The following is a 66,620-nucleotide window of genomic DNA, read 5'->3' on the forward strand; positions in this document are numbered from 1 at the left end:
AGTAGGTACCTTTTCTCGGACGCTAATATGTCATATAATGCTTTAAAGTGCTTTGATCAACTCTTAGTCAAAATATACTGAGTATAACTTATTCAGAAATGTTTTAGCTAAATGAGATTCTCTCTTGGAATAATACATATCTTCTCTCGTTTCAATTGTGAAAAGTTTTGCCGTGCCTTCAGTGCTGCAAGACCTTTTAACAAAGTCGTTAGTAATCTAATAAATATCTATTAAGTGGGATATATGTATATATATTTTAATATGTATAATGTTTAAATCCTTGTTAAAAAAAATTCAACCTGTGATTCATTTAAATCGCTCCAAAATGCTCCAGGTGCTATTTAATAAGTTTCAGATTTTATCCTTGGAACGACCAATGGGCCTGTTCAGATCTTACTAAGAGGTATTCTGAAGAACAGCCTCATTACACTTTTCTACATCCTGTACCAGCCTTGAAAATACATCCCCCTTTTTTGTTTTAGTAATGGTATGTTTAAGGTAGGAAGAGATTGCGGTTAAAGTTTAAAAACCAATCGTTAAATGCAGGTCTGAAAGTATGTGAGCTCTCAGCTTCCACATGAAAGTCAGATGCACTGCGCACTTTGTCTTTTAGTGGTTGTTTTGTGTCCTCGTCTACAGAAATGTATGAGTTTGTTGATAAAGCTTTTAAAGATAGACGTTGTCAGCAGGAATCCAGAAAGAGAAGAATCAACACATTGTTTGTTTGAACATTTGCTTGTTTGTCTTTAAAAGTGTAATTTAGAGGTGTCTTTGAACCAGGAACCCTGTGATGACATGATGAACTTGTTAAACCACTGCACTAAATGGTCGGTGGTTGAAAGTCTCTACGGATTGGGTCTGGATTGACGTCAGCACCACAGAAAGTGGAAACACCTGATTTGAGTTCCAGGTTGAAGGAAACTCCCAGAGATGCCTCTAATGTTGAAGGTGAATGAAAACTCTTCCCATCTGGTCTGATCTTTGTCTCTCTGCTTGTTTGTGCTGCTCAGCACTGAAGACAATCCCGAGGAGGAGGATGCCGACCTTCAACGGAGAGATGTGGGTTCAAATCCCAGCAGGTCAGTCTGTGTGTGATGAATGAATGTGTGTGTTCAAAACTAAAAAACTCTAAATATAACCAAACAAACATTAAAAACCACTTAAACTTGCGTCTCTGCGTTCCGTGGAATTTCCAATTTGTTGTCACTAAACAGGGACCAGAGAGGCAACAGGTGGAGGTAAGAAAGCTGGCTGGCAGGTAAACAGTTAGCTTTTGTTGTTGGATTGTTAGCTTTTTATTGGTTTGTGGTTGTTTTGTGTCTCTTCATGGTTGTTTGTGTCTCACTGTGTTTGTTTTGTGTTTTTCTATGGTTGTTTTGAGTCTCTTTGTAGTTGTTTTTTGTCTTTTAGTGGTTGTTTTGTGTCTTTTAGTAGTTGTGTCTTTTAGTGGTAGCTTTGTGTATTTTAGTGATTGTTTTGTGTCTGTGTGGTTGTGTCTTTTAATGGTTGTTTTATGTCTTTTAATGGTTGTTTTGTGTCTTTTAGTGGTTGCTTTTTGTCTTTCAGTGGTTGCTTTATGTATTGTAGTGGTTGTCTTGTGTCTCTGCGTGGTTGTTTTATGTCTTTTAATGGTTGTTTTGTGTCTTTTAGTGGTTGCTTTTTGTCTTTTAGTGGTTGTTTTTTGTCTTTTAGTGGTTGTTTTGTGTCCCTGAGTGGTTGTTTTATGTCTTTTAATGGTTGTTTTGTGTCTTTTAGTGGTTGTTTTGTGTCTCTGTGTGGTTGTTTTATGTCTTTTAATGGTTGTTTTGTGTCTTTTAGTGGTTGCTTTTTGTCTTTTAGTGGTTGTTTTGTGTCTTTTAGTGGTTGTTTTGTGTCTCTGCGTGGTTGTTTTATGTCTTTTAATGGTTGTTTTGTGTCTTTTAGTGGTTGCTTTTTGTCTTTCAGTGGTTGTTTTTTGTCTTTTAGTGGTTGTTTTGTGTCTCTGTGTGGTTGTTTTGTGTCTTTTAATGGTTGTTTTGTGTCTGTGTGGTTGTTTGCGTCTTTTAGTGGTTGTTTTGTGTCTCTGTGGGGGTTTTTTTGGTTTGTATTTTTAAAGTATAACCTTGTTCAGTTACATTTCAATTATTTGAGAGCAGTCCTAAAGAATTCCCTGTAATCCCAGTCATAAAATGGGTTTGGAGGAAGAACATAGATGGTAATCTGGATTTTTATGAATTAGGCTTTCAACTACTGTTGGTAGTATTATTGGTACTAATAGTAATGTGACTACTACTATTAGAAGTATGAGATGCAGAATCATCCAATATGAGTATGATTCCAATTTCCACTCTCCTCAGTGCAATGTCAAAGACCAAGTTTTCTCCCAAAAAGCATTTTGCCTTACCTTACTGGCATAGATGATGCACCTCTCATCTTTTTCAATGATATTGCCTTTTTCGGTACGTTTTAAAAATATATAACAGCTTGGGTAAATCTTTGCGCTATCACAGAAATCAGGTTCTTATAGAGGATTTAATGGGAGCAGGCAAAGGCTGAACAATATAGGAGATAACTGACCCCTGTGGGACCCCACATATGGTTCAGTGCCAGCCTTTGTAGGGTGACATTCCCATGAGGTACTTAAAGATGTCATCACCTCGAGTAAGATGGGAAATGAGTCACATCTCAATTTTAACATTAGCAGTCAAATAGAAATGCTATCATCATTACTATAGGATTAAATTCCCTACAGAATATGTATTGGTTCATTATTCAGTGCCTATTAAACAGTAGTCAGCCCCCTTGGAGGTTTTATGGCTTTTCAACATTAAATTGGGGTCAATTTAATTTGGTTTTGGATTTACAAGCAACTCTGCCCTGCCAAAGTGAAAACAGATTTCTACAAAAAAGTTCATTTAAAATAAATATTGTAAAATAAGTGACTGGATAGAGAAGTATTCACTCCCTTTAAAGCGACCCACTTAATTCAACTCAGGTGCAGCCAGTTGGTGCTACAATTTACTCAATTAGTCAAATGGAGGGCATCTGAGTGCAGTAAATGTGTCTTGAGTAATTGTAATATAAAGACACCTGTATCTGGGTCATGTCACTGGTGAATCAGTGCCACGAAGACAAAAGAACACTTCAAGCAACTCTGTGAAAAGATAATTGAAAAGCATAAGTCAGGGGATGAATACCAGAAAATTTCCAAGTCGCTGAATACCCCTTGGAGTACAGTTAACCCCATCATTGAGAAATGGAAGAAATGTGGTACATGCTTAAATCTGCCTAGAGCAGGCCATCCTCATAAATTCAGTGACCCTGCAATAAAGAGACTAGTGTGGGAGGCCACCAGAACACGTGTGACTCCTCTGAGGGAATTACAAGCTTCAGCAGCGGACACTGAGGTGACTGAATATACTACAACTATTGTATGTACAGTCACTTATGTGAAATCTCAACTAGAGGTCACCAGAAGGCAGGTGGGAGACTCTGATGTCACCTGGAGGAAGATTCTTTGGTCTGATGAGACCAAAATATAGAGTTTTGCCCATCAGACCAGACACTATAACTGCATATCATTATAAAGCACTGTCTCAAACATGAAGCATGGTGGTGGCAGTATCATGATGCGGGGATGCTTTCAGGCAGCAGGTCCTGGAAGCCTTGTGAAGGTTGAGTATAAAATAAATGCAGTAAAATGTAGGGGGATCCTGGAGGATTGCTTGATGTGGTCTGCAAGAGAACTGCAACTTGGGAGCACATTTGTTTTTCAGCAAGAGAGTGACCCAAAGCATACCGCCACAGGCACACTGAAATGGACTAAAGACAACAAGGTGAATGTTCTGGAGTGGTTGAGCCCAGACCTCAATCCAATTGAGAATTTGTGGCCATGCTTGAAAAAAGGTGTTCGCCTATGATCCCTGTGAACCTGACAAAGGCTGAGCAACGATGAGTAAGACTGCAGTGCCAGGCTTCAAACCTATCCACACAGACTCAATGCAGCTAACAGTGAATCTACTAAATACTGAGTTGAAGAGAGTGAACACTTTCTGTTCACTATCTTACATTTTATATTCTTTAGTCACAGATATAACTTCTGTATTCTCTTTGACATGAAAGACTCTTTTTTTGTAAATTCTTTTCTAAAGAGCTGAATTATATCGACCATAATTCAATTCTGGAAAACAATAAAAGGGTGAAACTTCCAAGTGAAGGGTGAATTCTTCTATGGGAACTGGGGAAGCTTTAAAGGTGCTAAAATAAATTTGTAAAAAAAAAATTATGATTGTAAAATATCATTACATTCTCCGGGCGTTCAAAAACACTTCAATGCAGTTTAAAAACACAATTATGACTTATCACGCAGCCGAGAGCATAATCACTTTTCTCTTTCTTTCAAAAAAAAAATGTAAAAAGTCTTACATTCTTTCTTTCTTTAGAGAGACAGAGCTGATAGAAGTGCTAATGTAACATTTAGGGATTCCACATGAGTCCTGTAGTCATTCTCCTTTGATTTGCGCAGTAGCTGTGATGCATGAGAAATGGTACTGGCTGAGTTTAAAACAAAGTGGTTGCGGTTGATGAGGCTGAGGAATTGATAGGAGTTAGCCCAGTTAAGTGATGTGCCCAGGGAGCATAATGAACACATACAGTGCTGTGGGAAAGTTACACAACTGGGGAAAAAGAACACTGATTGCCCTTGTCAGTCATCGTTTCGGCGCTGACCTCTGTTCAAGTGTGAGGTCTGTCTGCTTTGTACTGATGTACTATTGCTGTGTGGTTTCTTGGTGACCATATGATTAACATTTATATCCGAACATTGTGCATGTGATGTAGGTGTGGGAAAGAGGTGATTTTGCAGTGTCCTTGTAGATTCTATAGAGCTAAAACTGCCCTTAATATAGGATCCATCTATAACATTTTAATGTGTGTTTTAGTGCATGGAGAGAGAGGAGCAGGGTTGGTATTTGCAAGCTGAGCCCCACACATCGTGGTGTCCCACTGTGCAGGTAAAAGGGCCGGTTGTATTCAGAGGCAAAAATGTTATGCATAATGTGATTACGGTCTCAGCAGAGATGGAATTGGAAACACATCTCATGCCATTATTAGGCTCTCTTCTTCTCAAAAGCCAGCCAAGCCTTGAATTGTGCGTTCACTGCATAGCAAAGTGTTTATTGTTTTCTTCTTCTCAACATTTCCATGCTGCTGAAGAGCTCTTGAGGGAGCAGCAGGTGCTTCTTGATCCCAGCACTGCTACTCCTGTTTCTCTCTGTGCTGCCTGTCAGAATGACACCTACCTCTGCACCTTGTTCTCAATACTGCGGTCTGTTTACCTGACATCGAATTAATAAAGCCTCTCGACTGTGTCTCCACACCTGCTCTGGAAGTCTGTGGTTGAGCCTGCTGTGTGTGGATAACCCCACATGTGTTTCTGTTGCAATGTGTTTTACAGTAGAGCAACTAAGATGGCCCAGAGAGTCAAATTTGTGCACTGACAACTCAGGAAAATGAATTAGCAGCACAAGCTGTACTATGAAGCACGACAGAAAAAAATCATGAAATCCCTCCCCTGAGGAGCAGCGGCCCAATCATAGCTCGACAATTGCACTCAGAGCAGTCCTGTCAAGCTTATTTTCACACTAAAATGAGACACATACTTGGAGGAATGGATCAAATATTGTGTTTGTCTCTAATCTGCCCAGCTAACTAGATTACCGCAGTGGTAATCTAAAATCAGTTCCAGTGAAATATACCAATAACTTAGTAAATTCTCTATTTGTGATGTTAAAGCCCACATATTGCCTTTTATTTTCTTGCTTTACCATCATTCCTTTTCAGCCAGCCAGCGGTATATTAGATGTGACAGGAGACATCATCCTGGCATCCTGGAAAGTGGGCGAGAAGCTGTAAACATGCAGTGAAATGGTTGTATTTTAACCTAAGCCATGATATTTTCAGAAACCTGACCAAGTAGTTGTTATGTCTAAATCAAAACAAATAGTGGATAAAAATAAAACTTAAGTCTAGAATAAGTCCACAAAGGACACAAATCCAAGTCTCCTGGATCAAAGTGCCGTTTGAGTAGTCTCACTTTTGGGGAGAAAGAAAGTTTCTTTCAAAATGTGCAACAGAATGTATTTTAGTTGTACAGGAACGTATACGGGTTGGGTTTAAAACATGAAAATGAGATCTCCTTTACAATATCCTCATTTTAAAATGAGTCACTTTCACACATTATGGAATGGGTCAGAAGTGACATTTTCAACTAACTCTAAGAGCTTAATTGGCTAGCTAGTTTCAGCCGGTAACGTCTTCCAGCTCCACTGGTCACTTTCAGCTGTCTCCCAGCTACAAGCTAGAAGAGACATGCTTGCTTTTGTCTGCCTTTGTCTGAAATCAAGAAACCATTGTTCAAAAAATGAAAAAGAAATTTCAAACAGTGAGTCTCCCACAATTATTCTTAAACACTACATATGTGCTGCCCTCCAATGGAAAGCTTCACAGAGCGTGACCTGGCTCACTAAACAGACAGTTGTTACACAATGAAAATAGTTTTTGTGTCCCCATCAAGCCTCCAACTTTTATGAATTATGACTGTGGCCATTTGGGTGCTTTGGGTGCAGAATAAAACATGACAGCACAAATTCAGTCTGCTCGGTTGTGTCGCTGGCCGGTTGCCAAAACATGCATTGGTCAACATCACTTACCATGAACTTTTAAGTGTAATTAATGACAGCAGAGAAGCACTTCCACTTCACAGAGTCTGGCAATGGAGCAGTTGTTAGGTTATTTAACTCCAATGACCTCCGCTGATGGCCAGCTTTATTTTAATTATTTTTGACTCGATTAAAGGAAACATGCAACATTTATCTGTGGGTTTTGTCCAGCTGACTGCCATCAACCACATCCATTTCCTCTCAAAGAGGTCCAATCAATATTTAATTGGCTTTCTCTTTTGTGTGAGATGCCTTAAGTTCACTTCAAGTACATGACAAGGACTTTTGTCTGGATTGAAGCTCTCCTCACTCTGAAATATTTAAGTAGAACGGCCAGTAATTACAGTGCAAACCCTCTTCAGCAGGACATTATATTACAAAGGGACACTACTGTGTACTAATGCCAGTGTTTGTTTTTTAAAAAGTGCAGCTTATAGCTTGCAATCCTCCCTGGACGTTGCATTTTGTAAATCCTTGAGTGCATGTACAGCTAGTGTGGTTTTTTTTTATCTCTTTCAAGGCTGCGATAGAAATCTCCTGTGTTATTTGTGAGGCCGCTCCTGTTGACCAAAGCAGTGACATCCAACTACAACAAGCAATCTAGGCAACAGCCGTGTGATCAATAAAGCACATATTGTAGCTGAAGGGGAATGGGGGTGAAGTCAGGGCGAGGGGAGACCACTTTCGCTTTAATGGGCCCACGTTTTGGAAGACATATTGGCTTGCAAGGAGATCAGAGACGAGTGGACGTACAGTTGAGTCTCTGCAGAATTTCAGCGAATCTGAAACAGAATCTTTTTCTCTCCTCGGAGCGCTCACTGACACAAACACTTCTCCTCTTCACTGTGTTTCCTAGCTTAGATACAGTGTCACAGAAAGCTATCGGTCACAGTTAGAAGATTGTTGCTCTTGCAGATAAACAGACGCCTGCTAATTGTATAAAAATCTCATGGGTTTCTGTTGACATCACCTTGTTGCCTCAGGAATTGAAGTCTCGTAAATGAAGACGCTTTTATTTCCATGAGCTGATAAGTGACAGCTGCATCATGCCAGTGCTAAAAAAATATATTATTTTCTCTCCTGGGAGACTGTAGTCTTGCCTGAGCTGTAGTAAAGCTGTGCTGGAAATCCCTGCTATGCTGATGAGGGTTTAAAAAGGAATAGCTCATATAATGGGGTGATCCTGGGTGACTTATCCAAATCCCTCACTCATCTTCTTTTATTGCTGTTCACTTTGTCCCCTGTGGCCGATCCGCACACGGTGGGTGAGCAATGCCGGAGAAATCCTCGGCGTATTGCTTGTTAATTTGATCTGTTCAGGTTATGTCTCACCAAAATAGACAGCCAGTTATCAGGGACACATTTTTGAGTGATGATTTGGAGTTCAACTTTTGGTGATAAGCAAAACCGTGTTGAATCGAAAAGTTTCTTACTGGATGTATCCAATAAAAGGCAGCCATTCAGTCATAGTTTAATGAGTAGCCCTGTAAGGACGAAATAAAGGTTGACAGGAAATTATATATATATATATATATATATATTTTACAGCACCATTCATTTTTTTAACAAGAAATTTGTTTTGAAGGACATCTAATGCTGCCTGCTTATTACCAGCATACTGAGGATAACACAAGCAGATAATGTTATTCCCTGCAATATCTGACCACTAACTTAAAGCACGATATAGAAAATGTTTACCTTTTCAGCATCTTGCCATAATCTTTAGTTTGCTAGTCACATAGGCAAAGCAGGTACCATGTTGCTGGGAGCCTTGTTTCATATCATATCCCTTTTGTTCTCTGCTCATTTCTTGTAGGTAACAGCCACATTACGTTAATGCAGAAAAAGAGCCATGCACGTTATAGGCACGTCATTTCTCTGACTTGTATATGGACCTACAGTGTTATGCTTTCCAACACAACATACCTAAATTAATTACGATATTTACCAATTATAATGGAATTTTACAAAATTCAGTGCAAGACGAGTGATTAAAAACCATTTTCTAGCCACAGTGTTGCTACTGTACACTATTTGTTCATTTAGTTAGTTAATTATTTTGTCATTATTAATTTGCAGCCTTCTTTAATGGTCAAACTGACCTATTTCTGGGATCCCAGTTCAATATTTTGCAAGTCTCCATAGATAAATTTCTAATTTCACTGACAGCAAATAGTTTGAGATGACAGACACACAGACACAGTTAATGTCCTGAGCCTCATTGTTATGTTTGTGTAATTACACTTTTTGCAGGCGTTTATCAGCATAAGGTGCTGTTTCGTTGCATCTCATTATATGCTGTAATTTCTTGAATTAATCTTTTTTTTTGCAAAATATCTGCCTGATCCAATTACATTGTTCTTTGCATGACCAATATTCAATTTGTCATCATGGCACATCTCTTACTTAACTTTTAAATTAGGTGCGTGATCTTTAGTGACGAGCCAGTAACTAGAAAGTGGATAATTGCAAAACTGCCGTAATATTAATCAGATTTGTCAGGTGTTAGTTGCTATTCATGTAAAATCTGCATTTTTTTTATATTAAAATGAAAGACAGAAAAGGGAAGATGAGGGGACAGAGTTAGTGTTTTCCCTTTATTGGAAGTAGAACATATTAAACTTAAACAGAAGATGCTTCAACAATGAATTTGAGTCCTTTAAAGTGTATGGAGACGAATAAATGATCTGTGTTATTATGAATAATGACATTTAGTTAAAGGATTGTGTCCCGACAGTGCTAATATCATGTTTTTTTCAGTTGTATTTTGCATGATTGTTACTAATTTGTTACATTTTTGCCTAGTACACCACAAAACCACTTTTTTTCACATCAGCAGCATTTGAAAGTTGCATGTTTTTATTTGTTTTGTGACAAAGTTACACTGTGTTCTATTGAGCTAGACTTTTTGGCAGCCAGTTTGCATTGATTGGCAGCCAATAATTCATCATGTATGTTTAAGGTTGAAAATGGAAAATGGTGAGCTGTAAGAATATCAAAAGAAGCAAACAAAACATAAAATGCATTGCAAGAGAGGATTAAATGGAGATGTTTGACTTTTATTGAATATCCATACCGTACTGTAGCAACATGCTGCTTGCAAAAGTGCTAAAATGTGCTTTTTTATTTGTTTGTTCTGTTGTTTCCTATTAAATCATTTTAATGAGTTACAGGTCTGCAGCATCATATTTGCACTCAGGTCTTATCAGTAAGGTATAAATGAGGTGAGATGATGAAAGGACTCAGTCGGTAATTTTAATCACTGTTACTGCCTTAATTTGAATTCAGCAAACAACAAAAATGTGTTAAAGTGAACTTGAACATGAAACAAAACAACAAGAAATAAAAGAGCTGAAGTTTCTTTTCGGAGGATTACATCAGACCCAGAGACACCGAGTGTTACTTTATGACCGCTCTGCAACCTTGAACGTATTCACTGGGGCCTGTACGTGGAACAATGTTATCTTTAGCTCTGAATGAAATGCAAACATTAGTAAAGTCCTGAGGAAGATGTCCCTTTGAGGAAAAATTTAAATATAAATGTAACCCCAAACTAGTTAGTTTAATTAATTCATCTTAGCTGTGCCCTGTACAAATATCAAATGACTTTGCTCTGTTTCTGCTCCAGTGTGTGTGTGTGTGTGTGTGTGTGTGTGTGTGTGTGTGTGTGTGTGTGTGTGTGTGCCCATGTTTTTGCTATATTGTGGGGACCAAATGTCACGCTCACATTTTACACCTATCATTGCAGCACACTAAGTGCAAAACATACTTGTGCACCTGTATTGTATGAAGTGAAGTTGAAGTGAGAATTTGAATATGTACAAATCTGAATGTGAACTTGTGCAATAAGTATGTGAAATGTTTTACCACGAAAATAGCTGTGTCCTCTAACACACGAACACAAATTCCGACTTACAAACGCTCGAATCCTCCCCACAAGTCACACATTCTCTGTTTTCTACAGGTGCAAATCAGAAATCATACTTCCGGTCCCGCTGAGATATTTGGTGCAAAACTACAAAACGATCCAATCTGTGTATAAATTGTATGCTCTGAGATTGTGTGTGTGTGTGTGTGTGTGTGTGTGTGTGTGTGTGTGCGTGTGCATTTCTGAGCTTCAGTTTTATGTGTGTAGCCCGGCCATGTAAATGCCAACTTGTGAGTCTCGCTGCTTCTATGTGTATGTGTTGCCTCACAAAAGAGGCCTTTCTTTACAAGAGCTGTTTGGATTCCAGTATTTCTCACAGGCAAGATGACCATCCACGTCTCAGATAAGAGGGTGTTTGTGGGTAAATACATCAGTAAAGGTCAAAATCTCCTCCAGTCTAGAACCATAATTAGAGCCCGTCTTAAACTCGCCGGTCCCTGGAGTGTCAGGGCGGCACACCTCTGACCCCCACCCCCTGTTTCCCACCAGTTTAGTGTCAGAAAACCGAGCAGGAGAGAATCTGAGTGGGAGGCAGATTCAATGGGATGCTCTCACACTGTTTACCATTTTTCATGCTGCACAGTGGCTGACTGGGAGTGATGCTGACATATGCAGCAGGATTCTCTCTTCTGCTGTTAGAGCTTCGCTGACACAACCTGTATACAGTGTGAGTCATGCATTGCCTGATAGTTACTTTAGGAATTGAGCGTGTGCTCCGGTGTTATTAGATGTGAAATCTTTTCAATATTTAAAACCCTCTACAGCAGATCGGGATCTGGCTGACAAATATGTTAGTGATGAATAATTTAAAGGGAACAATTTACAAAGACTAGCCACAGCAGAGGTTATGATGCGCTCTCTTTGTTTTCCTTAGTGGCATCGCTGGGATATGAAACAAGAAGGGGGACAGCGGCTGTGCATGAATGCTCCTGCGATGTTGTGTGTGCACATGCTTCAAAATCTTACATATGCGTGTGTAGCAAGCTGAATGTCTTATTGTGCCATGTGGCATCGAGGGCCTGGGGGGTATTTGTTAGTTTGCTGCAAAGGCAATTTCATAATGTGCCTTTACAGTATTACACAACAGTGATTCAGTGTTTTGCTTCTGAATACATATTGATGAAAGCTGAGAGCTGGATGCGGCTTTGTTATCAAGATGCCAACTGTTTTACTTTATTTTTTCGTATTTTTCATGAAGCAGAATGATAAGGCTGCTTCACTGCTGATTAATCTGTGTTTATGATACAGTGGTGATGCAGCAAAAAATATTTTTCAAGGTGAAATGCATATTAGAAAATGCTGTTTATCAGAGTTGGGGAAGAAGCTCGGTCAGATAGACACTGCAGACCTGTAAAAAATCTATATATGTCTCATTACGAGCCAAGATATCTGGCTTGTAAAAGTTTACTGTAAAATGAACATGAATGATGGAGGGAGTCGATTTATAAGAGGGAGATGGAAATGGTGTGTTTGTGTGAGAGAGTGAAAGATTTTCTTATCTCTTTTTATGTCATTGATTTATTCACACATGGAAACGGGGGCAAAACAGTATTTCATCAGAGTGATTAAAACTCAATAGAAAGATTGTGGCCCTGTGTCTTTGTCTTTGCATATTCATTTTGCTTCACATGCAAAGAATAATTGCACATTGATTATCCATGTCCAACGCTGAGGACCAATCGTTACTTTTCGAGAGAAGAGGAAGAATCTCTTGAAGCTCAGTAGTATCTCCAGACCCCAATTATGTCCTTACAAGGAGAAAGATGGCTTGTGATGTATTACATGGCGAAAATGGCAATAATGATTCTGTAATGAATATTCAATGATGCTTAATTCTTATGTTCACATTGAAAAGAGCCCATGTTGCAGTTACCTTAAGTTGTTTCTGATGTGAATAAACTACTCACAGGTCAAATACAATCAAATGAAACGTGGGAGGAGCAGAGTATAAATCAATCTGTTATTCAAATTATATATAAAAGCAGCCTGTAGTGTTTTGAACAGCCTGGACATGCAGTTCTCCATCTGCTAAGTGAGGTGAGCCGTGCTGCAGTGGCAACGGCACGCCGCTGTAAAAATGCAAACTTCTGACATTGGTCACACTTCAGGCATTTGCAATTAAAAAGTTGTTTATCACAGCTCCCAGTCATTGTATTGAAAAGCATAGCAATGAGCTGCGGCGCTTTAATCAGACTTAGACAGTGCGAAGAATGAAACTATGCGGGTGAAAGATGATAGCCGCTGCAGCTTTTTACTATAGGCTTTATGACACCCGCTGAGCTGCCCTGAATAATTAAAGGGTTTATTAATTATGATAAAACTGGTAATTCTAACTCAGCTAAGTGAGAAAGATTTCACTGTTTGATGTTATTTAGGGCGACTGCAAATAGTTAACATTGTAGGTGATGAATATCAACAGATGATGGTCAACAGATAGGTATAGTAAAAAAAACCAACAACTAAGAATTTCTCCTTTGTTATAGTGCAAAAAAGTACATTCTTAACATGTTCAAATTTAAGGAATTATCTTTTTACAATTTTTAATTTTTACATTTTGCAAAATCATCCTGCAGGCCAGATTGGACCCTCTGGAGGGCTGATTTTGTCCCGCAGGCCGCATGTTTGACACCCCTGATTTAAACAATGTGTCCACTGTTTCAGAATAGTTAAAAATAAAGGAACAATTTAACGTTTTAATAAATACTTGTATTTGCTTACTTACATGAGTAACTTTGTACCGCTCCAGCATCTTTACGTTCACTATGAAGCTTCTACTTTCAGTTTGAAGTTTAGTTTAGTATAAGAAAGGAGGAAAAAAAACAGTATCTCTGACTCTATCCAACATAAATGAAATTCAAAACTCTGGCATATACTTACATATGAAGCATGACTCACTTGGCAGTTTTTCATATCCACTTTTGTTCTCATTAAAAGTGACATCATGTGTTAATTAGTGAGATTTATGGGTGCTCAGATGCAGATAGATTTTGTCTTTGTTGCATCGATCCAATCAAAATGTGTCCCCCTGTTTCCATCGAATGTAATTTCTTATTTAACAAGCAGATATAAGAATCTGATTCCTTGCCAGAAGTCAAATAAGCTTACTTTCCCAAACTGTCAAACTATTCTTTTAAACTACTGCCGTCACATCGTTTAAGCCAAATATTCTATAATGACTAATTCTCCACCGTATAATACTATCTTCTGCTTTATGTCTTCCTCTAATGCCGTTTTGGGACTTTGTTTACGCCAGATCCCTGTGCTCTTACTTGCAGCGTACTCCGTTTCTGTCTCCTTATCAAGGACATGTATACAATCTAATGTGTGTGTGCATTTGTATGTGTGTTGGAGAAAGAGCTTCATAAAAGTCATTTGATTGCTTTCATTTTGTTTATGTCCTTCCATTTGAGAACCTCTATTTTTAGCCGTGTCGTTGCCGCCTCACTTTGTCATGACACTCAGCGGGGTTTTCTCACAGCCAATATTCTTCATTACTTCTCCTCTCCCCTGCTGTGTTTCCCCTCCAGATATCTCTTTTTCTTCTCACCTGGCTCGCCCTGTATTCCTCACCCCATCCTCTTCCCATACATGACCCTCACCTGCACTCCTTCAAGCTGCAACCGCATGACTTTGCGTGAAGTGTTTTGCAGTAAGACACTCTTTGGAGCCTAGAGGTCGAAGCATCATTTGTCACCGACTATCGTTTAAAATTGTGGTTGGCCAAAAAAAATAGTTTTTCATGCAAAGAAAAAAGCATCAAAAGGCAAAGCAGTGAACCAAACATCTTAGAAATTAAGTAAACTCCAGTGATAGTTGATGCAATGACTGTGAGTATGGTTTTCCGTTGCATTTCAGCAACAAATGTCTGCACATATGGTCGCATTTCACGCTGATAAATCTGTTAAAAACACAGTGGCTATTTTCCTGTTGCAGGAAGAAAAAAATCACAGTCCTCTTTAATCATGATATAAATGCTTTGTAAGGCTTTCCAACAGTCCTGTTCCATCAGCAGCCAACAGTGGCCTTTAGTTTAGCTCACATCTGTATCTGTTGAATACCAAATGAATACGTCTCAGACAAAGCAACAGGGTGCTAGTTTACATGACAAAAGATAAAAGAAATATTCTTCCTTGCTTCATCTGAAGTAAAATATGTTACGCATGCACAAATATCAAGATTGTTCTGCTTTTTCTCTAGCTGTCAGATGAGAATGTCAAAAGTACAATGAAACATGATACAAAGGTTAGAGCCACAGAGAGCACTTAGTCACACGCACAGAATCCTTCCTCTGATATATTTAATTCATGTTGACTGAACAAACTGTCCAAATGATGCGGCTCCTCCTCTCCTCTGAAAGATAAAGATGTAAACTGGATGTGCCACAGTTTCCTCTACAGACACATGACAGCAAATGCCGCAGGTTGTGATTGTCTGTTTTAATCTTTTCACCATTAATGTACAGTGGTGTTTATGGTGGATTAATTTTAAATCTATCCTACCACAATACTGCAGCTGCACTGGCACAGGAGCAACTAAAAACAGATTCAAGCTTGAATGCAAAACTCAAAGTTCTGACCCTGAGCAATGGTGAAGTATTTCTTCAGTAGTCGTCTGAATGTCTCCAGTATATTCAGTCGCAACAAAGTCTCCAAAGCCGAGGGATCTTCAGCGTGGACAAGGTTCTTCTCGCAGGCCACTCACCGTGTTGCTCATGTAATGGGTTTAGGCCATGTGGTGACAAGTTAGCTGATGGATGAGGCGATTATATCCCTCTTTCGCTGCACTCGAGGACAGTCCTCAGTTCCTAATTGGTAAGAGAGCAGACAACAAGGGACGAGACGTCTCCCTCTCTTTCTCTCTTTTCCCCCCTCTGTCCCTTACTACTTCCCCAGTCATTTAACTAATCTTGTTTTATCCCCTTGTCGACAGGCACAGGACTCAGGCGGTAAAATGGAGTGCAGAAGAGATAGCTTGCATGGCAGGGCCACAGTAATTTAATGGGAACAGATGTTTCCCCTGCTAGAGTGACAGCAGATCCTTCTCCAGCTCCCTGAAGGGAGGAGCGGACACATTACAGATGGTTGTTGTGCCTGTGGTCATCATTACTAAGGTTCAGGTTTAGACTGGGCTCTGGTTCAGTTGAAGATATGAAAGCGGTGATGGACAGAAGAGCCCCTGGATAAAATGACTTAAAAAGAACTTTTGGCCTTGAAGCAGAATCAGTGGTGCAAAAGCATGAGAACCAGAAGGAGCAACAAAGAAGTGTGTAGGTATAGTGTGTGTCTATGTGCGTATGTGGGCATGTCTTTATTTGTGTGTATGTGTGGGCATCTAAGACACAGTCTATACGATCTCATCACCAGCGATGGCCTCCATAGACAGCGAGTCGGCAGACGCTGATCAACCCGGGCACTGCACAACAAACAGTGGCAACAACACAAAGCATTAACACTTCCACTGGGAGAGAGAGAGAAGTGCCAGAGATACATTCCTCTCTGCCTTTTCTCTCTCTGTCTCCTCGCATTGGAAAGATGAATCCTTCTCTATAACCTACTCAAAATGAATTCGTCCCTCTTGTGTCCGGAAAAAAAAAAAGGAGGGAACATTTCATGAGATCTTTGTGTTTGCATTATGCTTGTAATTCGACTTGTCAGTTGTGCACTGCAGGTCAACTTCACAACATTTTCTTGGCTGCAGCACTGCCATTCACGATTATTTCCACAATGTTCACATGCATATTAAGTTCAATTTTGCAAAATTGCCAAACTTGTTCGAACCATTCACACTTTTCCAACGAATACCATTTTTTCAGACTTAAAAATCCAGATTAATGCATATAATGTCCAATTTAAGACCACAAGCTTGAACAAATGGAAATGTAAAAGTTTAATTTATGAGGATTTTTAGAAAACATATACTTGTTGATCAAAGGCAGCCAAACAGGTCTTTTTCAAAAACATGATAGAGGTGGATTTACACTCTATAGTGAAGCTTTAGGTACAGAAACAGAAACATTTACTGTTAATCCTGTGGTTCCTGTGGAGGAGGATAACGGTTCCAAATCAAACATCCACTCGATATTTGAGCTTTTTTGTCTTGATAGTCCTGCCAGTTCATTCTGCGCTGATATTTCTCGGTGATTGCACATCCTAACAGTTCCACTGAAAGGTAATCCATTCAAGTAAACAATGATTTTGGCAATCACTCACTGTGCTTCTATCCCCTACCTCTCAGCAGAAATTCATTTTATGATACAATCTAACCGCACTGTACAAATGGAGACCGGGCATTTTATTGTTATGGACTGTAGAAACTGCGTTTTGCTTTGCATCTCCCTTGTGTGCGTTCTGTCTTTATTTCTTGTATTTCTCACAATATGTGCTCTGTTCAAGGCTTCATTTTTAAAGCCCAGCTACAATATCTTCCAGGTCAGTGGTTTTCACTGGGTGTTAAAGTGTGAAGGCAGCTCTTAAGGGATACTTTTGTCTTCCTGCTTGTTGTTGCCGTGGCATATTGTGTCTTATTACCAATTTCAAGCTTATATCTCTGTCATTCATAATACTACAGCCCCGGATTCCTTTCATTTGTCGGCATGGCTACAGTTTTTCCAACCTTTCCTTCCAGATATGCTCTTGTACAGCTAAAGTGCATTTTCAAATGTACTATGAAAGAAACATAAAAACCGACAAAGGACAAGATTTCCTTTAGTGTCAACAAACATGTAGGAGTTTGTACAGTTTAAAGCAGCCTCATAGGGAGTTTGGAGGGCCGAAGGACTTTAAAGCAGGGGACCAAAGTTTGTGTGTTGTGTTAGATTGTTATTTTTTACCTTAATTTGTTGGATTTTTAACTTAACTTTCATTTTCAATCCCTACTTGGTTAAGTTTAGGTGCTAAAACTACTTGGCTAGATTTAGGCACCAAAACAACGTGGTCAGATTTAAGAAAACATTGTGGTTTAGGTTTAAGATCAACTTCCTGTTACCTGAAAATGGATTACCAGGGTGACACAGGCACCCCAGCTAATATATGATTGGTTTGTTGAAAAGAAATTGAAACGCAATACAATGACTTGAAAAGATATGTTGCTTTGAAGCCTATTTCTCAAACAAATGTAATTTGGGAAAATATTCCATTTTCTTCAGTTTAGTTGTATAAAAGATGTAATTTTTTTGAAAATTGGCTCGTTTTTTGATTGCTTGCATCTGTGTTGACACTGATGTGTTTATTGAAAAAACAAATACAATCTGTGTTTGTATTGTTTGCCTCATATTTCTATTTATTTGCTACACTGGACATTAAACGAAGCCACATTTTAGCACGTGCACGGGCATGCATTGAAATCATTTACTGGCACGAGCCCCATTCGTACAGAATTGTGAGAATGGAGCTAAAAGGGGAACACAATAGAAGTACCATAAACTGTCAGTAACAACTGACACATTTGATGTCAAAAATCACCACCATACTGATTGTACAGTATGTTCTTGCTCTGAGCGCCCCAATATGCGAAAATGCAATTTATGTGCATATTAAATGCAAGATGACTCCTAGTTTCGGGAAAGAAAAGCTGTCATATTCGTAAGAGGATGTGCCAATTGGAAAGGTCACAACTGTCTATAGAGAACAAATGAGGCCGGTAATCGTTTTTCCTGCCTGCCTTCTACAGGCACATAAAAGACCAGGTGCTTGTCTGAATCTTGATGATCCCCTCTAAGTGAAATCATTGACGCACATCCAGCTCAATTAAGCAGCTACTATGGTGAGCAAGGAATGATCACATTCTGTAGTAGACAGTGAAAAAAGTCACACTGTGCGATGAGCATCATGAGGATAAGTTGAATTAGTGGTTATGATTGGCTCTGATGAGACAGATGACTCTGTGAGGAATTGTGGGGTTTAGAGAACTCTTTAAATCCTGTGTCAAAACAGCGTGTTCACCCATGAAGCCCAGCTGCCAAAGTGCGTCGGACATCAACTGTATCTTGGGAGCTTTTTAAAACAGTGTGTACTGTTGCACCTCAAGGTCGTGTGTAGCACTGGGTGAGGAGGCTTACAGGGGCTAATGGATAGTGCTCAAATTTAATGAAGAGCCCTGATGAGGAGGCAGATTGGTCCCCATCGACAGATCAGCCGCTGCCATTTCCATTTTCATGGGTGCCCAGATGCTCCACAGGGGGAATGTCACAGCTGATTGCAGACGGCTGTGGACTAAACCTGCCGTCGTAGAGATAGTGTGTGTTTGTGTTTTACAGTATGCCAGCCAAAACTGATCAATTTCACATACAGTGGCGAGTTCAGCCTGAACTGTCCGACTGAGTTCTATGATCCAGAACCAGTATTCGCACTTCAGTGTGTGTACAATTTGCAACATGTGGCGCATTAAGGGGACATAATGTACTTGAAATGGATTTCAGGCTGTAAGTCGGGCAGCTTTCCGCACATATATGCCTTATAAGAAGAGTAATCAAAAAGCTGTTAGATCCGTATGTTTGGAAAAAGGCTTCTGGTGCATTTTTTCTTTATTTTTCTTCTTTTCTTCTGGGCTCTGTAGAGCAGCCGGGAACGTGAATTGGATTGTGGTCGAGTCCGTGATACTTAATCATTTCCTTATCAGTGGTTGCTGTCAGAGCCCAGCTAAGGAATGACCCCAAAAGAAAGAGGAGAAATGAAGGACGGAGGGCGGCTCATGCTAGCCTGTCGTCTCCTCTGAGCTCCGTGACACACCTGCCTATTGACACTGGTGCTTTATTCCACCTGAAATCCCCTCCTGATACCCACTCTGTGAAGGTTAATGGGGGATAAAGCATTTTGTCATAAAGCTCACAGCAGCACCTTTTCGCTTGCACTGGCATTAGAGCCAACAGGCAGGACAGAAAGAAAAATTTATATCACTGCCAGCGGTCACTAGTGAACAACTTGTCATCGTGGCCTACTTCAGAACAATACACCCGCTAGTACCAAGCGGTGGATGCTTCAAGCACAAGGGCACAGCTTAAGATGTGCAGTGTGGGTTTGTCACTGCTGGCAGACAGGATCTCTGCTCTGAATTACTCATCAATGAATCAAATTACTGTAATCCAATTAGACAATGCAAAAAAACCTTGTCATGCGAAGAAATTCCTCTCTCAGATGGGATGAAATAAAATGATAAAGGTCAGATTCTGGTGTTTTTCGGGACAGATGTCCGTTTGACATGCAGGCGGGAAACAATTTTCCTCCCTAAAGGTCTCCAGAGCCTTGAGGAACTAAATGTACCTACAACACGGTGCCTCACTGTCCATCCCGCACAATGACCTTCACTAAGAGCTTCCGTGCATTTTCTCTGTGAAAGAGCAAAGTTTTAATATTAACTGGGGGAAAAGAAGAAGAACAAAGCAAAGCGATCAGATACAGTATTGATACAACAATTAATCGTAACGCTTAGAAATTGATGTCGGTGCCGCACAGAGCACTGATGATTTAAACTTCAAACAGTGAGAATCCAATGATTGCTGGTGCGCTGATGAGGACAAAGAAGACTCCATGAAGCAGATGTACTTAAGAAATTGCATTTTCCTTTTTTAAGAAGGCTTAAGTATTTCCTCTATGGCAACTAATGTCATCTGGGCGAGCAATCCACATGATTCACACACAATTCAGTTTGCTTAATTGGAGCCGAGAGTGACGGTTGGATCTCGTTTGCCTTTAAAATGGAGCGAAACTGAAATAATTCAACTATATTATGAAGTAAATTAGATTGGGTTATTGTTACACAGAGACATAAATCTTTATGAATCACTAAGCAGTGCTCAGCAGCAGCAGAGGGTGAAGCAGAATTTATAGAGCAACACTGCCCCCAGCTGAAATACAGTGTGTGCTACCGGTATTACAGGTTCAGTGGAGTGCACAGTGCAAAGACGAGTGAACACAGAAGCAAACTGTGCATATGTGACAGAAAATATCCACTGAAGAGTATTTTAAAGGTACAGCAAATGGAACGAAACTGAAAACATACAAGTGCACGAAAAATGTGTTGGAGTTTCAGGTGATAACCCATGTAAAAATGATGCAGTAAATGGACTCAGGAGTGTACTATAAATACAGTAGACTGTTAAACATAAGTCTTGCATCATGTTTGTAGCTTTTTAGTCACCAGTTACTACATTTTTTTGACTCACAATACATGTTTTTCTAGTTCTAGCCCAAATGTTTGTTGCTTTAAGCATAAGTTGTCTCAGTTGTTTACTACTGACATAGGAGAAGTGAGGTTGTGTCTTTTAGAAACACACTGCTACAAACTGCCAGTGGAGATTAAGCTTTCACCAAATGTAGACACTTTTAAATCCAGGTTAAAAACTTTTTTTTCCTCATGTGCCTGTACATGAAATCTACAAGCTACATGCTTTTATTTTAAGTTACCTTAACTGTTGCTTTCTCTCATCATCTTAATTCAATTTAGTTACTGTACAGAATTTTATGAGGATTTTTGCACTGTCTTATGTACTTTTTAATGTTTTATCTGTAAAGCATTTTGAAATGTGTTGGACATGAAGGGTGCTATACAAATAAACTTGCCTTGCTTTACCTAGAAACACGTTTAGTAACCAAAGTCTTTCCTTTCACTCTAAACACCCTCTGAAACAAATACTTAATGAACCCTGTGCTCATGTGGGCTCATTTTCACACATGTAATATCTGTGATTTTCTTGCTGACTGTGCAGAAATGACAAATCTGTGTTCTTAGTTTTGGAGTGGTGCAGTAGTTTGTACTGTTTCCTCAAAACAAGAGGGTTTTGGTTTGTTTGAGCCTTTCTTTGTGGAGTTTGCATGTTGTCCCTGTGTGTTTTCCATGTGACTTCTTCCTACAGTCCAGAAACATGTGTCATAGGCTAACAGATGTTATAAATTGCCTGTAGGTGTGAGAATGCAGGGTTTCTTTGTGTTAGCACCGTGATGGACTGGCGACCTCTTCAGCTGTAGCCCACCTCTCACCCTAATGTCAGCCGTCATGGCCTCCAGCCACTGGTAACCTTCCACAAGATAAAGCGGGTACAGCTAATGGATAAATGTTCTCCAAGAAGATTTTATGGCTTCTGAGTTTAATAAATATTTAATTGGAAAGACTCTGCTATATTTTTCAAACTTTATCTAAGGTCTTTTTGACTGTGCCAAATGTCTTAGACAAAAACTGCAATGCATCTTTCTGAAGGCATCAATCCAAGAAGTCCTGGGCCCCATTAAATGAAAATTCACGAATTTTGCTGCTAATAGTCTCAATCCAAGTAAATGTGTCTGAGACTATTTCCACTTTGGAGAGGTGTTCAGATGTATGCTGTAAATGCAAATGCGTAGTCTGAGCACAATCTTTATCATTAAAATGTGCAAAACTCAAATATGCACTTAAACAGAACCTAAAAAAGCAAACAGAGACACCATAAAGCCTCATCAGACATCACTGATTTCATAAGCGCCCTGTCTTTTGACTTCCATTAAGACTGTAATTCAATCTGAAGTAGCTATTAACTGTGTTAACTGTTAACAAATTACAGTGTATACAACACATTAAATTCAACTTTTAAGACTCCGTGTGAAGGATTTAGTGGCATCTAGCGGTGAGGCTGCAGATTGCAACCAGCTTTATACCCTTATCATCATTCCCTTCCAAGCCTGTAGGTGATGGCCAAAAAACCCCCCAAAAAACCTGATTGTATATGAAGGTGGAGGAACCTCATCTGATGTCACACATAGGTTTCCTGAAGTATGAAGCTGAAGCTCAATGTGGTGGCTCTGAGTGTTGCCATCTTGGTACCTTTTGACTCCCACTTTATTCAAAAAGCAGCAAAGAAGTCAGCTGTAGTAGGGCTGAGGTGGCCACACAAACCTCTTCGGGCCATTCACCGTCCTATGATGGCACCAACATGTCACTCACAGTGGCTACGGCCTTAATTATGCATCATTTTAAACCTTAGTTCCACCTAAACAAGTAGGTTCAATCAAAATTTACCCTTTGCACAGCTGACATGGATGGATAAATTAGCTATGGAGACAGAAATAATTTTTTGTAACATGCTGTTAACGTGATTATGTTGGCTGTAAAGTAGAGTATTTTAACATTTAGGTCCAATGGCATTGACTCGCTTTTGGAACCGCCATCAAATGGCTATTTGAGGAACTGCAGTTTTTGGCACTTCAACATTGGCTTCATTTATCAGCCCCAGATATTGCTGCTTGCCAAAATCAGTGTTTGATTTGTCTTTTTTTGCAACTGTAGAAACACAATGCACAACGCTACAGACTCCATAAAGGACCTGCTCACAGCACATAAATGACTCATTCTAATTGAGCAAAAAACACAATGCGTCTTATTTTCAGGTGATTTTACACCGGTGAAAACATAATGAATATTATATTCAGTTAAAGCCAACAGATCCCACCACATCTTACACACTGGATTTTTAAACAAACTGATCTCTTTCAGCACAGATTACAGAGACACTACATAATCACTTGCAAGCTATTTGTCCAAAACTAATGTATGTTTATATTTGGTAGCAGTCTATTTCTCCCTAACTGAATAATTGCTCAATCTAGTTCCCACAAGAGGAAACAAAAGCTGATAATTCACACTAAATGATTGTGTATTCATATCATGAAGCCATGGAATATTATTCCATATGCTTTAAAAGAAGCACATTTGTTTATTACATTGTGTTTTTACTGCCATAGACAATCCTCGTGATCTTTAGCAGCCTCTGAAGACTTGAATTTTGGCTTCATGGCTCCTGGGAATACAGAAGCTTTAACAATGATGCCCTTTACACAAAAGTGCCCTCAAGTTTTCCTTGGCAGCTCATATTTCAGACTCGTGAGTCACATACAAATGTCACTTGCTGTGTAGCCTTGAATGTTAACAAAATGGGACTGTAAACATCTGAGCAGCAGCAGAATGAAGACGGTGCATGCACAGTTCCAGATGATTTATTTTATATTCACTCACATGACTCAAATGAAAACAAAACAGGCAAATATGTTTATATGTCATTATATGCCAAACACATAGGCCTCACACTTTCCTTAAAGTGTCCACGTGGCTTTTTAATTGTTTCATATGTATTTATTTATTTAAAACTAACCTTTATGCAATGTTTGCTCTTATTTACAACTATCTGCAAGGCCCTGAAGGCAGCATGGCAGGTTTATCATCATTACCAGCAGGTGGCTCTACTTACATTTATACTTCAGAAGTAATAAACCGTAGTTTATGTTACAGTTATTGCTGTGCATATGTTTTTGTGACACACTGACATGAAGCACTTGGCTTTTGAAATACATTAAAATAAAAAGAAGAAAGTAATAACAACAATAATAAATAGCTCTAACATGAAATATGCAAGTGTGTTTGTCAAAAAATGTCACTGAACTTGCAAGTGTGCAGCATCCTGACATGTAAAAGCAACATAAATTTACAGAAAGGTCAGTGTGAATGTTTTAATCCCTGAGGAACACATTGGGAATGTTGCACGTTGAAGCCTTTCATAATGTATTGAACAAACATTGTGCTTAAATGTCAACCGTAAAGAAAAGCACTCCCATAGGGTGGGAAAAATAACAGCAGACTGAGAGGATTTTTTCCCCTTTTTTAAATATTTTTTTTATGCACAGGCATGCCCTTTTTCGTCCAGTGATGCAGGAATGTGAAGGATGCTGAGTGTCCACCTGATACGGCTCTGCGCCCGGGGGAGGGTCTCCAGCCTCCACTCCGGCTGCCATAACGCGGCTCAGCGCAGGCAGGCAGGGAAGCAGGAAGGCGGGGAGGAGGGGGAAGCGCATCCTCAGAGAGATCTGCTGGAAACATGATCATCAGGGGAACCTAGACGCATTCTTCGGCTCCGGTCAGACGATTCGACAACTTCCTCGTGGCATCCACCGAAGGACATAAAGAGAACAGAGACGTGCGTCCGCGCAGAAACGACAGAAGCCGACATCATCCGCCGCTGCGCCGTGTGAGGCGAGGTCATCGCGGTACAAACGGTAAGATACGCGAAAAACAACCAAGAAATAAATAAAATAAAAACAAACTCTGGACTCAAGCCGGGATGCGTTTCCATCTGCCTATTTATGCGTATATACACCCGGCCTCATTTTTAATACCCTCTCAGTGCGGCTTTGGTGTCGCCTAACAGGCTCCATGCGTCTTTTCTTATAATTACACCACTATGCATTCCGCTGCAGTCACAATATTTGCTACACCAGCTCTCAATTGAGGGAACACGCACCGGATTTGGACATTACCCGCTGTCATTCCTTCACATAGGCAGCACTGAGTACAGTAAATATGGGTTAGTGGAGCAAATCCATGCGTCCTGCGACCACCAGGACGCTCAGTGTAATTACTCTTCATCTAAATAATGACTGCTTTTACATTCATTGTATAGAGATCTCTGCATTTTCGTTACATCTTGAAAAAACAATCGGGTTTATGGATACTGGATATGCAGCATCCCCACTGGTGTGTGTGTGTCGGGGCGGGGGGGGCGCATGCGGGTGAGTAGACGTAGTAAAGCCTACTACATGGCACAGACAGGCCTGCAGGCTGCACGTTCAGCAGTCAGCCTGGATGCTGTAGCTCACACAGGATGGCTTGTTTTCTGATATTACATCAGAGAATGATAACATGTCAGTTCATGTTATTCCAGAGCACTGGCATACCCACATAACTTTTAAAATACACATCCTGTCCACATGGACTAAAGGCAAAGGCAGACCCAGTAAACTGAACAGAAAGTGAGCACAAAATAAGTGCATTTATAAAGCTAGTGAAATCAGTCATCTTAATACTGCATTAATGTGATTATACTGATATAATTGTTGCTGCATGGGAACCTGATTGAAGTGCCATGTGTTCAAACATGAATTATAAATGTCCCCTCATTCACCATAACCTCATTCACAACAACTTCACCTTCAGTTCCATCCCTGATTAAATGGCCTAGTAAAAGCTCCTGTTAATTTAGGAATTACCTCAGATTCCTCATCTGCCATCTGAATATTGGGCTACGTAACCCACATCTTTCTCACCTCCTGGGAATACGTGAGCTATAGTTAGGCACACGTTAATACAAAGATTAATTTCCCGATGATGACTTTTCAGTATCCTAAGGTGAGAACAGTGATGCCGGTAGTGGTGAATACGTGCACAAGGGTCCTTTTTGAAGCGGATTGTTTAGCTGTGGGTTCATGAATGGATGATGGACAGCTAACATAGTTGAACTTGACACATAAATGCAGTGTCCAATGAAATGACAGCAGCCTGGATAGACAGACGTGAGTCATAGTTGAGTCATTTCTCTGATATTGCTTGTTTAAGATGACATCTAAGCATAAGTCAAAAGGTTGCTATAGATTCTCTGTCAGATCATGGAGGGGAAACTAATACAGTGCTTTGCTGGGTGGCCTGGATGGAAATAGAGAAAGAGCTATGGGGGATACGAGGATGTGGAGATAACTAGATATGTTATCTGTTCTGGTTTGGTGCCGCTTGGTAGCTTGGTGGTTAGCATTGTCGTCTTACAGCTAGAAGATCCCTGGTTTGCATCCTGGCCTTCCTGGGATCTTTCTGCATGGAGTTTGCATTTTCTCCTTGTGCATGTGTGGGTTTTCTCCAGGTACTCCAGCTTCCTCCCACAGTCCAAGAGCATGCTGAGGTTAATTGGTAACTATAAATTGTCCGTAGGTGTGAATTTGAGTGCGACTGTTTGTCTGTATATATAGCCCTGTGATAGACTGGCAGCTAGTCCAGTATGTATATGTTGTATCTGCCCAGGGACTGCAGATGGAAATTAGCAATAGCTATAATCTGGTGCAAAGCATCTTTTCTTTTTAAAATTAATGTGTTTGTACGTTGTCCCTGTTAACTAAATTAATAAACTAAACTATGTCCCCTGCCTTTGTCCTCAGTCAGCTGTGATAGACTCCAGTCCCCCTGTGACCCTATTGAGGATCCATCCATCCATCCATCCATCCTCTATACACTGCTTTATCCTCATTAGGGTCGCGGGGGGCGCTGGAGTTCATCCCAGCTGACTCAGGCGAAGGCAGGGGACACCCTGGACAGGTCGCCAGTCTGCCACAGGGCGACATATACAGACGAACAATCACACTTGCATTCACACCTACGGGCAATTTAGAGTACTCAGTTAACCTCAGCATATTTTTGGACTGTGGGAGGAAGCCGGAGTACCCGGAGAAAACCCACGCATGCTCAGGGAGAACATGCAAACTCCATGCAGAAAGATCCCAGGCCCACCCCGGGATTCAAACCAGGGATCTTCTTGCTGCAAGGCGAAAGTGCTAACCACTACTCCACTGAGCAGCCCAGTGAGGATTAACCAGTGTACAGATAATGGATGGATGGATGTTCTGATATGACTTCTTTAAAAGTTAAGACATCCTAGATGTAAATTAATTTAAATCTAGTAATGTCATCTAACCTTAACAAGGAGTCACTGAATGCATTTTCCATGCTAAGATTTTCTGTTTCTCTCACTTAGTTTTGTTTCTTTGCTTCCTTCTTTCAGAAATGAATTGGCTTCTTTGAGTTTAAGCATCATACAGGTATATTATAAACAGAGAGGATTTGCACATTGTGGAAAAGCACGTCTTTTACTCAAATGATTTTCATTCTGTCAATCTAATTTAGCCTTAAACAACCCCTTTTCATTAATTATTCTCTAATCTGCACTATCTGGCTTAGCTGTCTGTTACCGTTTGGACTGAAATAGGGATGATGAGGATTACGTTTCATTTTATGGGCTGCTTTTGTGTATTTAAGAGTATTTTTGGTGGAACAAATGGATGACAGAGGCCCCCTGACCTCATGAAACCCTGCAGTTGTGTTTTTAAATTACTGCTCTCTCTGCAGTGTAGATTGTGATGAAGTGTGTTAGATGACAACGATTGTGATTCTCATCTATGCAAGTAGAGCCAAGCTACATATCGGCTCTGTTAAATACACGTTTTATTGAGAACACTGCAGCAACACAACCTCATTGAAAACAACATTTCTTGCTTGCATTAAATTTCTGACTCACGGCTGGTTGTTGTTTATCATATTTCATTAACACACAGAGTCTATTTCAAGCTTCGTTGGCTGCCACACTAGGTCAGTGTTTCATAAGTAGACCAGAGGATTGTGTCGCAGCTTGCACTGAAAAGAGGAAGTACTTGTCTTGTCACTCTGTTAGTGGGGCAAGAAAGCGAGTGTTCATTTTAATGAGCGCCACTGCACTTAAACACAAAGGAGGGTTTCAGAAAACACTCCTGCTGAAGGAGTCAGGAGAAGGAAGCTGCAAAAACAAGGTCATATTAATTGGAACGGCAGTTTGTTAGGTTAGGATGAAGCTGTAGCACAGTTTATAATATAGGAAATGTGTTCATCACAGTGCATGTTCAAATATGGGAGAGTTTGACTGAGCTTCAGCGGCTCTGTTTGCTTGTTCCAGAGTTCTCACGCTTTTCACCACTTATCGTGGGCTGCAGTTAAAGGAGCTAACTCGCTACCCTTGGCTGAGCCGCAGTAGAACGAGCGGTGAAGCTGTAATTGCAATGATTATCATCTCTTGTCCCTGGTTCACCTATACAGTGCCCCAGAAGTGTCATTTTCAGAGTCCTCAAACTGGAGGCTGGAGATTACTCTGCTCATCCTCTGATACGGGTGTATAAAAATAATATTTCTCAGCTATTTCCCTCGGCGGTAGCTGCTCATTTCAAAGCAATGGGGTTTGAGGCTCAGGCCCCACTGCCACGCTCAGCGGACCAGTCAGTCAAGGCTCAGGATTCAGTGCGATTAGAAAGTTATACAACATCTCAAACCATTTAATCCTTAAATGAACACTGAGGTAGATGTGTTATTTAATATACTTTGTAAAATGCACAGTTGTAGCATTTTTTTCAGCTTGATTTGCCTTTATCTCAGCCTGCGATAAGCTGCATTTTGTCTTGTTCTTTGTTTCTCAGTAAGCAACCTCACAGATGGAATCCCATTTGCAAACATACACACTCTCATCATTGTCTAAACTGTGTGAAATCAAATTTTCCAACCTGACAAAATACAGTCCCATCTTGCATGTTGCATTGAGCGTCGTGAATGAAAGCTACTACGTGCATCTATGCTCTCCGGAGACCCCGCTTTACCCCATTATGTGTGAAACTATGGATTCATCATTTCAGGAAGCGACACGAGCCTCTGAAATGAAAGACATCAATATTGGATTTATGTGTTAGGAAGGCAGCATTTGAATAGCATGAATTGAAGTCACTGAATATGCAGAGCGTGTGAATAGCTCACATCGGATTTGAGCATGGATTACTAATATTTTGACCCTGAAAATCACAGTTAGAATAGTTAGAAAAGAAGACGGAGTGAGTATCAAGTATTTACTTCATAGCTGTTCTTAGCCACAGTGCTCTGCGTCGCCTGTTTTGGTATGAATTAATGATTGAACCACAGAGTGCTGGGTGATGACTGCACTCACATAAAACTTTAATGACCTGCATGTTTCCCCTGTTAGTCAATGGGCAGAGCGGCACAGAAAGGAAGTGCTTGCGCCTGTAATAATCATGTGCCGTGAGCGTGTCTCCCTTTTCTGTGGACTGAATGTGCAGGCCTGAAAATACTCTGTGTGAAAAGATGGAGATGGTTTCATAAAAGTCTCCCACAGGACTTTAAGCCAAGTGAAATCCAGTATGAATAACTAAGCATATTTTATACATTTTTTATACCTATTATCATTTAGCTCAGGCTTTTAACCAGCCGTGGTAATATATTAACATTGCAAAAAGCCAAGCCTAGTTCTTCGAAGCGTATTATTGCTTCAGTATAACACATTACCTATTTTATCCATTATTAATATCTTTTTACCACCGCATACTAACTAAACTTTCCTTAAACCCTCTGTGGAACAACTTTGTCGTTTGAAATAGGAGCCGCAGTAAGATAGCCGAGAGCTATGAGGTAAAATGTGCTCAGATCCAAGGAATGCTGCTAATGTTGCAACTTCTGCCTCTTTAAACTCTGATTCATCTTTGATTGACAGACTCGGTAACAAGATTTAGGTTTGTGTGCCGGTTCAAAGGGCAGCTGTGACAGTTCTTTTCTTAGTATGTTTTTAACTTGACCTTCTTGTATCATTGCTACATTCGCCGCTTCAAAAATATATATATAGCAAAACACACCAGAGAGTAAATCTAGTAAAGTCTCTTGTGCATAATAAGAATCAGAGAAATTAGAGCCACGAGCATCGATGTTAGAGACACCAATTTCAAATGTCATTGTCAGCTTCGTTGTCATAGTGAGTGGTGCATAGCCTGTGAGAACAGTTTTATAATGACTTCTGTGGCTCAAGGGGAGTTTTCCAAAGTCTGATAAATACACCCAAATGACAAAGACTTGAATAGTCTTTTCGAAAGACGGAAGCGTTAATTAGGCAGGAGCTCTTGAATGGCATTACAGGGAGTGTATGAACCAGTTAAAGGATCATTCTGAATTTGCTACATCTATTTTTTTATATTAGGTGCAAGACCAGAATGAGAAAAAAACTAAAGACCCTAGCATTTGACCCAGACTTGCCCACCACTATCGATCACACATCTTCCCCTGAATGTGAATACCATCCTGGCTACTCCCTGAAGACGCAACAGCAATAAGTAAGATGGGATCAGAGGAGATAAAGAGAGAGGAAACATAAATAATGTCAGAAAGTGGAATTGCAAAATTGTATACTCTACTGTGATAAATGTTAAAAGGCATTCTCTGTGTGTGAGAAGGAGAGAGATAAAATAGTCCTGATAAATGATTGATCGTGCGATTTATGTTTTCCAGACGAAGTAACGTTGAACTCACAAAGTCAAAAGGATGCCTGTGAACTCAGATGACTTCTAAGAAACAGGGAGCTGCAGACAAGGAGATGAAACGAAGAGAGATTCTATATTGCAACAGATATTTTCGCAGTCATTTTAATAATTAGATTTTCAGCATTTTAGGTTATAGGAGTCCATTTCCCAGCGACCCAGTCAGTAACAATGTTGGAGTCCAGTGCCACAAGGATATCTTTCTGATGGACCATCAACATAGAGGCCAGCTTGTATCCTGCCATACACCCTTTGTCCTCTGGGGTCAAAATGTTTGACTGGATTGACTGTTTATTTATTTAGGGTATAAAGTATAAACTGTCAATAAATCTGTGTTACACCGACTTTAGTCAAACCCTTTACCATAATTTTTTTCCCTTCATTCTGGAATTTAAGGCCAAATACACCTTGTTTACATAAAAGCATACGACAGCAAAAGATTTTATTTGGGGTCAGAATGACCTGAGGACAACACGAGGGTTTAGTCTGCTTTTGATGAATTTGAGCATTGGGAATGTTCTGCTACGTGTTAGCAGGAGCTTGTGTGCAAGCCTTAGGAGATGGTAAACATGTTGCACCGCTTTTATAGTGTTTATAAAAGTAGCAAGTTGTCAAATTGAAGCAAAGCATGCAGAAGTTGTTTAACTGTAATGTAATCAGTGTAACTTTGGCAACACTAGTGAATTTGTCTATGCAGATTCTCAGTCATCCAGGTCATGGTAATCTTCTTTAGAACTCTACCCCTAACCCCTAACCCCTAACCCTAGTCCCACCACTTAACCAAACCATTAAATCTTACCTCTTACCCTGACCTTTAACCCTAACCCTATCGCTGTATGTTTATTTTTGACCCACCAGATTTTGTCATATTTCCAGAAGATCTGTGATAAATCTATGGAAGAACCAAAATGCATGATTGTTTTTAGGGGTATTCTGTTGACATGGGATTCAATCATTCCATCAGAGTAAATTCAGAGTTTGTAGAGTAGATGGGAGGTGGGTGAGAGGTGAAATGTCTTATGATGTCCATATGATTTCCACTGATGCTTCTAGGACGAGCTGGTTTGTTCAACATTAACACTTTTTTAATGCCCACCAGCATCTCTTCTGACATGATGTTGACCCATGCAGCCAGCCCCATTGTTTGCAGTCTCCATTGTTCTGGACTGAAAATGAAGAGTGTAAAACTTCAGCACAAATTGTTCACTCTCTCTCCATTCTGGTCCTCATTTCTCTCCTCCTCCTCCTCCTCCTCCTCCTTCACCACCACCACCATCATCATCATCATCGGTCACGAGTGTTGTTCCAAACATGTCAGGGATTTTTTCACATTTGGCAGCATCTGCCTGAAGGGCCTGTCTCTTTTTGTCTGCCACTTCACCGTGCCTGCCTTCTGTTTTGTCTCATCAATTTTGGACCTTTTTTTTTTTTTAAATGTGTAGGGTCAATTAGGGGAAAAAAAATACATAAAAAGAGAAAACAATGGGCTGATCTATCTTTATGGGTAGGTCAGATGAGAAAAAGAGTTGCATCAGCCCAAATGTCACATCAGCCCACTGGTAGAGTGCTTGAGTAGGTGTGGTGTGGATGAAAATCTATTCCCTGATTTAACGACAAACAAGATGCGGAGCAATGAACAGACTGCCTGAAATATTTTCACTGAAATCACAACTGCAGGTTTGAGCGGCTCCTTAGTAGGCATAGCCTGTAAAATGGAGATATGAGGTTGTGTTAAGAGCACATTGTTCTGTCTGACAGACTAAAATCACTCCGCAAAATTGGACTGTATAAATTATACATCCTTTCAAATCCTTTAATTATGCGAATCCTTGCAGTGTAGTGATAATTCAATTTTTTTTAATTTCGTGCCTGTGATCGTTGTAGTTGTTCACAGTCATAATAATTTGATTAAAATTGAGATTTTAAAAAGCTCAGCTGTGTTATGCTGATTGTCAGACAGACTCACAACCAGATGTCAGCGAAAGTGAAGAAATGTAGTTCAGTAAAATGTCAGTATAGGTCAATAAATGGGACCTAAAAGAGGATATGCACTAATTTATTATGATGTGTGGCCGCAAAACTATAGAGATATATTTTTCCAGAAATATTATTAGTCTTTGCCACCTTGATTGTTACTCACTGTTACTTACAACCTGTTTCTTGAAAGTTTCCTAGCTTTATAGAGGTGGAATACTAAACTTTTATAACAGATTTTTAAAGCTTTATTTATAGAGGATCTTTAAACCGGTTTACAGCTCTCAGGTTAATTTGGGTGCCATTTTGACAAATGTGTTTCTATTCAAATGCCAGCAGCTTTGAGAAGTCCAGCTCCTGTGGTGTTTTGGGGGAAAGAGGTGTTTTCCATTCCTTGCTCATTCAATTCCTTCGCTACAGCTCATGGGCTCTTGCTGCTGGGTGAAGTGACTAATTCATCTCTTCTCCTCTGTTTTTCTGCTCAGCTGCATTACAGCGGCTAAGTGTTAACAATACGCCTTTGTGTCTCACACCTGTGGGCAGCGGGACTCTGGGAGTGTGTGGGCAAAAGGGGCACGCTGTCTTTCTCAGATTTACAGCAAGACGATGGAATAACTCCACAGTAACGTCTTTGTGCGAGCAGTGAAGAATTAATTCCAACATAGTTTCTGCGATGGGTTTATTTATGTTGTTGTTGTTGTTGTGTCGGCACATACAGAGACAGAGCCGTGTGTGATGGCAACTTTAATTGGACAACTCTGTTTGCGAACACCGCTCTGTTTACCGTTCTTATACCGGAAGGTAATACTAATAGTCAGAGACAAATTGGTTGTTAATGGTTTTGCTGCGCAACAGTGGATTCTGTAAATTGCATCAAAGGTTGTTGCAGAGACGGGCACTAAACAGTAAACAAACACTGGGCATGTGCAGTACAAATGGCTGCACATACACACATACCTAGTTGATTAAATGCAGTGCATAGTCATTCTGTCTGACACATTGCACAGATGCAAACCCCTGCTCGCTCTCTTTTGTTGTGTATTCATGCATGACAAGATATTTTTTCTTGAGTCAACCTCAAGCAATAGCTCACGGCCCATCTGCCTCTGGTATTGCTTAACAATATATAGAATAGTTTTTTTGGTTCAGTTGAGCTTGTATACATTTCTAACTGTTCCTTTTTGCTTCATCTTCAGGTTCCTATCATCCCCTGTGCCTTTCTCTCAGTCTGAAGCTCTGACACGCTTCAACATCACCAACCTCCTCTTCATCCAGTGTCAATATTGATGTGTCCGAGGATGTGAGTAAGAGAAGGACCGAGGCCAGAAAACCTCCATAAAGCCAACCAAGAAGGGAACTGGGAAGGCACGGTTGTTATGGACTGACGGGTCGTCTCATAGCAGATCACAGTGGCTTTGCTTGGAAGTGTAAGTCTTTTATTAAACCATCTGACCACAGACCAGGTCAATTTGCTCTCAGGGAATCAATTGAAATTCAATCCATTAATTGAAAATAATCCAATAAACCAGTGTCTCTTCTCGAGGTGAGACTAGCTGGATTTAAAATTATTGCTTCTAATTGATTCTTTTGGCCATAACTGTGCAGCAAACAGTGATTTTAGCCACACAAATATGATGATAACGTTGAGATAAAGATGGAATGGCATTCCCAGTGTCGGGTTAAATGCTGTTTTGATACAAGGCGTTGCACTAAAGTCTCTGACAGGTGTATTTTGAAACACAGCCTTGTTGCAAAGCCGCCCTCATATTCGAAATACAAGAAGATGCATTTGAAGATATAGCAGTGGCTTACCAGACAGTGAAGCATCATCCTTTTTACTACCTCTGTGTACCGAGGATGTCTTCCATTATGGTTATCTCTGAACCCCGAATCTAGACATTTATCTCCTCCAGCTTCACTCCTCTCCCCTCTCTTCTCATCTCATCTACTCTCTCATCTTTCCTTTCCTCTCTGCTGCCACACTTTACAGACATGTGTTTGTGCTCTCGTTCCATCCTTTTCCTCGGCACTTGACAGTGGATGTCGTTGCTGTTTCTGCTATTCTTTTTTTTTTGTCTTTTTTTTGTGCTGCCTTTGTTCATCTGTTCCCTGGAAACAAGAAAAAAAATCTTTTATCTTTTTGTGTACAAGACATGCCATCTATTCTGCGCCAAGCACAAAATGTGAATCTATCTTTGAGGCCATATTGATCTGTGAGGAAACTGAGACATGATTGGATGTAGCTATCTATTTGATATATTTTGCTATTGTTTGAGAACATTCTTTACCTGTCTTATGAAGCAAATCACTATCCTGAGGTATAAATGCACTTTGTAGCTATGTATTCGTACTCTTCTTCCGCGTTGCTCGTCTTATTCCAGATCACAAACCACAGCTCAATAAGCATGGAGGATATCCACGAGTGTCCTCCACATAGCGTCATTGATGGAACATGCTGAATAATTTAGAAATGCATGCATTTTTCAAATCAATGCTGATTTCAGCTGCAGTAAGTTTTTAGCAGGGGTCAGGTCAGAGAGACTGCTATTTGTTTACAGGCTGCATTATAATATCCACTCTCTACTTGTGATTAAAAAGCAGTGGAAGAGTGTGATATGGTGATGCATTAGTGCATAATTCATTGTAGTGTTCACAAGATTGAAATGGCTGTCGGTACTTGGTAAATACCTTGCAAAAATTGCAAAGATTGCCATGAAATTTGGGTCAGATGTTCATGGTCCCCAGAGGATGAATCTACTTGGTTTTCTCTAGTGCCATCATGAGACGTTTATCTTTAGAGTGAAATGCCTCAGCAGTTACTGAATGGATTGCCATGGACTTTGCTACAGACTTTCATATTGACCACACAATGAACTGTACTAACTTTTTGCTTTTTCTGTAATAATTTTCATTTAGTGCCATCATCAAGTCAAAGTTTTATTCTTCCTACTGCTTCGTTTTATGACCAAATTAATGACGTTCTCATCGTTTTATGTTTACTTCTGGGTAAAGTAAAGTAAAGTAAGTAAAGTAAATTGTATTTATATAGCACCTTTCACAGACAGAGAGCCACAAGGTGCTTCACAACATGAATAAAAAAAACTATTAAATACACATAAATAGTTAACACTAAAAAAAAAAAAAAAAAAAGTATAATAATGTATAATTGCGGGACTTTTTGTAACATATTTGGCAGGCCTAAAATCAACATGGCCGCCTATAACCAAACACCACATGGCATTTTTAGAGAAAGAATCTTCCAAAATATTATATATTTTCTAAAGATATTGTAGTAAACCTGTTGACATGCCATGAATCCACACTTGACTCACACACTACTTATCTGTCATGATTTTCTCAACTCAATAAAAAAAATCACAATCAATAAGCTCATTTTATTATTGTTTAGTTAATTAGAAGGTGGTTGTTATTAAATTCGGACCGTTATTTAGTTGACATTTTAGTGATATCCAGTCATTTTTCATTAATAAGTGATTGTTTCCATAATAAATAATTAACAATTTTTTAAAGACGTGATCATAATGAACATAAAAACATTCGTTTTTTTTTATCTTTAATAAAAATGTATGCAAGATATATCCTGTGGATTTCATAAGTCACTCAATTTTATATTGATCTTGCTAATTAGCCACACCAGCAGATGAACGCTCTGAACTGAAATGGTGAACATGGTGTACATGAAACCTGCTGAGCATCCTTAACATTGTAATTATAGCCATGTTCATGTTATTATATTTGCTCAATGCACCTCTGTGAGTAAGTCCAGCCACACAGAGGCTTTAGGCTCTTAGTCTTGTTTTACTGCACTATGAATGGCCAAGAAGGTAGTAAACTGAAGTACACAGAATATAATTTTACCCACATTACTACCAAACAATATTTATTATTATACTCTGTTAAATAGCGTAGAAGTCAAATGTTAACTTTCATTAGATGATGATTTCTATAGCCTCTCCTCTATCTCCTAACTGTATGATACACTTATTTTTTTTAAAAAGTAGCAGTGTGTCCACAGTGTACCCAGCCTTCTGCCTCGTGCATGCTGGGAGAGGTTCAGTGTTCCAGTAGTCATACAACAGATACATTTAGACATTTAAGTAGGGATAGATTTAGGGCTGAGTTAGATTTTAAAAGGAAATGACACACCAACAGAGCACACATGCACATTGTAAACCAACAGACCAGGTTAGTGCTTGTGCCATGTAATTAATACCATTGTAAATCACGCACGATTGGCAGTGATTTTCTTTAATTTGAAGATTTTAAGACCACCTATAAAACTCAAAATGAGTAGCAGCTGGTTCCTATTGGCACCTTATTGCAGCGCCTCTATCAAGGTGTAAACATTTCCTTCGTGCTTTTTCCGTGCTTTCTCTGTGCACCTTTGAGAAAAAGGTGTATAAAAAGGACTGCTGAGCAAGCTTGGCATCAGCATTCACTGGTTGTGAGGATGAAGTCGATTTTCCTCAAGTATGGGCCTGAAATTGATTGTGTTGTTTTCAACCCATGTGCAATATTTTGAAGAACAAGAAGCACTAACACAGTATAGCACGGTATAGTACAATAGGAGGAAAAAATGAAAATCGAGCAGGAGATGTACAATTTTAATGTGCACTTTGGCATCCCTGAAAGCCAAAAAAAAAAAAAAAAGCGTGATTTCTGCTGAATCTCTGTGAATCTTTTGAGACAGTCGGTGTCTGGTTCTCAGTTTGCTTTTTCCAGATTCACAGCTTAATCTATTAAGAAAGCTGAGAGTAGAACATGATGAATGTGTTTCTCATAGAATACAGTTAATAAGCGATGTAATCTCCCAACATGACTCACACCGAAATTTGCCAACTCTGATAGTAGACTTAATGTTCCGTAGCCTGTGAGATTATGAGACGACTCGGCTTCAAGCTGCTTTAATATTCATTCATTTTTGCATATAAAATTAAGGAGATGTAATGATTGTGAGCACCAGCCTCCATCCTGAGTAGCATAATGTGAAAACAGGACTTCAAATAGATCTGTTGAAGAGTCTAAATCAGTATGATCTCTTATTAATTGGAGGTTTGAACAGGGAAGTAAATATAACACACGTCACTTAGAAGTTTCTATAAGTAACTGTGGACCTGTTAATGTCTAAAGAGCATCACAGTATTTAAGACGTTTTGCTTTTTATTGTATGAATTTGAGAAATGAGAAGCTTTCTGTACACAGTCGCACGTCAACATTTACCGCTCTCAGAAAAATGTGCGTGTAATTCATTATGTATACGAGGTGTTTAACTGAGGTCAGGAGGTCAGCACTGAGCTACAAGGCTTTCTTTAAAATATTCAGGTTTCTTCATCACAGTTTGCTGAAGAATTAAGCGCTTGGAGGAATGTTTTGTGTTCTGTCAAAATGTTCAGCTTGTTGAAGAGGTTTTTCTCTGGTCACATCCGCAGCTACGTTTATGTTTCGGCTTGGAATTTGACAGTTTGATTTGACGTAATGATAAAGACGAGCGAACAGGCGGTGCAAAACCGCATTTCTGCGGTTGGTGGTTCTGTGTTTCATGTCAGTTTCTTTTAAGTTGTTTTGCTCAGCCTTTCGCATGAGGCTCAGTATGGACGAGAACGGAGGCATTACAGATCTTTAAGGGTGAAGTGGCTTTTGGGATTCGGGAGATTTACGGTATATATCATTGAGTTAACTATGGCGGGATCTGTTTTTGTAGCTGCCACGCATTTCATACGCTGTCATGCGGTGACCTTCATCTCGTCTCTGTTTCCAAAGCAAAGCGAATCAGTGTTGAATTATGCATCTCGGTGCCCAAAATATTAACCCTCAAGGTTCAAGCACAGAATTATGCGTTCTAAATCTTCGCATTACATCGTGCACACATGGGATGATTTGCTGCTGCACTCCCACCACAAGTGATGCGGGATAATTTAATTCATTGGTTACATTTATGACAAGCAGGTGCTGGATGTAATCACACTGTTGTAAGTATCTCATTAAAGAGAGAATAAAGCTAGGATCTGGGATGAATGATGCAAGACTTGCGATGAATGACACGAGCAGTTATTTAAAATGGGTCACTCCAACAAATCCTCTGTCATATTAGGGTCAGATGATGTCATATGTTAATTAAGATGTATAAATAGCATATGTTATAGTGCGTGAGCCATAATGGATAATCAGTCAGAATGAGTCAAGACAGGTTTCTTGAGGATAAATGTAGATGTGGTGTAGTTTCACAGTACAGTGCAGTTTCTCAGTTGCAACACTCATACTTTTTAATTTTACCGCTTCCTCTTTTTAGGGAGACAGAAAAACCTTCAGTTGAGATACGAGTTATGTTCCTTTTTCATTTAACGGAGTTACTCAAGGTGATAGGACACTTGACATATGTTTGCATTCCGATTCTCTTTTTCCCATTGCCTGGCTATATGCTGTGTATACCGTAGCTGCCAGAAAATGACAGATATGCGGTGGCCCGTGCAGTGACCCATATGCACAGCATGCCTTGCAGCATAAAGCTGTAGGATGGGGCTGCGTGAGTGAATGTGACTTTCCCAGTGGGGGAGAGAGGGGAACAGGTGCTGGCACTGTCAGCTTGCAGCTTGTTAACACTGGGGAGAGAATTGGCTCCTCCGACAAAGTGCGGCACATATGCAACATAGCCTTTGGCTGTGGGATGTATGTGCAGGCATGCATGCATGAGGCAGTGTGTGTGTGTGTGTGTGTGTGCGTCGTATATCTGCGCAAAGTCATGATTCTGGGACAATGACGGATGTTGTGGTTATTTGATTTGTTCTCCCAAAAATAGACTGGACTGTGTTGCAGGCCTGCTCTGTTTACTCCCATGCATGTGTGTCGGCACCCTGGGTATTATACAATGCATTACTGCAGAGAGACGCTGTATAATGTGCAAAACCCAGAGCCCCTAATTTGTTGTCCAATAATACTTTATAAGTTTTGACATAAATTTTGTTTTGAGAACATTGTTAGAGTGTTATTATGTAGCTCCGTTTTCTACAAAAGCTTTGGGAAATGTAGTTATATGAAACCCCCCTAGGGTTATGTGCAAGAAATTCTCTCAAACATCACAAATTAGGCCCCTAGATGACCCATTTCTAGAAGAACTAAATTGACACAATGAATTATCCCATCCAGACTTGTGGCCTCCATAACGAGAAGGGGACTTAGAACACAGGATAAATTAGGACACTCAATTCTGGCTCCTCTCATTTATTCCATCAAAGGCATTTAGGCATATTTGCCCCGTTTGCCCAATTTATTCTGTGATTTCTTACCCTCTCATCGGGAGGACGGCGAGAAAAAGAAAAAGACGAAATGGATGCGAGTTTGGAGAAATTGGCTGCTACACTTTGGAGATAAAAAGACACAAGGATAATGTGTCAGAATCAATTTAATTCTGGCGTAGTTGTGAGGAACTTGACATATCCTTTTCTTTTGTGGAGACACTCGTGGCGTTCTGCCCCAAATACATCACTAATAGCTTCCAGCACTAAAGGAACAGGGAAGAGTGAGAATGTACTTTAGAATAAAATGATGGTTCAGTGAAAAGGGAGCGAAAAAAGAGGAAGAGTGATGGAGGGAGAAAAAGGAAGAATTCTGACCTTTTTCTGTAGGTCAGCAGTATGTACAGTACAAATGCTAATTGTCATGCAGCATTCTGAGTCTGTTTATGATCGTTACTAATGCCCTGAAACAAAAGCCACAAACTGGACTTCATTTTAAATGTTTAAAAATACCTGCTACCCTCAGGAAGAGTGTGCGAGTCTTATTGTCACTACGCAGGATGCTTTGCCAGGCTGCACAGCGCCGCACATCAAAGACAACACAGCAAAATGAGACGGCTTCTAACAAATACTACTTGAGCTCAACTCCACTGCCAAATCCACAGGGTCCGCGGGGTATATGGTTACTGTCACCTGTGGGTTAAAGTCTCCTCTCCGGTTTGATGTCTGAATATTAGGTTATTTGATGCTGCTCTTTCAAGTCAGCCTGACAGAAACAGACTGCAAGCAGATTTCCCATAAGGACTTTAACTGCTCAGCAGAGAGACACGCAGACATCACTCTCAAGCCTCATCAAAGCGCATCTCCCCTTTCTGCCCTCCGAGCGCTTCCCCGCAGCTGCAGATGTGTTTCGTACTTAGATGATTTCATATTGGTTTGGCGCCTTCTAGTGGAATATGTGTGGAATTGCAGTATCTAATCTGTTCATGTGTTAAAGTGACTGTTTTGTGTGCTTTTTTTGTTTTTAATCCACAGTGACAATGGTGTTGTTTCTGATTGGGATCTCTATTGCTGTGAACAATTCATCTCATGAGAACCAAACTGCAGGTAACCGTTGAGACTTTATATATAAACTTCACAGATTATACACAATGTAAATGGCAAAGATCAGATGTTGAAGCAAAATGATGTAACTTTCGAAAGATGAAACAAGTAAATGTAATGCTTACAAAGAAAAAGTTGAATTATTTGACATTAAATAATAACTTTGCTTACTTTAAAGCACTCAGGCCATATTGTAAAAGTCTAATGATAATGTTGGCGAACTTAGTGCAGATTTTGTTGTGCTATGTACTATCCTTACATGCTATTATTCTATAATCCTGAATAATTAAAATGTTACAAGAGTTTGGCATTCTGAGAAATTCTTAGCTTTCTTGCTGCAAGTTAATTGCACAGACCATCTCATATTTGTCCATTAAATGTGAAGACAGCACCAGAATTCAGTTAGCATAGCTTGCACAATTTCGCCCATTTATGTCTCAGATTATGACTGGACTGGCGACAGTGACCTTTAGGAAAAATGAATCTTGCACATAAGTACCCTTCAAACCCCGACTATCATTTTCACACTTAAAATAATCTTAATCAGGTCTGAATTAAAGAAGCAAGAAAAACTGCCAATGAATGATCTTTAAAGGTTACATTTTAATTGTAAAAGTGGATTATTAACCTTTCGCTGGAGCCACGCTAAGCAGAGCTAAATGTCTCCTGGTTGGAGCAATTATCATCAAGAAAGCAAATAAGCAGATATCCACATTTATTTTGTTGATCTGGTATCATTCTTAACATATAAGGTATAAATGGTTTCTTCTTGGATAGAGCTAATATGTTTTTTTATGTCTTTTTAACCAGAAAACCCGACCCATCAGGGCGCCCATGTGTTGCCCTCGACGTTGGTCATCTCCCTGCTTCTCATCATCGTCGTCCTGCTGACTATCTACTGTCTGAGGTGAATAACTCTGCACATATGCGTTTTCTCTCCACCACTTGCTCTCTCACCCTTTAAGCATGTACGCGAGCATGAGAGTAAATGTGTCAGGTCAGGGCATCGGGGCGGGGGTGGATTTTAAACAGGCGGTGTGCAGTGGCTTATGGGTAAACAGCTGCACTTCAAGTAAGACAGCAAACAAAGACAGCCAGGTCAGGTCAGGCCACAGACGCTCATTCACTGACCCGCCGCCTCCAACCGCCTCCTCCTGAAGACGACATGAGGAGGAACAGCTTCGCCTCGCTCAGATGGTTGATATTGGTTTTGGTATTTGTTGTTTACTTACCTTATGTGCTTAAGAGCTCTGTTGTAGGGATCAGGGTGCGCTCATTCTTTTTCTTTTTTAATAGCCGGTTTTGCTGTCTCTCTCTGCCGTCACCGTAGGTTCAAAAACCACAGGAAAGCTCTGGTTACCTCGGTGGATAAAAAGATTCCAAATGGCTTCCTGGAGGAACAAGGTACTGTTGTGCTCTACTCAATATAACCAGCAGTGCATGAAAATATAATGCACCCTTTCACTTTTTATTTCTTCTTCTTCTTTTTTTATTTGATTTGTAAATTTAAAGCCTTTGCAGACGAGGAAACTTTCATGATCATGAAGTCCAAGGTAGCTGGAAAGGTTTTCTGGAAGGCCATTGGCTTTCCGAGCACGTAGGGAGCCGTATAAACTTTCTCTTCAAGTAAGAAAAAATAAATAAATAAATGAAAAGGCCAAATTCTGAGTTAAGACAGTTTCGTGCCGCAGCAGTATGTTTATGACTCCAGAAATCATTTCTGTCATGTACCCACAGAAGGAGGAAATCTTAATAGCCATCAGGCTTGTTTTTGCAGGTGCTGTGAGAGCTTGTAATGTTCTCTGTTGGGAGACATTAGCAGTCTGACCACCGTATATTCTTTGAAACACAGGAGAGCAGACAGTGGTCCTGCTCCCCAGATCCCCCTCGCCATCCAAGAGGTACTTCCCCATTCCTCTGGACTCGCTGGAGGAGGAGTACCGGATCCGCTCGGCGGACGACGGCAAGCTTTTCAGAGAGGAGTTCAATGTAAGCGCGAGTTTATTTGGTGTGGATGATCTTTGTCCTGCAAGCAAACAGAAAAAGTACAGAAAACAGTAATAAAATGTTATGTTAGTAGGCTTTGTACCCGTGGCTTTATTTTTACCTCATGAGGATTGGATTCTCTCTTTATAGTCGCTGCCGTGTTACTACCACCATGGGTCCTTTGAGGAGGCGAGCAGAGAGCACAACAGAGAGAAAAACAGATACCCAAACATTTTACCATGTGAGTCAGGATCTGGGTTCTGCAGCAGACGATATTAATGCAGCCTTCTGACTTACAGTTTTATTGATAGGTAAATCATGAGGAAAGGTTATTTGCTTTTTGCTTATTTGTTCCACAGACGATCATTCAAGGGTCGTGTTAAGTCATCTTGATGGACATCTGTGCTCCGACTACATAAATGCGTCTTACATAGATGTGAGTATCATTTGCAGTTAAGCTTGTAATGTGGATTAAATTGGCTAAAGCTCATGAATCTAATTTCTTTTGTCATGTAGGGTTTTAAAGAGAAGAACAAATTCATTGCAGCTCAAGGTAAAACCACCGATTATGTAATTTTAAAAAGCATTTAGTTGAGTTTATGACCATTTGCAGCTTCTTTGAATATTTTTCTTGATTGTATTTCAGGTCCAAAGCTCGAGACAGTGGCCGACTTCTGGCGGATGATTTGGGAACAGAAAACAGCAACTATAGTAATGCTGACGAATCTGAAAGAAAGGAAAGAGGTATTCTACAGTGCTACAGAATCGACCTATAGAAGCTATATGGTCAATGCACAATTAGTGGAAACTCTTTTGTAATCTCATGACCCAAAGTCATAGGCATAATTTATTTGACCTGTTTCCCAGCTGAGAATCCGTACAAAGTGTCACCCAGCAGATTACTTAGCATTGCATTAAATTTAGCCTCACTGGGATGATCAATTGAGTGCTCAACAGCAGGTTTGATGGGGCAGAATGGAGGCAATGGGGATCAATGACGAAATAATTGTTGATAAGATCCTAAGAGGCTTCATGATAATTAGTCTGAGAATCTAGTTAATGAGTTGAAACGTCACCGTGAAGATCTTATTGACTGACAGAGTCGCACAAAGTCGCTGTGATTGCCTTTGGATTGGATTGGCAAATACACACATCATATACACATTTCTGGACATCTAATATACACAATAGATGCAGCTGTACAGACACAATTGCAAAGATAATGAACTGAGTGTGTGTGTGTATGTGTGTGTGTTTTCGAGGCATACATTTTCCCTCCAGTACAAGAAGAAGAATCTTTGTCTTGTTCTCTCCAGGACAAGTGTTATCAGTACTGGCCAGAAAAAGGCTGCTGGATGTACGGGAATGTCAGAGTGGCAATGGAGGACTTCACTGTACTGGTGGACTACACCATTAGAAAATTCTGTGTTCAATATGTAAGTAAAACGTGCGAGTCTGCACTTGAAGGCATTAAGAATATGAATGACGGCTGCATTGTGTGGTCATTGTGAGCCAGGAATCGCTGTGCATAATCTTCAAACACATAACTGTGTCACATTTGGCACAACACCGAGCTCCACTCGACTCGCTGCACAGGGCAAAAGTAAACATGTAATTATGCTGTGCCGCGGCAACAAGAAGACATTTATCCAAAATATAGCCCAACATTAAGATAAATGTTTGCTTTTATTTAGAAATTTACACGCAGTGCGAAATGATAGTGCGCTTTTTCACGCTTGTTCCGAATATAGTTCTTACCTCCTACACAAATATAAAAATCTGTTCTCATTATAGCTCGATTCTTATTAAAAATTAACCGCGGAACAAAGACGCATTGAGATGGTGCGAAAAGTAATGTTACCCACGGGGAAATGGGGAACATTTTAGTGAACTGTAAAAGAACACAAAACATAATGAAAACCAGTATGGAAATAGCTTAAAGAATATTAAAGGCAATAGATAATAGGCGGCGTATTAATAATCAATGAGTAGGTATATTTAACATACAGTAAGCGTTGTGTTAATGTGCACCACTTGTTTTCATCATTTCATCTTTAGAAATTTATACACAGTTGAGCTCGATCTGTATTTTTTTTCCTGCTTTTTTCACTGCCAAGTTGGATGCCAACCCAGTGTACTGCGAAGCCTTCAGATTGCAAAAAAATTCACTTTGTTCCCTCTCCATCTGAAGCCAGACAAGCACAGATATCCTCTCCGAGTCTAAAAACTGTGACTGTGCTGTAGCTCTTCAGTACAAGCTGACAGACTGGGTGCTTTTACATTTTAGCTCTCTGAACACAGAGCAACCAAGTGTTCAGGAGAATGAAATTATGCTCCCTTGAGTATTGATGAGATACGAAGAGTGAGGCGAAGGCAAACCGGCGTTTGATAATTACATTCTCTTCCAAAAAGTGAAATGACAAAAATATAATTAAAAATAAATCAACTCATTTGAGGTGACAGTTAAGTGGTTGACTGTGACAACAAGTGAGCTGACTGATTTGTGTCTTCGTGGCGCATTATTCATGCACAGGTATGTGTGTCTGTGCTTCACAGCAAGGCGGCGACGGTCTCAGAGCTCCTCGGCTCGTCACACAGCTCCACTTCACCAGCTGGCCAGACTTCGGGGTGCCGTTCTCGCCCATCGGCATGCTGAAATTCCTCAAGAAGGTCAAGACTGTCAATCCATCCTATGCTGGACCTATTGTTGTTCACTGCAGGTAAAATGTGCAGAGCCAAAGAGGCCATCTAAGTGCGGTCACATAAATAGCATCAGTCGATCGAGGTTAGAAGTGAAGTTTATTGTAGATAAAACGGGCAGCAACTAAAGTGAAGCACATTGGAGATGAATAACCGTAACAGTAAGTTTATTTTTGAAGTCCCTGGTTGTTCTGTAATCGATTACTTGGTAAGCGCATATGTTTGCCTGACCAAAGAAATCTGCAGCCGACTGTAGCAACTGCTGTAACAGGTGCTCAGGGAGAGGGACTGTTGTTCTTGAATGGGGCCCATTGAAGGGGCCTCAACACCCTACTGTGGAATCCCAGCTCTTTGCTCCCAGAGGTGCAGTTTGCTGAAATGACCCTTGTAAATCTGTTAGGGGTGTGTTTGGACCTCAGAGGTGAAGTGCTTGTGCATATGCTTGTGGCTATTCACAATTGAAATCCACAATACTGAGAAAATACTGCATTATATCATGTCCACTAATCTGCTTTCTCTGAGAAATACAATCATTTGCCTCAATTGCTGCGTCGGCTCTCACACATATTTATACATTGTGCTATTGAGTTCTTATTCAACACATTTTGTTTTGTAACCACACTCGGCTGTTTGTTCCAGAGAAGACCTTGTGCCTTCTTCTTGTTTGTGCTTCCACAGTGCCGGGGTTGGGAGGACTGGGACGTTCATTGTCATTGACAGCATGATCGACATGATGCACATGGAACAGAGGCTGGATGTCTTCGGCTTTGTGAGCAGAATACGAGAACAGCGCTGTCAACTTATCCAGACAGATGTAAGTATTGACCCTCTCCGACCTGCTGTACCTAGGACTGACAGCTCAACTCACTGCTGTAGTCATGGCATAAACAAGCGAGGACATGGAAAGCAACCACGTCTGTGAAGCGAAAATAGAAGGAAATAGTTTTGGCAAACTAAAGCAACTACTTCTACGTCTTCCTCTTCCTTGTCTTCCTCCTCAGATGCAGTACTCCTTCATCTACCAGGCTCTGTTGGAGTACTATCTATATGGAGACACAGAGCTAGATGTGTGCTCTCTGGAGGGCCATCTGCAGAGGCTTCACAACACCAGGGCTCCCCACGACAGGCTGGGCCTGGAGGAGGAGTTCAGGGTACGAAGAAAGAAGCTCCCTCTTAAACATTTCAGTCAGTAATGAATCGTCCCCATCACCCCGCACCCTGCATGGGTATTTTTTCATGGAAAACTTGCCCAGGGTGCTGCTCTTGGCAGTAGTAACATAAATAACAATGCTTTGGATCAACTAAAACTTTATAAGGCACCACCATCTGCCACATAGAATTTACTGTAGCTCTGTGAAAATTTCTCATTTTTGCTGCAAAGAGTCCTCCACAGTTCCCTACACACTGAGTGGAATTATTCCCTAACGCCTCTTCTCCTTCTGATCTTCTTCACCACCGATGAGAAATATTTTTGTCCAGCTTCTGTGCTTTTACTTGTTGCAGTTGTTAGAATGTTGTCTGTTTTGGCACCACCGGCCTTAAAGAAAAAAAAATCAGCATTGTACTTTCCCCCCATTCCTGATGAAAAAAACAAACCGTTTGATCATCCGCTCGTGTTTCCTCCCATCAGAAGCTGACCAACGTTCGCATAATGAAGGAGAACATGAGGACTGGGAACCTTCCTGCCAACATGAAGAAGAACCGTGTGCTTCAGATCATTCCGTGTAAGGACTACCCGGATACACCGAACAGTTTCATAATACATCACATCCAAGTAACATCAAAGTATCACGCTGCTGGTGATTTTATAGATGGCGTACACAGATTTCTGGCTAATCAGTTCATGTCTGTGTGATCAATGATATTTAAATAGGGCTTGTATCTTTACTTTCAGTTGCGAGTAGAGTGGGAAAAGAAAGCCTTGCTACAACTTTTTATACTGAAAACCGATATAGACTGTTTGGCCCTAATAACACAACTGAAGTTTTACTTGGCTGTCTTTTTTTTTCTTTTCTTTCCATCAGCCCTTGAAAACTTTCATTTTATTAGGAATCACTTGTGGAAAGTTTCATTTTCCTTTTTTCTTTTTGCAGATGATTTCAACCGAGTAATACTCTCAGTGAAAAGAGGACAGGAGTTCACCGACTACATCAATGCCTCCTTTATTGATGTAAGCACTCCCTCTCGACCTCCTGTATAGATTTCCCATAGAAGTATATATAAAGCTCATTGTTTCCTTTACAAACAATGCAAAATATTATGTTTGCTGCACTCTCAAGTGTTGTTTACCGGATGATCTGCCCTCCAGGGCTACAGGCAGAAGGACTATTTTATCGCAACCCAGGGCCCCCTGTCTCACACAGTGGAGGACTTCTGGAGGATGGTGTGGGAGTGGAGGTGTCATTCAATCGTTATGCTCACCGAACTCAAAGAGAGGGAGCAGGTACAGTACGGTGCTCTTGCAAAAGCACAGGCTGGAAAGTGGAGCTCCACATTCAAACTCTCTTTTTATTCTATTATTTCATTTTCTTATTTTCTTCCTAGCAGTCTGTGTATTTATGTAGTTGTTTTATATTGTTTTTTTCATGGTGCATATTGAAGCCATAATCACATAAAAGAGGACAGAAATCAGACAAATGTAACCTAATCGTATTTCCACCTGACCTTTTCCCCAAACAGGAAAAGTGTTTCCAGTATTGGCCATCAGAGGGCAGTGTAACATTTGGAGATTATATGGTGGAGCTGACTGGAGATACTCAGTGTGAAACGTTCACTCTCAAAGACATGGTTCTCACCTACAGACCAGTATGTATTGTTTAATTATAACACTTCAAATCGACATTTTTATTCGATGCATTTTCTGCCCTGTTTCCTTCGTCTACATGAAGCATATAAAGGTTCATGAAATTTTATTGTATCCACCATTTTTCAGCAGATGAAAGTCACTATCTAATTTGCCCGTCTCACTAGGAAAAGCAGTCACAACATGTCCGACACTTCCACTTCCACGGATGGCCTGAGATTGGGATACCAACCGAGGGGAGAGGAATGATTGACATTATTGCCGCTGTGCAGAGGCAGCAGCAGCAGTCTGGAAACCGTCCCATAATTGTACACTGCAGGTGAGGAACTTCACTCTGACAATCCTGCAGCATGATGCGCATCATCAAATGGATATTACATGCACCGTTTTACTTTACACGTCCGTCCACTCGTGCACGCTTTCACCGCTTTGTTCCCCGATCACCTGGATCTCTCGGATTGATATTGGAAGGAATTTCAATTTTTAAGGATACATTTTTGCTCCTACAAACGTCTGTTACAATAAATTGTACATTTTTCCTCAGTAGACCTGGTGTTCTATGCCTAAACCACTTATGTGATCCCTTATAAAGACTTAGCTGTGAAAGCTTTGATCAGAACCTAGCTTCAGGTGAAGTGATTCTAAAGCAGCATGCCCCTGTGGGATTGATCCAATCCAGTGATTCACAGTCAATTAAAACCTCTCAAAGTGAAATCTCCTCTGACTCCCACTATGATTAATCTGATAAGATGAGCTAACGACAGGAAATGGTGTCATCACTCTCTTCTATTCCTTCATCACCACTTGTCTAAGAGGGGCTTTTTAAAGCTTTTTCTCCGTCTCTGGGGAATGGGGCTAACCCGTTGCAATCCCCAACGTCTTTCTACACTTCTCTTCCGAATCGCACATCGCTCTCGCACTCGCTCCCTGTCTCTCTCTGTCTTTCTCTCTCCTTCCCACCATCATTGTAAACATTGACTCAGTCAAACACTGAGCTTCCAAACTGATTAGTGTTAGCGTTTGGATTAGCCCCTCTTTAAGTGGGGATAATTATTAGCACCATTACACAAAGGTCACCTTTTTCTCTCGCTAACTTTTTGAGTTAAATAGGGAAAGGATCTGGCAACATTACAAGAGTTTCATTGCAGAAATGGAAACCTCTAGTAGAATTTGAAATTTTCTTTGTCTTTCTAAATTGTCTTCCAGTAAGTGCATGATGTGATGTGGTTTCTGGCAGTTTTGTCCTTAATGTCCCCTCAGTGCTGGTGCTGGTCGGACCGGTACCTTCATCGCCCTCAGTAACATTCTGGAGAGAGTGAAAGCTGAAGGCCTCCTGGATGTTTTTCAGACAGTCAAGAGTTTACGTATGCAGAGACCACACATGGTTCAGACTGTGGTAGGTGAAAGAACAGAGGTGCTATCAAACCTGCTGTGCAAAACGTGTCAGAATTTTCACATTTGTGCCCATATTTGCACAGTGACATCTTTCCTTTTTGCTATCTTTTTTTCTTTCCAGGAGCAATACGACTTCTGCTACAGAGTGGTCCAGGATTTCATTGACATTTTCTCAGACTACGCCAATTTTAAATAAAACCCGTCAGATAATGTTCTGTGTACTCCTGTCGAATTAACGTATGCAATTTTTTTCTGAATGTTGTTTTCTAAAGCGAGCTCTTTTTACATTTTGCACTTGATTACAGACCTGGAAACATGTTGTAACATACTGTAAAATAACTGAAGACGTGTGACACGGGAGAGTCTGTCTCTTTCAAGAATGTTTGATCTTTCAAGAACCCCCATGTAAAATATAGAAATTAAAATGGCTACTTGATCAGTTGGCTGGGTTCTTGAATATGTATAAAAATATATAGAGTTTTATTTTTTGTTTTTATTTTTTTGACATTTTTAGGTTACGAGGGAATATTAGCTGTATTTCAACAATATGTATATGCATTTTACACTGTAGTATGGATTGCTTATTTCCCACCTCAAATACACCACCAGTGTGTTGTATAGTACACCAGTTCTTTTTCATTTATTTTGTTATCGACCACAATGCCTCTGATTTAAATTATTCTTTTTTTTATGCTGCCCATGCAACATGTGTAAATGCTGCCAAGAGAACTAATTAGATTTTTATAAGTAGGATGCAGCGATTAATTCTTCTGCTAAAGTAGTATCTTGTCTGACATGTGTGAATAATATTTATGATGTACTTTAAGCTCAAACAAAAACATACAATTTCAGACACATTTCATTCTGTCTGGGAATAACTTAACAGCTGCTGCCTGTTGCAATTTTATTCAACTTCGCCAACTTTCTTTTTGCCTGTGGCAATATTACTTAGTGGATTGGTGCCTGACTCTGCAAAATGCAATTAGCCCACATTGGATCAGGCAGGAAAAAAATGTATTATTACATGAATTCAAATGTATCACCAGAGTCAGGCGTCTCATTCTGCTTCATAGACAAAAAGGAAATAAATTTTATACCCTTTACCAAGCCAACTTTACACTTGCATGTTTGCATTAAGCAGTGCCATACTGATTAGGAAGACTTCTAATCATTACCAACTTGTCACCGAGTGACACAATTTTAATGAATATAAAGCAGATGTTTACTCTATGTTTGATTTAGATATAATGAATACATTTTTAAAAGTGTGCCGTTTTTGAATGGTGGTTTCATGTAAGGGTCCATCAGTTGTTTGTACAAACGCTTCTCAGAATATTATACAGATTCAAATGTACCATAGTTGTTGCAAAAAGGTCTGTCAAAAGAACAAGAAATGTAGAAATTTGTGTTTAAATCAAATAGCTGATAATTGGTGCAGCAGGACATTTTTCATTCACAGAAACAGAGATGGAAAATGTCTGGAACATTGAAAAGCGTTCATCTCATAAAAACATGCTCGGCAAAAATATGAAACGTGCATTTTGACATATTTTTGGCTACTTCAGTGGTGTCGGTTTCGTATTTAAATTCCAACATTGCTGCAAAAACAAAAGCATATATTTTTGCAAGACTTCTGCACATTTCTTTACGGAACAGTAGACTTTGGAGACTCGAGAACTTTCTACTGTCTTTGTACTTCCATGATTATAAATTTGTAAGATTGGTTTATACATGACGCACTGATGGTTTTGTTCTTTTCGTGTACATAAATACTTGTGGTCATTGATACTGCATTGCTGAATTTAACCGATTGTCATGCTGAATGAATAAAAAATGAGGGTAATGACAGTGAGGCCTTGCAGCTGATGTAACAAAGGCATCTTGTTTCAACGATGTTTCTGCTTTTTGTTCAGTCTGTACGGATTTGAACATCTATTTGTTTGCTAAAAGCAGAATCCAATAAATTATAAATGGCGAGAAATGTCGGATTTCACCTTCACGTTTTCTGTCTTTTTCCAGCATCCACGCAGATGCATTTAATGCAAACGCAAAGATGTTTTTGATTTATATTTCATGCCGTTTGAACCCTCATGGTGATGTCAGCATATCTGAGCACTTAGCGAGCTCCATTAGTAGTATTTTGTGTCCCATTAGTCAGTAAATGTGTCACACCTGCAGAGAGGGGATTATAATCCTGACAGCAGCCTTGTACAACACCTATAAAATCCCCTCTGGCTAATGCACCACATGCTAACAAGGCAAACACAATGGTGAGTTAGTCTTCGTGGAAGTTTGTTCAGTGTTCATTAAGTTAGAATTGCTGTTCTTATTAATTACAGCCTAAAATGTTGTTTACTAATGTCGGGTGATGCTTTATAACCCCTGATCTGTGAGCCGTGGAGACTGTGACATGATTGTTTTTTATTACAACTCTGGCTTCTACTGCAGTTTCTAATGGAAGCCAACAGCAGAGTTATGGTGCAGGTGTTGTTGTTGACGTTGGTGGTTCAGGTCACCCTGTCCCAGCACTGGTCCTATGGATGGCTACCAGGTGGAAAGAGAAGTGTGGGAGAGCTTGAGGCGACCATCAGGGTGAGTTATTATTTTATGTTTCAGGAAATGTGGTAATTTTTTATTAAATTTAGAGCAAAATTCAACAGCGATGCCTTCATGAAATTGGCCTGCTGAGCCTGACTCTCCATTCTTTTTCCTTTTCTTTGCTTTTCCAGTGCTGTCAGTCTTATATTAGGGTGAGATTCTGTATCAATCTTGGTTCTCTCTTCTAAAGTCTCTTTTATTGTCCTTAGATGATGGGCACAGGAGGAGTGGTGTCTCTTCCCGATGAGGCGAGTGCCCAAACCCAAGAGAGACTTCGACCATACAATGTAGTAAGTGCTTATTATACATAATTTATCACCAATGTCTACTTCAATTGTACAATATTAATGTACACTACACCACTGTGTGCCACTGCGCTCCAAAGCAGCAATGACAATATACAAACTGCTCAATGGCTGTTTTTATTTTTCCCTTTTTGCATGATTGAATATGTGCATGATTAAGTTTATCGTTTTTTGGCAGACATAATGCTAAGTCGCTCAGACTTTTTTGTTGCAATATATGTAGATTAAAGTTTAAATATTTGCTGGATTAAAATTTCAACCTCAGCTCAAATTACTGACTGTTATTTAATTTTAATCTCCACAGATTAATGATGATTCCAGTTACTTTGACCGCAAAAAAAGGGTCCCTAATAATTGATGAGCTGCAGAACAGAAGAGAAACACAGACTGTGTCATTATCAACACCAGTGATGGAGCAACAGTGTACAGGAGGCTTTCTTCATCATTTATTATACAAATATCAATTAAATGGCTTTAATGTTCAAATTGAAATTGTAATAAACTTTTGAATCCTGATGATCTTGTTTTATTCAGTCTGATTTTTAGAAAGTGAACCTTGTAGATGTGGTCATTAGAAGTGAAATGATGCTATTTAAGCCTAAAATGGCCTTTTCTAATAGATTAAATGGGCTTTGTAAAGCAGCCACGACCGACAAGCATGACAAACTTGTGACACAACAATCTTAGCATGACAACAGCTGGTGATTAAGCCAATTTATTAGAAATCAATGACTTAATTGAATTTGTTACAGTTTTGGTAATTCCATTTTCTGCCACGCCAGTCATGTGCGCACGCCATGTGGAAAATTACACCAGCTGATTTTCGTGCTCATACCTGAATGTTGATTAGCCCTCCCAAAATGAAAGACACTCATCTAAATTTTTTTTTTCCGCGCTTGTGATGTCCACAACAGCTTTCTGCTAATTTGGGATAACTGTAGTCATCTAAAACAGACAAAGTGTAGAACTTTTTTTCCCCCCTCCCCTCTGTAAAAGAAATTGGTGTTCATTAAAAAAATTGGAATTTCATATCAGGAAAGGAAAAGAATCAGCAGGGGGCATATGTTTTAAAGAGAACTCATTTTCTGGCAAAGCCCCACAGACAGAGCACCATACTAATCGCCTGGTGCATAAGGGGCTAGGATTCATGAACTGTGCTGACACCGGGGAGGGCCCCGCATTGTTAGAGCGTGGTTGTAATGCACACCAATGAACCCAAACCCGCTGGCACAACTGGGAAAAGGTGAACATTATAAAAGCACATAGAATTAAAGAGAAATTAAACCACATTCCATTGCACTTGCAGAACAATGCTTGTTCATTTGTGATACTTCACATCGTCGGTTTAATATTCATGCTCGCAATTTGCATAACACAATCATTTCCTTTGATGAGTATTTTCTCAAAAGTGTTACATTCCACTTTACCTTCTTGGACAAAGTTCAAGAAGAAAATGTTGTCCTGGGCATTTTCTTCTGAAAGTCACTATGAGGCTGAACTGATTTACTCAACTTTATCTTCACAGAGGTTTTCAATAATTCTTTTTTTTTTTTTTTTTTTTGCAGCATCCTCATAAAAGATAATTGTGCTTTTATAACATTTTCTAAAATATGGTTTTAATTCAATTTGGTATACTTTTGTGAGAATAATTAATGTTTACAGATAAAGCATAAAATCCCATAAATTCCCTTTAAATAATCCCAAAGCATTTGCTTGTGAAAGCCAACTTTCTCCCTCCCAGTGTCCTCATCAAGGACCTGCCTAATTGCACGTATATCAGGACAACAAAACCTGCTGGTATCTATGTTTCCAAATTTGATTTAACCTCACTTTCTCCTTCCCAGACCCCCTGGTGGATATTCACTTTGTTTACCTCAAATTAAACTTCATATTGTTTACAGCCTCCTGGTCCCTGAACATTTTATAGCATTTTAGAATTATTTCTTTATTTATTTTTTGTAATGATTGTAGAGTTGGGATTCATTTGAATGTTTCCCTCATCTGCATGAAAATTATATAATTAACTTTTGATTAACCAGCTCAGTTGAGTTGGTTCCCCCATGCACACTGGTGAATAGTACCCACCGCATTTTAATGACTGTTTTCCAATTGAGTGGCGACCTTTTCATCAAAGAGCCACAACTGGGGCTAAACAACGGATAGAAAATAATCACGGTGAAGACAATAGTAGAGGCCGACAGGCTAGGATGTCACCCTTAAATATAACAACAAAGATGAAAAGCAAGCCTTACTGCATGTAGCGGCGATGGAGAGGAGCCAAGTGCTTATGCTGCTGGATGCCCCATTGTTAAAGCTGTGGAGGTCACGTCCATTGGCATAGAGAGGGAAAGGACAGGAAGCTGAGAATGGCCCATTGTTACATGTCCTTGCTCAGAGGGAATTCCATTATGAAGGGCAATACATTTTTGATACTTTGATTTTTGTGCCATTCATTTGTTAGAAAAACAGAACATATTTGGATAATGGCTTCAGGAAAAAAGGGGTCTCAGAGCACCTTCCATCCAAGGCTACGGCGCCGCATTAGCACACCTGCCAATCAAGCACATCCAAGCAGATGTGCATCCTTGCACAGCCGACCATCAAATAAGCATTCTATCATATGCATAAAATAGTTTTCATTTCATCACTATTATGCTTCTTGCACCGTGTGTGTTTCCGATGGGTCATAGGAAACTTTTATTGAAGCAGAGTGTATAATAAAGTCATTTTCCAGGTGCTTGTTGTGGCTCTTATTATGAACAGAATGATAATTTCCCCTAGAGGAATCTGGCACTGCATATCAATTGAAGTTTAGTGTGGGTCTTACTATGTTCCCGCAGGCTATAGTAGAAGGCAAAGTCATCTTCAGAGAGAGTCTAAATGTCAGGGAGGTCTTCAAACACTTTTTTCCCAGAGCCTTACTGAAAAGGGTCTTTGGAAGTGCAGTGTCTTGGAATTGATACGGTGGACGTGAGGTAAAGAGGAAGGCTGAAGGCTTAATGTAAAGGAGTTGACACGAAATTTAATTGGAAGAAAATACATATTGGAAACTAGGGGTCAGAGAAGAAAAGGAAATAGTACTTCTCTTCTAGGGCTGCGTTCTGTGGTGAAGCACTTGTTCAGACAGCTGCTCAGTTACTGTTTGTCATGTCCACGTGTCTCCACATGGTGACACTCTTGAGCTGTGTGTTTTGAATCTGCTCCTGGACGTCGGTCTCCCTCCAATTCCATCACTTAAGTTGCAGAAACTGTTATTCCTATAAATCTAACAAAGACTTCAATCTAACATCTCCAACTCGGCAAAATTTGCTAATTTTCCTGCATACTGAATGATGGAGTTTGTGCTCATAACAAGAAGTAATTTGTACAGTTTTTCCCGTCGATCTGTACGGCCTGGAACTAAGCTCGCTGTAAAATGTGGAAATTTACATTTCATCTTTGGAAAGTCATGAATTTCTCAAATGTTCTTAGTTCTGCATTTGTAAGGCACTCATTTATTTTACTCTTTTTTCTTTTTTCTTTTTTTGTGTGAGTGAAGCGTTGAAGTACCGCTAGCTTTACGGTAGCATGTACAGTTGTGGATTGGCCTTCCTTCTCCTTCTTGGCTGGCAGGGAACCTTCCTGTTGTGATCCGACTTCTCTCCTTTGATCAAAGAACAGTGTTAAAGCACTGGGAGAAGGAGGAGGTATGAAATATGAATGAATACAGCTGTGTTTTGATGGATATGTCTCAAAGTATCCCAGTAAGAGACTGCTAAAGGCCAGGAAATCTGTTTGTGTTGTGGAAATAGGCTCTTCCTCGCTCGTTTCTTTACCAGCTTCATCTTGGGTAGCTTTTCACTTCATATTTTAGAGATCCTTTGTTAGGAAAGAGATCAACCCCTTATCCATGCATTTGTAGGAAACTGTTCTAAGAGGCCCTAGTTCATAATATATATCATTAATGACACCATTTCCTTTGTTTGGTCTTGAAAACACCTTTTGAACAAAACGAGCGGCAGCCATGAGAGGAGGATATTTATTATTTTTCTAGGCTAGACCCAAAGTTCTCACAGATGGAATGAGATCTTGTATGAGGTGATGGAGGCTTTGTCACTAGTTATGTCTGTGATTCCATTTTCTTTTCTAAAACCCCATCGGGGAGCTGTGACTCATTTTGAAGTTGGAAGTTGATACTGTGGTGTAAAACTAACATTCCCATCTGAATTAAGAAACTATCAGAGCTCACACAAATTTCAGATTTTGGAGTTAGATGAACTCATCTTTCAAATTACACTTCTTTAATAAACAAAGATAATAAAAAGATGAGCTCGTAAAAACACAATCATTAGGAGAGACTGTAAAACGAAAATGAATGCCTATAGACGCTTTTTTTACGGCACATCGCAGCCCGGCTGTCTTATTAACAATCATTTAAAGACTCTCTTTAGTCATTCAGGACTATATTAACTAAGATCCAGCCTTTGGACCTGTGGCAGGACAGTGTCTCTCAGCTGCCGGAGGTTCAAAACTTTCTGCATGGGCTTTATTAGCCTCACTAATAGCTGAGTTCCCCAAATGCCAGGGTCCACCTCTGCTGGGAGTAAGGGCTCAGATCCTGTCAGAGAGGGGTCGCACTAACCAACTGTAATCTTTAGGGTACTCCACTCCCGCTGACCTACATCTAACGCCGGTTCCATCCCCCCCGCTTACCCCCAACCACTATCCCTTCCCTCCCCAATCTGGTCTACCCATCCCACGTCAGTTATGCCACCCTCGGCTCTCCCTCCCACATCTTACCACCCTTGTGTGATAGCATCCCTCCACCCAACCCACCCCATGCTTGTTCCAGCCTTGTCCGGCTGGCCGCAGCGAGGAGCACGCCTTATCCTGTGGTAACAGCAATTAGCAGAGTAAAGCAAGCTGTGGAGAAGACTGGATCCCTGTCCACGTTTCAACCCCAGATCATGAGTCTCCAGCACGACTTCAAGGCAAACCATGCAATTAGCTACAATAATGATAATGTGTTGTAGGGGAACAAAGAGAGGGTAAAACAGACTACTGGTGTGAGGGAGAGTGGGGTGCTAATAGTAGGGGGGTTATTTGAATGCCCTGGTGCAGATAGGAGACCAAATCAGACTGATTATCAAACGTATGATGAATTACATTTTTCCTCTAATTATCCATGCCTTTTATGTGTAAACCAACTGAGTGAATTTTGCATTCTAGACATCTACGGTCAGTGGTCTTTGGGCATCACACTGGGGCTACATCTTTTATTTTCTGCAAGAAACATACAAGGAGTTACTCATGTGGCTAAGCTGATGGGAAGAGGGGAGACATGTACTGACAATTTTCTTAGTTGACTTAATTAGATACTTTCAAAAATGTTTGGCAGCGGTACAGGAATGGAAAAAGGGGAAGTATGTGGTTTGATGTTTGACTATCGCAGATGTGTTGACACAGAGTCAAAACATGCTGGAAACAAACCACAAAACCCAGACCACAAATAACAGCATTTCAAGTCAAGGTTGTGAGTAGATACAGTTGAGAAGCAGACTCGCTGCCTTGGTTGGAACACAAAAGTGCAGCGCCTATTCTCTCCGCTGTGAGCAGAGACCATTCCTACAGTCTCACATCCAGAGGTTTATAGAGGATATTTTGCTGGGTGTTGTGCAAAACGAACCGTGTCCCCAGAGCAGCAGCAACTTCACCTTGGCGGAGTAATGCTGTGATATTCTGTTTATTCTTCACTCACTTCATTTTACTCAGAGGAAATCCTCTGGAGATGGCTTATCTTGGAGCTGGAACAGGTGCACTCTAATTTACTCCTATTGCTTGGGGAGCCCAGGGGCCCCTGTAGAGAAGAAAGTAGCGATGTAGCACACTCCACTGTAAAGCACAAACAGCCAGAGAAAGAGCATTTAATCGAAAGAGAAGAAAACTGTGAGCTTTGAGTGCAGCCGTATCATTTGGATGCAGAAAATCTTTCTCCCCCCCTTTTTTTTCAGCTTTCCTCGGGAAAAAGGACCCGTCATTTCATTTAACTTTCATTTGTTCAACACTGTTTACTTTGCTTGAAACTGTCATGCTACACTTGGCAAAGCACCAGATGACGTGGGGGACCTGTTGTATTACCCGTGCATAATAAAACACTTCCTCACCAGCTATTCCTGAAATATTGACAGCATTTACGGTTTAAAAATGGTTTATGGTATCTCTCATATGCGCCACTTAAGTTAAAGTGTACATAAATGTGTACGCTATAGTCTATTTGTTTTTGTAATGCCGCACATTTTCAGCCAGGAGAAAAGTTTGTTTCATCTTTCACCCTCATCCCCGCATTCACCACGAAACAGCTAAGCTTTCAACTTTGAATTTAGTCTCCAATTCCTTTTCTTTAGAGAACTATGGTTTTGAAGAGTGGAGCTGGTATGTTATTTGTTCGGTATATTATAAGTCTGAATTCAGTCAGTATTTTTGTTTTGTGTTGTTCGTCTCTTGGGAATTATGCAATCAAAGCAGATGCCTCAAGCAGTCTAGAAAGCGCCCCATGTGAATAAGAGAAAATCTTGTACACAGCATTTTTTGTATGTGTGTATGAGGAAGGGGGGCATGACAACAAAGCAAATATATGGCATTGTTCTCTGTATACTATACCCACATGCTGCACCTTTTTAAAGGAGAATATAACCATCACACCTGTATTAATTTGAAGCAAAAACGAGGCAGACCATTTGGCTCTGCTCAAATGACAATTCTACACCACTGATGAAGGGCTTAACTACAGTGTGTGCACCACTTTGACTGATGCAATGGAGGTTCAACCGTCAATGCACTGGATCTCTGTGATGGAAAATAAGGTTTGAAGACTGTGCAGCTCGTACAATCTCACAATGTATAAACAGACATTTCTCACACAGGCAGCCAGGGAAACTAAAAACACATACAAACACCAGAGACACACGGGCTTTGGCATAAATGGGAGTAAACACAAAGAAAAAGGGAGCGATACAAGGACAACAAGAGAAATATCATATACACTTTTAATGAGTGTGCCTGCCCCGAGCTTCTGTTTTTAATCACCTTTCCGTGTGACATAATTTGCTGCAAGATTGTATATGCTTGAGGGACTTTCAGTTCTTGTCAACTCAAGAGCATTTGAACCAATCAATACCTGTCTATCCTGTGGCACACTCATAGTTGGCCATTAGGAAAGAGCTGCTTAAAGTAAGCTCAGCCAATACCATTAGCCCTAGCCTAAGGGCAGTTCCATGCCTTAGTCAGGGTAGGCACCTGCCCCCGTCACCCCCACCTCACCCCCTTAACCCCCCTCCACCCCTCCCCCTACCATTAAGAACCTCCCCTGAGACATCATTTGGACACATCGGCCAAAGAGCACTTCTTTATTCCCTCTCTTTTCTTTCCCTGGCTCCAACAAAAATCAATACATCTCCCCTTTTTCTTATTTTCACAATTTTGCCTCAATATTATTCTCTCCTCTGCCAGAAACCAATGGGCTATCCTTTTTTGTCTTTTCATCTACAATTTCCTGTGACTAATGTCTCCACACCTCGTGTTTCAAGGGATAGGATTGGAAAATAATTAAATTATCTTGTCATGGTGATATCAAACAGAGGACCCACAGACAGATTTTTAAGAGTGCAGTCATTCTGCATTTATTTGCTCCCGTTCTGACCTTAAAGATTTCTGGTTTTTTTTTTCATTTATATATAGCTTACTTTATGTCATTTGCACAGCTGCTTCACAAACTCAGCAAATTCTGTAGTTGTGCTTAAACTGAATCATTTGCTCAATAAAGGGAGACATCACAGCTCAGATATTTTCGCAGTAATGAGTGAACTTCCTCTGTGTCAGTGTTTTTCTGCCTCAACCATGTCATAATACCAAACCCTAGAGAACAGAGCAGCGTACACAGTAATGCTTCCTGACTGCTTCTAATTTTATAGCAAGGCAATGACTCTACACAGCACAAAGTTTCAGAGCGAGTGATACAATATAATGTCCTTAGAAGGGCCTCGGTCACTCCGTTATTGCCCTCCCAACCTCCTATTTCCAATAGTAGCAGCAAAAGTGGGGTACTGCCCTAAATCTTGGCCAGTGCTGTTTACGATAATAACTCTGAAGAGTGATAGCTGGTTCCGCAGCACTGGCGATTTCTGTGGCCGCCTATATCGATCGAGGGTCCTAATGAGCAGCAGCGGAGCTGTGGCTAATGGTGTTGTGTCTGGTGTCCGTGGTAAACGCCCACGTTGAGATTATCATTCCCAGGGGGGACTGAGAAAGGTTTTGCCAGCCCAAGCCCTCAGGGTGTGAGCGACACACTTCAGGGGTCAAGGTAAACTATCAAATGAACAGCCAGGCCTTTCCTCCCCTGCTTTAAGGACTATACCATACTACACTCTTACAGTTCAGCCTCCTTACAAATCTTTTGATGCAACATATGTGCAAAACAACAGATTTTTTTTAAGTATTTTTCTCATTTAGGTGCATACACAAGAGGAGACTGTAAACTTACCACCCTGTTGAAACGATGCTTTATCACTTCAGGTCTTTGTCTAATTTCTCTACAGTAGTTGTAAAAAGCCATTACAGGGACATTGATAGAGACTTCACCAAACTGCCTAACTGTTATTAAGAGACCTCAAATGAGACCTGGCTTGACAGACTGATAATGGCTTATTTGACTTCAGAGATCGCCCTGGCACAAACACTCTAGCCCCTTCACATACCCATGGCAGTCATTGTCCTTTGCTATGCACGGCCATTCTGGCAGTCTTGAGTGACATCCAACAAGTTCAGCAGATTCACAATGTAAGTGCACACCAGACAGTACGTAGTATCTTCAAAGAAAGGAGCTGAAACAGTCGCATTGTAATGAAGGGAGTTGTTGCTCCCTTCATAAACCTGGCTTGGAAATGAAACCTGCTGTCGACTCACACGTGGGAAGGAAAACTCTTTAAGCTATGTGGACAATTAAGTTTGGATAAAAAAGCGCAGCAAAAAAAAAAAGCATCTTTATTACTGCGAGCACCTCTCTGATTCAACAGACGATTCCTCCATGGATTATGCTCGATGGTATTCAGCTCAGGGTGCGTACGGAGCATTAGTAGGGCACATTCTAATGAAGTCAAACCAACGCACAGCACCTCTCAGAGTCATGCCCTGTTTGGAGTCACACTTCCATGTCCTGGCAAATGCTGAGCATGTAAAACAGAACTGTCAATTATTCAACATGAACAGGAGGATGTATGGAGTGACATGGGGGGTGGACAGGGGCCGACTAAGCCTCGGGCAGATAGGGGGTACCACTTTGATGTGAGTGTGTGGGCCTGCAGAGTTGAGCAAGGTGCACTGGGTAATCTGCTAGAACAACCCCCCCCACCCTCCCTCAAAACCACCTCCTACCCCACCGCTCCTTCGTTTTTCTTTCCCCTCCCTCCCAATGCTGAGCCTCTCTGCACCCTTTATGTCCTGCCTCGTTTTCCCCTCTGACACGCACTCCCTGTCTCACTTCATCCCTGCTTCGCACATATATAAACAAACCCCCCCCCCAACCACACACGCAGACACGCATACACATACAGTCCACACACATGTGCATATACACACACAGTGACATGAAAGCAAGCTCCCTTTGTTCGTTAACCAAACAAGAGCAGACAGCACTTGTTACAGATAATAGTTGTGAATGGTTGATTTTGGAGAAATGGCGTTGTTGCAGTGTCACAGGAATGGCATTACTCATTTATACAATGAATACTAAAAGTTCCGCTCTCTAGAGTCTCCTCTCGTAGTCATACAATAGCAAGCTTAATTACATTAAGTTCTGAGAAGAGAGAAGTTAATGGATGACATTTTGCTACACCATGAGTGCTCCTTCCAATAACAATAGAAACCCAAATAAGACCTAATTAATATGCATAGCAGAGCCAATGAACTTAATTGTCAAGTTGCTTTTATCAACCTGTCAAAGGATTGACAATTAAAACAGCCTCCGTTAAAACTTTAATGAGAAGCAAGTAGGATAGAGGGATGATGAGGGAACAAAAAGACGCAAGCTTCATCCGTCATGAAAGACGCTACAAGACAACTACCCATTATTATTTCCTATCAGGATAAAACTATGCAAATCATATTATGCATTTTTAAATAATGAGTCAATGAGTAATATTTAATTTATTACCTATACTCTTAGAATGAATATTTAAAGCTGTTTTTAAGTTGATGAATTCATTAGATAATTTCGTGTTGAGCTGTAACAGGATGGATTTTTTTTCCTTTTTTTCTCTCTTTTTTTTCTCTTCTCACAATGTCCTTCAGCTTCTGTCCTGAAATCCCAAACAAGTATGTGTCAGCTTTCAAGTTCAACAAGTAAACTTCCTAAAGTCTCCTCTCAAGGAGGCCAGAGCTCCTCATGATTTTCCGTGGAGTCTGAGCAGAGTTAAAGTCTGCACTTGGACCTGAACTGAGGGAAAGGCAGCATTTTGACTCGAGTTTTTATCCCAACATTGACACCAGCATGTCTATGTTCCAGAGGGGAGTTAAAACTGCTGACTCACTCCCAGTGCGCTGGTTGTTGTTCTCCCTTACAGATGTGACCGTTAATAGGCCTGCATCCATAATCATTAGTGTGTCTCAGTGCACAGGTACCCGATGGGCCCCGTGCGTCTGCCATTTGGTCTCGGTTCACTGTGCTTGCCTGCAGATGTGAGCGAGACACACACCTGCTCAGGGGCTCTCAAACAGACCGGCGCCATCCGTCACAGCTCACGCTACACTCGCTCTGTCGGAACAAGGCCTTGGTTCCGGTCCAACGGCCCTCAGACTGTAGGTCAGCGGCCGTCTCTCGTGATGAACCCACCCTACCATGAATCATATTCTCTCATCCCTTTATACCCACTCCACTCCATCCAACCCAACCCTCATCGCCCCCATTCATGGTTCACTCTTCCCTCAAACAAGCACTCAAGCTCACTGAGGTAGCTCAGGTGAGCCAGGTAAAGACAGCACCTTAAAGAGAGACATAAACTAATGATCGTGTTTTCCCACATCATGCACTCCCTCTGCCCATAAGCCGCAATGTACTCAAAAAAAAAGAAACAGCAAAAAAAAAAAAACTTTCGTGTGGGTTTTTCACGGGCATCAGGCCACGCTTCACACTACATTTGTTGATGTGTGCATGCATGTGCACGTCTCATGCCAGCCCGCCTCCCATCAAGTCCTAATGAGGCCAGCTGGCTCTGTGCTCGGACCAAACCAAACTGGAGACGGCACAGTCCTGGCTCTCTCTGGCTTGTACACCCCTCCTCCCAGAAGCCTCCCGCCCACCCTCCCTCTCCTCCAGATATCTTGGAGAACCATGGACGGCTGAGCACACAAGGCAGATTTGGAAATGGCCAGTGTGTTTGTTAAAATCTACGATGTCTCCCAGATCCCTTGGCCAGGGCCTGAATTAGAAAGTCCACGGCTGCAACCCCAGACCTGTCTCCCTGGTTGCTTACCACTACAGTGTTTTCTGCATCTACAACAGGAGCGGTGATGTTGAGTTCTGCTGTAGAACAGCGGAAAGGAGGAGATACCCCGAGGCACAGTCAGGGGAATATTGTACCTGACTATGGAAACAGAAACACAGCCAATGTTACATATATCTACAGTAACTACAATAAAAACTCAGACAGATAAAACAGATCCTAGACAACGTGTCATAGTGTACTTTTCTAAAAAGCAGAAAAACCAACAGCTACAGACACAATTTCAACTTTACTGTCCATTATGTCTGAGCTGCTGTCTTTTAAAATTTTTATTATCGGGCAGATCACTTCTTATTAGACTGCAGCAGTTAATTTCACTGCAGACTAATTAGAGCCATTTCACATTATTAACAAGCATTATTGTTGATAGGGGCCAAAGAGGTCTGCAGAGAGACTTGTATTGTCCAGGCTGTTTCTTGGCATACAGTTATGTCCATGTGGGTGAGTAATTCCAGTTCCCTTGCAATGTCTCCTTGACAACTAACAATAATATACCTCCTTTCAGTAGCACAGGAAATCGGGCTGAACATTTGTACATGCACATTCAGAGAACATCACCTTGTGCATGCATTAGCAGACACACACACACACACATACACACACATACACATAGCTGTGCTCACACATACATAATGTGTCCTTAAATGCATAAATGGATGTGTGCATCAACATGAATTTGCATAGAAATCCAGGGAAATAATACACAAACACACTTCTTGTCCCCTTCATGCAATCATCTACCAGATTGTGTTCACTACAGTGTGGAGACAGCAGACTGCATGTGAGTTTTTTGCCCAGGAAGAGAGACTGGACCAGGGGGAACACCTTAACAGGTAGCCCTGGGGTGCTTACCAGAGTTCGGGCAGCCAGGGGGAGAGAGTGGCTCTGGGAAGCCGTACCACCACTATCCTCTCTGTCCACTGATTATGAAGCAGGTCCCAGACGGGTGCCTTTAGGAACCCCCCAGGCTACTCACAGCCTCCTTCTCCTCTGTTACAGGATCTGTCGCTGGGGGATTCGACTGAAGTGTGAAGAGGGGTGTATATGGGAGACATGCTGAGAATTCTAAATAGGTACGTGCTGATTTCATTTGTTGTCTCTCTGTTAAGTTTTGCTCTGGTTACAAATTTGATGAAAAAAATTACAGTATTCACTGCCTGTGTGGGATTGATTTCAGATCATTTCGATTTGACTTGTGTATTCCCCAGACAACACAGCTTGTCTCTGTTGTTGAAATAGTCAAACCAAAAATGTTCTGTTTAGTACATGCTACAAGAGCTGAGAGGAAAAGGTCTCAACTCTTGGGCTCAACTATAACCCTGTCTTGAGTTATGATGACGTCCCAAGTTTGCAAAAGCCCTCTGGCTTCAACTATCTCTGACATGGTGTGCGTGTGCATGTGCGTGTTGTTGTGTGTGCAAAACTCCTTGCAAAGTCCAAAAAAAGAAAGAAAAAATCATAACTAATGAGCCCATTTAGCGCCCAGCACCTGACTTTGGCCCGTGATCTCCGGGAGACATTAGAGGCAATTTGCCATCGACTTCAGGGCTCTTGTCCCAAACGTTATCAATGAGCTTGTCAGGTAGAGACCTAACCTCCCTTTGTTTCCTCCTGCACCCCCCTCTCTGCTTCAGTCCCCCAGCCTGCTCCCCGGGCCCCCGAAGAGGAACCAGCGGCATGATGTCACACACCTGTTTGGCTGGAGGCTGCGGCCCGGCGATGCTCGCAGCCGTGGGTGTCGCGTTGGCACCCCTCGCTCCCCCCTTGTCGCTGCCTGCTACGCCCCGTGGATGTGTCAAAATGGCAGATGATGGTTGGGGTGTGTGCAGCTGCTTGGGAAGAGGAGTGCCAAGGGCGCTCATTTCCTGCGGTGAGTTTTAATTTGCTCTACCCACGTCTTCTGAAGAACCCTACCCCCAACACACACACACACATTCATCTATTCCTATAAACTTACCTCACCATACACACACTTGCAATAAACACACATACTGTATACAAATCTGCCATCACCCAAGGGGGCAAAAGCCCCACATGCCCAAATAGAGGTGAGTGCAGGAGAGGGGGGTAACAGGATGGTGCCAGACTTTTAGTTTTGGAAGCTCACTTTTCTTGAAACTTGCTCAAATGATCTAACTGGTGCATGTACAAATCACTTCTCAGAGGCATTCAGCAGGGTAAAAAGAGACAAGTCACAAAAACTGCTGATAGAATATGCGGCTAGCATTGCTACGTTATGCGAGGGGTCTATGTCTCTTGACATCTGCTATGCAGTTGTCACTGGTAACTTAAATCCCCATTGATCAGACAGCTAGAGTGAATTTGTGTTGCTGTTTTTTTCCTAACTCCCACTTTGCGAACAAACCCATTTTCACACGGGGCACACGCATATACCTGACAGTTACACCCAAACAAGCCTTGCTGTTTACTCGAGAACAAACACATAGACGCCA

At 40.7% G+C, this 66,620-nt stretch overlaps 1 protein-coding gene across 1 annotated transcript; it reads left to right on the forward strand.

Annotated features, from left to right (window-relative positions):
* The first annotated feature begins 24,341 nt into the window (after positions 1–24,341).
* LOC110953641 (receptor-type tyrosine-protein phosphatase epsilon-like) lies at positions 24,342–51,723 on the forward strand. Its single transcript, XM_022197753.2, has 21 exons — positions 24,342–24,638; positions 33,686–33,916; positions 40,778–40,849; positions 41,657–41,753; positions 42,177–42,250; positions 42,699–42,835; positions 42,983–43,073; positions 43,192–43,268; positions 43,349–43,385; positions 43,479–43,576; positions 44,149–44,268; positions 45,389–45,552; positions 46,211–46,346; positions 46,534–46,683; positions 47,163–47,256; positions 47,626–47,702; positions 47,841–47,975; positions 48,212–48,337; positions 48,503–48,654; positions 49,596–49,731; positions 49,852–51,723. Exons 3-21 carry the CDS (start codon positions 40,783–40,785, stop codon positions 49,924–49,926), a joined length of 2,043 nt encoding a protein of 680 aa, XP_022053445.1. The 5' UTR covers positions 24,342–24,638; positions 33,686–33,916; positions 40,778–40,782; the 3' UTR covers positions 49,927–51,723.
* The last annotated feature ends 14,897 nt before the right edge of the window (positions 51,724–66,620 follow it).

The sequence above is a fragment of the Acanthochromis polyacanthus genome, chromosome 15 (assembly GCF_021347895.1).
Source record: "Acanthochromis polyacanthus isolate Apoly-LR-REF ecotype Palm Island chromosome 15, KAUST_Apoly_ChrSc, whole genome shotgun sequence".
Taxonomy (NCBI): Eukaryota; Metazoa; Chordata; class Actinopteri; family Pomacentridae; genus Acanthochromis; species Acanthochromis polyacanthus.

Excerpts from the sequence above, each read along its gene's own strand:
- LOC110953641 (XM_022197753.2), top strand. The coding sequence starts at position 40,783 with ATGGTGTTGTTTCTGATTGGGATCTCTATTGCTGTGAACAATTCATCT. Across the intron at positions 42,251-42,698 it reads TGGCTTCCTGGAGGAACAAG|GAGAGCAGACAGTGGTCCTG; the intron begins GTACTGTTGTGC and ends TTTGAAACACAG. Across the intron at positions 48,655-49,595 it reads CCCATAATTGTACACTGCAG|TGCTGGTGCTGGTCGGACCG; the intron begins GTGAGGAACTTC and ends ATGTCCCCTCAG.